General features: G+C 54.8%; 1 protein-coding gene across 3 annotated transcripts; it reads right to left on the bottom strand.

Annotated features, from left to right (window-relative positions):
• Nucleotides 1-40,303: 40,303 nt before the first annotated feature.
• SLC49A3 (solute carrier family 49 member 3) lies at nucleotides 40,304-69,259 on the bottom strand. Of its 3 annotated transcripts, XM_068926994.1 has the most exons (12): nucleotides 69,096-69,247; nucleotides 62,444-62,529; nucleotides 59,538-59,696; nucleotides 57,508-57,727; nucleotides 52,438-52,514; nucleotides 52,183-52,320; nucleotides 51,500-51,616; nucleotides 49,739-49,891; nucleotides 44,479-44,636; nucleotides 43,277-43,389; nucleotides 42,128-42,328; nucleotides 40,304-40,773 (listed from the first exon to the last, which is right to left on the bottom strand). In XM_068926994.1, the coding sequence occupies exons 3-11, from the start codon at nucleotides 59,631-59,633 to the stop codon at nucleotides 42,174-42,176; spliced, it is 1,227 nt and encodes a 408-aa protein (XP_068783095.1). In that variant the 5' UTR covers nucleotides 59,634-59,696; nucleotides 62,444-62,529; nucleotides 69,096-69,247; the 3' UTR covers nucleotides 40,304-40,773; nucleotides 42,128-42,173. The 3 variants fall into 3 exon arrangements, with proteins under 3 accessions (XP_068783095.1, XP_068783093.1, XP_068783094.1); XM_068926992.1 differs by lacking the exon at nucleotides 62,444-62,529 and having other exon boundaries at nucleotides 69,096-69,259; XM_068926993.1 differs by lacking the exon at nucleotides 62,444-62,529 and having other exon boundaries at nucleotides 40,304-40,768; nucleotides 69,096-69,258.
• Between the last annotated feature and the right edge of the window lie 236 nt (nucleotides 69,260-69,495).

The following is a 69,495-nucleotide window of genomic DNA, read 5'->3' as shown; positions in this document are numbered from 1 at the left end:
TCCTCCGCCCAACTACTACCGCCGAGCCCAAGGCCCATCTGCACACGCCAAGCCCAAGCGCTGCCCACCCGTGCCGGGGCAGCCAGGGCAGGGCACGAAGGGCATCAGAGAGCTGCGCTGCGAGACGCGCCGCACTAGGGGGACGGCAGGGGCGTTCGGGCAACGGCCATGTGGCTGGCAGAGGGCCTGTGAGACGCCTGCGGGCAGGCCCTGGGCCTCTCTCACTGCACTGGCCTGAAGCCCGACGCCAATCGCCAAAGCGGCACCCTTAGGCCGGGCCCCTGCTCTGGCCTTTGGCCTGCCACAATTGCTAAGGCAAATGCCACAGCTGTAAGGCCTTTTGCGAGCTCCTAGGCCAGCCCACAGCCTGATCCCTCAAGCGCCCTCGTGAGGGACTCCTCCATGTCTTGTGTTCCGGCGGGCCGGGAAAGGGAGGGAGGGAGGGCGACAAATGTATCGCCTAGGCGTTCCCACCGAGCAAGAAGGGTGCTGTTACAGAAGGGAGCGAGAAAGGTTGCGTGAGGAAGTTTATCAGCAGCCGGAGGTGTGAGTGCTCACAACCCTGCCATCCCAGGGATCTGCCTGCAGCATGGTCTGGCCTCCGGTATGCGCCATCCTGTAGGGGTGGCGACGAGGTGTAGACTGGCAGGTGCAGTGGCCCACGGCTGTGCAGCACTGGCCCCTCTACTGTGACTGCGGCACAGGGCCACATGGCACCCGGGTTGCCCAGAAATATGAGGCCAGGAGTGCCGAGGGGCCGTAGGGAGGGGCTTGGCCCCCAGCAGGCCATGGTCCTGGCAGTGCCCCGCGGCTCTGCAGCCTGGCGGCCATGACTGGCTCTCCCAGGTGAAGCCCCCATCTTGTGGCCCTCACAAGTTTCCCCGCACCCTCTGCCCCTTGCAGGCCTTAGCCCTTGTCTCTGCTTCTGGATTTTAAGGCGTTGCTTTCCCACCCTTCCTCTTTCTCTTGCTTTGTTTTCGTGTGTTGGTCAGTGCTCTTTTTTTCCTTTTTACACATGTCCTATTTGCTGCCCACCGAGACTTCCAGGAGCTTTGGTGCAGAGGAGCTACCCAGACCTTCCTGCCTATGGCTGCACTTTGCATTTCTGCTGGTGAACCTCAGGAGTTTCCTGTCAGCCCATTTCTCTAGCCTGTCAGGGTCCCTCTAAGAAGCAGCACTCTCATCCCACCTATCAAATATTCCCCCCAATTCAGTACCATCCCCAGATATGCTGATAATGCACTCCTGTCTCTCATTAAGCCTATCATGTCCTGGCATCAGCTTTGCACCCTGAAGAACAGTGTTGATCACCAGCCTACCATTCTTCTGCTACTGAAGACATCCCAGCGGCTCAGGCAGATTTCCATACACTTTTTGGTGCTCTTCTGTAGTCACTAGCTCCTCAGTTTGGCTCTCAGAAGAATCTGTGAGACAGCGTCAAAGGCCTTGCTAAAATCAAGGTGACTACAAAACTGGGAGGAGTGGCTGAGACACCAGAGGGTTGTGCTGCTGTTCTGAGGGACTGGTGAATCAAGTACAATAAAGGGAAGTGCAGTGCACTGCACCTAGGGAGGAATAACCCTGTGCACTAGCACAGGCTGGAGGCTGATCTGCTGGAGACTGCTCTGCAGAGGACCTGTGGGGACACCACGTTGACCATGAGTCAGCAATGCACCCTCAGGGCAAAGAAGGCCAACAGCCTCTTGGGCTGCATAGGAAGAGCATTGCCAGCAGGTTGAGGGAGGGGATCCCTCCCCTCTACTCAGCACTGGTAAGGCCACACCTGGAGTACTGTGTCCAGGTCTGGGCTCCCCAGTGCTAGAGAGGTAGGGAGCTACTGGAGAACCAGATGAAGGGACTGGAGCATCTCTCATGTGAGCAGAGGCTGAGAGAACTGAGATGCTTCAGCCTGGAGAAGGGAAGGCTTGTGGGGGATCTTCTCAGCATGTTTCAATATCTGAAGAGAAGGTGTAAAGAAGACAGAGCTGATGCTCAGTTACAGGACAAGAAGCAATGGGCACAAAGTAAAACACAGGAAGTTCCATCTGAACATAAGAAAACTTTTCCTTACCATGAGGGTGGTCAAACACTGGAACAAGTTGCCTAGAGAGGTTATGTGGTCTCCATGCTTGGAGATATCAAAACTTGGCGAGACACAGTCCTGGGCAACCTGCCCTAGCTGACCCTGGTTGAGGCTAACCCTGGTTCCAACCCCAATTATTCTGTGACTCTGTGTGAGTAATACCCACTGCTCTGACCTTGACCGTGGAACCTGTCATCTCCTCAGGGAAGGAAATCAGGCATCAGTCAGTCAGGCACATGTCAGGCCCTTGGCAATTCCCTGCTGGCCTGTCCTACTCCCTGTCTTGTCTTTCCTGGTCTTGGAAATGGCTTCCAGGAGGAATTCTCTCCATCACCTCCGCAGGGAACAAAGAGAGACTACTGGCCATGCAAGTCTGCCTTTTCTCAGGCTTCAGGAACCTCCCCTGATTGCTATATCTTTTTACAGGTTATTGAGAGTGGCCTTACAATGACATTGGCCACCTCCCTCAGCACCTAGGGGGCATTCCATTGGTTCCGTGGATTTCTATATAACCAATTGATGCCTATGCTCCCAAACTCTCTCAAGAGTCTTACTCTGCCATGGATAATGCTTCATTCACATTCTTCTTTGCTTCATTTCTGTAGGACCAGGCACCTGGGACCTCTAGGACCTAGGACAGACCTAACCTGGGACAACACAGGCAAAAAACACACTGAGTACCTCAGTCCTTTCTGTGGTTTGTCTCCTTCTAATGGGTGCCTTTCATGAACTACCCAAAGGTCTGCTTTATAGTAAAAATGTATGCTTTCAGACCAGGTCAACCAGTTCAAGTCTCTGCCATCACAAACACCTGTGCCTGTTCTCAGCCTATTAGCCATCACCAGGGCTAGGTTACTATAGTCCATTTATTTTCCTTGTATTTCCTATCGTGAATTAAACTGCTGCTGCAGCAAGAAGAATGTCTTGGGAAAAAGAATACTCTGCACAAGCAGAGATTTTTTTTCTGCTGAAGGTCTCTGATAAGCTGGAACTAGAAGAAGTGGTCTTGATGACTTTTTCTCCTTATTTACGCAGCGACTGTACTGTGAAATCTCATATTAATCATGTTAACCTCTCTTGATCCCCAGAGGGATGCACTCATGTACTTTTTCTGCAGAATCCTGGATTTCTCAAACATCTGCTACATCTGTACCGGAGTCCCCAGACTGTGGTGCAATACCCTACTGCATAGTGAGCACATCACTAGTGCATGGCGAGGAAGCTCATCACTGTCTTCCTGGGGACTGCCAATTACCTCATTCCATGGTGGCAGTTCTTGACCATTAGGATGCAATTTGCAACCCCCTGTGCTACAGCTCCATCAGGAGCATGCATGCTCTGTCACCATGGCAGCAATATCACAGACAACCAGCTAACATCCTGCTGATGGTGATTCTCCATCCTCTCCTGAGGCTGGCTTCTTGGGGATCCACTATCACTGATCATTTCTTTACTGAAACAACAGCCCTCAATGACTCAGCCCTCAGGAGACTGTGATGCTGGTGCTGGGGGATCTTCACACTCTCCCATGTGCTGGTGTCTTATATGCATATCGCTGCTGGCAAGGGCAGCCAAGGACAAGGACAGGACAAAGCAGGGACTGTCCTCCAGCTGCTTCTAAAGCCCATGCTGAACAGTCTGTGTAACAGGTAGCTGAAAGGAGCTGGGTGGCAAGTGCCAGATGGAAGTGGAACATTTCAGGCAGGCAACCTACCTTCAAGTAACTCAGTGGGAGCTTGTGGTCAGGGTGCTTTCTTGCCTGCATGTTCTACTCTGGCTGTCTCCAGCAGCTGGGATGGATTAACGAGCACCTCTGATTAAATGGTATTTCCAAAGACACTAACTGCCCTTCCATATGGAACTAGCATGGCTCCACTGACACAGACTTACCATGGCTCATGTTCTAACAAGAGGGACTGATTTTATGAGCACAGGATATGTCCTTGCCTGTGAAAGGAAGCTGGTTTATCCTCATCTGTGAGTCTTTCTGGCAGAACTGCACAGATGTAATACAGAGAGGTGGTGAGTTCTCAGATGTGCAGATGGGAAGAAGGCAACAGGCATCTTCCATCTCTCATTTGAAAGACAGCACATGAAGCCAAGTGAGAAGTCCTGAGTACCACGACAATGGAAACTGTTCAGCCAGGTGCAAGGCTTGGTGATACAAAAGCCAAAACACATTTTGAAATGGGGGAGAGAAATAACTTATTTAAGGTTAAGGAACAGATTGGGTCCATGAATGCCACAAAGATCTGGAGGGGTCCAGCCACAGCTGGAGTCAGTAAGATCCTTTCTTTGACGGTGTCTGAGTAAAACACATATTCTCCCTTCCATGTGTTCTGCCTACCGTTTTCACTGGATAGTAACACTCTGTGAGGAAGCCCGCTGGCCACCACAGTCATTGCATTGTTAAAAGGATAGCAGGGGCTATGCAGACTTGGTGCATCGCTCTGTCAGGCTCTGCACCTTCCATTAGGCCACTATTGTCCTCAACCTAGGTGCCTGCGTGACCAGCCACACAGTTAGGTGTCAAACATGCTGAAGGGCAGGTATGGATTGCCCTTTAGTGGCCTTTGCTTTAGCAAGAAAAACTACTAAAAAAACTGACAGTAAGGCAAGTGCAGCCAGATATCCTTCATAGAACATGTGGCGTGTCAGTGCTAGACTGCTTGGCATCCCTTTCTGGGTCCCATGGCTCTCCACTTACCAGAAGGGACTTAGTATCTAGATGCACAGAAGATCAACCACCTGCTTGTTTTCTGCAACTGAGTCCCATGATGGAACGAGGCTCACAGGTGTGCTGCTGATAGGGCTCTCCAGGCATTTCCAGCCCAGCCTCTCTCCTCTTCCGGGAATCAGGTGCATTTATCCCTGCTCAGCCACATAATAAACTTTCATATAGACTTTCTGTCTCAGGATGGTTCAACAAGACATTACTATGATATATTCCCCAGTTAAAACCCAAGGGTCGATGCTTTATTTCATCTTCTTGTTCACTTTGTTGTCGTGTTGTTGGGAACATATTATAATCTTAATGTTATCTTCCTGAATGTAAAGATCTGGAGATTGTTGCAAAGAGTTTTACATATGATACAAGTAGCCACCCATTACATAGTGTTAGACCAATGAGTGACATGAAGGTGTAGAGCAGAAGGCAGAAGGTGTCTTTGCCAATTGAGCTAAGGTAACTCAAGTAGTTAAGCTGATGTCAGAGGCCCACAGTTTGAACTTTGGTGAGTATCTCCTTTGGTATGTTAGAAATATAACTTTTGTTAGAGAAGGCACCATTAAACAGTTATTATAAAATGCACAACTGGCAGAAATAGCAGAACCACGCTTCTGCAAAAATATTTGCCCAGTGACTCGCTACACCAGTCAGTCAGTAATAGCTCAGAGCAGCCCACCAACAAGTAAAGATCAAACAGTCTGAAAGATGCTCTCCATCTCCTCCACCTCAGGTTCATCCACCTCAGCCTGAACGGGAGGAGCACGACTCTACTTTCGGAGATGCCTGACTGTGGAGGGCCTTCAGAGAGGCTAGACCAAGCTTGAGTGGCCACCCAGCTTCCCCCAAACACTGACAGCTGCTGCTCCTATTAACTCAATTTTTACAGAAGCAATACATTTCTAACCTCTTTCACACAGATCTAATTACTGTGTAGTAACCAATATATGTGCTTAGTCTGTCCTGACCTAAACCATGACACAAAATATTTCAGCAAAGGATCTCTTCTTGAAAAAAGCACCACTAGAAATGTGCGACAATTACACTAATCCAGGGCATGGTGATTCATCTCTTCAGGCCCAGAGGAAGGGCATGCCTTGTTAGACGCGCAATAGTTTTGCTGTGAGTTGCATTTAAAGAATGACCTTTCAAATGAAACCAGAATTTGAAGATTGGTCAGCAACTAAGGTCTCCTGCAGCTGCTACACAAACACTACTTATTTTCAAGGGAAAGCGTTTCCACAAGGATCTCCGTTAGCACCCACATGGAGGAGCAGCAGGGGGCATTAGTCTGATGCATGGACAAGCCTTGGCAGTCTTTCCGTGACATCTCAGACTACTACCCTCCTCCATGTGGGCGCTAAAGACACGAAAGGCAAATTGGAAACCATCAAATGGGACTTCAGAGCTCTGGGAATGGTGGTCAAGGGTCTGGGAGCCCAGGTCGTTTTCTCCTCAATCTTGCCTGTGAGGAGAAAGGTTGGGAGGAGAAGTAGACGAGTTTTCCAAGTTAGCAGAGGAGCAAGTCATCGATGAGGCCTTCTACAGATAGCTGGAAGTAGCCTCATGATCACAGGCCCTGGTTCTCATGGGAGACTTCAACCACCCTGACATCTGCTGGGAAGAGAGCACAGCTAGGCACAAACAGTCAAAGAGGTTCCTGCAGAGCATAGATGATAATTTCTTGACCCAGGTGGTGGAGACGCCAACGAGGAGAGGTGCGCTGCTAGACCTTGTACTAACAAACAAAGAAGGTCTAGTTGGCGCGGTGACGGTTGGGGGCAGCCAGTCTCCTTCCCTGGTGATATTGACCTTTTCAGGTCAAGAGATCCTTGTGGAAATGCTTTCCCTTGAAAATAAGTAGTGTTTGTGTAGCAGCTGCAGGAGACCTTAGTTGCTGACCAATCTTCAAATTCTGGTTTCATTTGAAAGGTCATTCTTTAAATGCAACTCACAGCAAAACTATTGCGCGTCTAACAAGGCATGCCCTTCCTCTGGGCCTGAAGAGATGAATCACCATGCCCTGGATTAGTGTAATTGTCGCACATTTCTCTTGACCTGAAAAGGCATTGGAGGTGCATGGTGAATGTGGTGCCAGGCCTGCAGTATAACTAGGACGGAATTAAATTTCTGGCTTTGAAGGGAATCTCCTCTTTCTAATGAAGGATTCAAGACTTGGGCTAATATGATTTTTATGGACCACTAACCCCACAGAATCACAGAATCAGGTTGGAAGGGACCTCTGGAGATCATCTAGTCCAACCGCCCTGCTCAAGCAGCAACCTCTAGAGCATATTGCCCAGGATCACATCCAGACGGGTTTTCAATATCACCAGCGAAGGAGACTCCACCAACTCCACCACCTCTCTGGGCAACCTGGTCCAATTCTCTGTCACCCTCACAGTCAAGAAGTTTTTTCTCAGGTTTAGGTGGAACTTCCGGTGGTTCGGTTTCTGCCCATTGCCTCTTGTCCTGTTGCTGGGCACCACGGAGAAGAATCTGGCCCCATCCTCTTGACACTCTCCCCTCAGATACTTGTACACGTTTATGAGATCGCCTCTCAGTCTTCTCTTCTCCAGGCTGAACAGGCCCAGCTCTCGCAGTCTTTCTTCATAGGAGAGGTGTTCCAGTCCTCTAATCATCTTGGTAGCCCTCCGCTGGACTCTCCCCAGTAGTGCCATGTCTCTCTTGTACTGGGGAGCCCAGAATTGGACACAGTACTCCAGGTGAGGCCTCACCAGGGCTGAGTAGAGGGGCAGGATCACTTCCCTCCACCTGCTGGCAACACTCTGCCTCATGCACCCCAGGACACCATTGGCCTTCTTGGCCACAAGGGCACACTGCTGGCTCATGCTTAACTTGTTGTCCACCAGCACTCCCAGGTCCTTCTCGGCAGAGCTGCTTTCCAGCAGGTCAACCCCCAGCCTGTACTGGTGCATGGGATTATTCCTGCCTAGGTGCAGGACCCTGCACTTGCCTTTGTTGAACTTCAGGAGGTTCCTCTCCGCCCAGCTCTCCAGCCTGTCCAGGTCCCTCTGAATGGCAGCACAGTCTTCTGGTGTGTTAGCCTCTCCCCCCAGTCTAGTATCATCAGCAAACTTGCTGAGGGTGCACTCTGTCCCTTCCTCCAGGTCACTGAGGAATATATTGAACAAGACTGGACCCAGGACTGACCCCTGGGGGACACCACTAGCCACAGGCCGCCAACTTGACTCTGCGCCATTCACCACAACCCTCTGAGCTCGGCCATCCAGCCAGTTCTCAAGCCACCTCACTGTCCACTCATCTAGCCCACACTTCCAGAGCTTACCTAGGAGGATGTGATGGGAGACAGTGTCAAAAGCCTTGCTGAAGTCCAGAAAGACAACATCCACTGCTCTGCCCTCATCTACCCAGCCAGTCATTCCGTCATAGAAGGCTATCAGATTGGTCAAGCATGATTTCCCTTTGGTGAATCCATGCTGACTACTCCTGATCACCTTCCTGACCTCCAGGATGAGCTGTTCCATCACCTTTCCCGGGATGGAGGTGAGGCTGACAGGCCTGTAGTTTCCTGGCTCCTCCTTCTTGCCCTTTTGGAAGACTGGGGTGACATTGGCTTTCTTCCAGTCCTCAGGCACCTCTCCTGATCTCCAGGATCTTTCCAAGATGATGGAGAGTGGCCTAGCGATAACATCCGCCAGCTCCCTCAGCACTCCTGGGTGCATCCCATCGGGGCCCATGGATTTGTGGATGTCAAGTTTGGACAAAAGATCTCTAACCTGATCCTCCTCCACCAAGGGAGAGTCTTCCTTTCTCCAGCCTTCCTCTCTTGTCCCCAGGGTCTGGAATTCCTGAGGGCTGGCCTTAGTAGTGAAGACGGAAGCAAAGGCAGCATTCAATAACTCTGCCTTCTCTGTATCCTTTGTCACCAGGGCACCTGCCCCATTCAGCAGCGGGCCCACGTTTTCCCTAGTCTTCCTTTTGCTCTTGATGTATTTGAAGAAGCCCTTCTTGTTGTCCTGGACATCCCTTGCCAGATTTCATTCCGAATGGGCCTTAGCCTTCCTTGTTGCTTCCCTGCATACTGTGACAACGTCCCTGTATTCCTCCCAAGTGGCCTGTCCCCTTTCCCACATTCTGTACACTTCCTTCTTCTGCTGGAGTTTTGCCAGGAGTTCCTTGCTTATCCATGTAGGTCTCCTGCCCACCTTGCTGGACTTCTTACTCAGAGGGATGCACCCATCTTGAGCCTGGAGGAGGTGATGCTTGAATATGAACCAGCTTTCTTGGACCCCTCTTCCTTCTAGGGCCCTACCCCAGGAGATTCCCCTAAGTAGGTCCCTCAAGAGGCCAAAGTTAGCTCTCCTGAAGTCCAGCGTTGCAATCCTACTCATTGCCCTGCTCCCTCCTCACAGGGTCCTGAACTCCACCATCTCATGGTCACTGCAGCCAAGGCTGCCCCCAACCTTCACCGCGCCAACTAGACCTTCTTTGTTTGTTAGTACAAGGTCTAGCAGCGCACCTCTCCTCGTTGGCATCTCCACCACCTGGGTCAAGAAATTATCATCTATGCTCTGCAGGAACCTCTTTGACTGTTTGTGCCTAGCTGTGCTCTCTTCCCAGCAGATGTCAGGGTGGTTGAAGTCTCCCATGAGAACCAGGGCCTGTGATCATGAGGCTACTTCCAGCTATCTGTAGAAGGCCTCATCGATGACTTGCTCCTCTGCTAACTTGGAAAACTCGTCTACTTCTCCTCCCAACCTTTCTCCTCACAGGCAAGATTGAGGAGAAAACGACCTGGGCTCCCAGACCCTTGACCACCATTCCCAGAGCTCTGAAGTCCCATTTGATGGTTTCCAATTTGCCTTTCGTGTCTTTAGCGCCCACATGGAGGAGGGTAGTAGTCTGAGATGTCACGGAAAGACTGCCAAGGCTTGTCCATGCATCAGACTAATGCCCCCTGCTGCTCCTCCATGTGGGTGCTAACGGAGATCCTTGTGGAAACGCTTTCCCTTGAAAATAAGTAGTGTTTGTGTAGCAGCTGCAGGAGACCTTAGTTGCTGACCAATCTTCAAATTCTGGTTTCATTTGAAAGGTCATTCTTTAAATGCAACTCACAGCAAAACTATTGCGCGTCTAACAAGGCATGCCCTTCCTCTGGGCCTGAAGAGATGAATCACCATGCCCTGGATTAGTGTAATTGTCGCACATTTCTAGTGGTGCTTTTTTCAAGAAGAGATCCTTTGCTGAAATATTTTGTGTCATGGTTTAGGTCAGGACAGACTAAGCACATATATTGGTTACTACACAGTAATTAGATCTGTGTGAAAGAGGTTAGAAATGTATTGCTTCTGTAAAAATTGAGTTAATAGGAGCAGCAGCTGTCAGTGTTTGGGGGAAGCTGGGTGGCCACTCAAGCTTGGTCTAGCCTCTCTGAAGGCCCTCCACAGTCAGGCATCTCCGAAAGTAGAGTCGTGCTCCTCCCGTTCAGGCTGAGGTGGATGAACCTGAGGTGGAGGAGATGGAGAGCATCTTTCAGACTGTTTGATCTTTACTTGTTGGTGGGCTGCTCTGAGCTATTACTGACTGACTGGTGTAGCGAGTCACTGGGCAAATATTTTTGCAGAAGCGTGGTTCTGCTATTTCTGCCAGTTGTGCATTTTATAATAACTGTTTAATGGTGCCTTCTCTAACAAAAGTTATATTTCTAACATACCAAAGGAGATACTCACCAAAGTTCAAACTGTGGGCCTCTGACATCAGCTTAACTACTTGAGTTACCTTAGCTCAATTGGCAAAGACACCTTCTGCCTTCTGCTCTACACCTTCATGTCACTCATTGGTCTAACACTATGTAATGGGTGGCTACTTGTATCATATGTAAAACTCTTTGCAACAATCTCCAGATCTTTACATTCAGGAAGATAACATTAAGATTATAATATGTTCCCAACAACACGACAACAAAGTGAACAAGAAGATGAAATAAAGCATCGACCCTTGGGTTTTAACTGGGGAATATATCATAGTAATGTCTTGTTGAACCATCCTGAGACAGAAAGTCTATATGAAAGTTTATTATGTGGCTGAGCAGGGATAAATGCACCTGATTCCCGGAAGAGGAGAGAGGCTGGGCTGGAAATGCCTGGAGAGCCCTATCAGCAGCACACCTGTGAGCCTCGTTCCATCATGGGACTCAGTTGCAGAAAACAAGCAGGTGGTTGATCTTCTGTGCATCTAGATACTAAGTCCCTTCTGGTAAGTGGAGAGCCATGGGACCCAGAAAGGGATGCCAAGCAGTCTAGCACTGACACGCCACATGTTCTATGAAGGATATCTGGCTGCACTTGCCTTACTGTCAGTTTTTTTAGTAGTTTTTCTTGCTAAAGCAAAGGCCACTAAAGGGCAATCCATACCTGCCCTTCAGCATGTTTGACACCTAACTGTGTGGCTGGTCACGCAGGCACCTAGGTTGAGGACAATAGTGGCCTAATGGAAGGTGCAGAGCCTGACAGAGCGATGCACCAAGTCTGCATAGCCCCTGCTATCCTTTTAACAATGCAATGACTGTGGTGGCCAGCGGGCTTCCTCACAGAGTGTTACTATCCAGTGAAAACGGTAGGCAGAACACATGGAAGGGAGAATATGTGTTTTACTCAGACACCGTCAAAGAAAGGATCTTACTGACTCCAGCTGTGGCTGGACCCCTCCAGATCTTTGTGGCATTCATGGACCCAATCTGTTCCTTAACCTTAAATAAGTTATTTCTCTCCCCCATTTCAAAATGTGTTTTGGCTTTTGTATCACCAAGCCTTGCACCTGGCTGAACAGTTTCCATTGTCGTGGTACTCAGGACTTCTCACTTGGCTTCATGTGCTGTCTTTCAAATGAGAGATGGAAGATGCCTGTTGCCTTCTTCCCATCTGCACATCTGAGAACTCACCACCTCTCTGTATTACATCTGTGCAGTTCTGCCAGAAAGACTCACAGATGAGGATAAACCAGCTTCCTTTCACAGGCAAGGACATATCCTGTGCTCATAAAATCAGTCCCTCTTGTTAGAACATGAGCCATGGTAAGTCTGTGTCAGTGGAGCCATGCTAGTTCCATATGGAAGGGCAGTTAGTGTCTTTGGAAATACCATTTAATCAGAGGTGCTCGTTAATCCATCCCAGCTGCTGGAGACAGCCAGAGTAGAACATGCAGGCAAGAAAGCACCCTGACCACAAGCTCCCACTGAGTTACTTGAAGGTAGGCTGCCTGCCTGAAATGTTCCACTTCCATCTGGCACTTGCCACCCAGCTCCTTTCAGCTACCTGTTACACAGACTGTTCAGCATGGGCTTTAGAAGCAGCTGGAGGACAGTCCCTGCTTTGTCCTGTCCTTGTCCTTGGCTGCCCTTGCCAGCAGCGATATGCATATAAGACACCAGCACATGGGAGAGTGTGAAGATCCCCCAGCACCAGCATCACAGTCTCCTGAGGGCTGAGTCATTGAGGGCTGTTGTTTCAGTAAAGAAATGATCAGTGATAGTGGATCCCCAAGAAGCCAGCCTCAGGAGAGGATGGAGAATCACCATCAGCAGGATGTTAGCTGGTTGTCTGTGATATTGCTGCCATGGTGACAGAGCATGCATGCTCCTGATGGAGCTGTAGCACAGGGGGTTGCAAATTGCATCCTAATGGTCAAGAACTGCCACCATGGAATGAGGTAATTGGCAGTCCCCAGGAAGACAGTGATGAGCTTCCTCGCCATGCACTAGTGATGTGCTCACTATGCAGTAGGGTATTGCACCACAGTCTGGGGACTCCGGTACAGATGTAGCAGATGTTTGAGAAATCCAGGATTCTGCAGAAAAAGTACATGAGTGCATCCCTCTGGGGATCAAGAGAGGTTAACATGATTAATATGAGATTTCACAGTACAGTCGCTGCGTAAATAAGGAGAAAAAGTCATCAAGACCACTTCTTCTAGTTCCAGCTTATCAGAGACCTTCAGCAGAAAAAAAATCTCTGCTTGTGCAGAGTATTCTTTTTCCCAAGACATTCTTCTTGCTGCAGCAGCAGTTTAATTCACGATAGGAAATACAAGGAAAATAAATGGACTATAGTAACCTAGCCCTGGTGATGGCTAATAGGCTGAGAACAGGCACAGGTGTTTGTGATGGCAGAGACTTGAACTGGTTGACCTGGTCTGAAAGCATACATTTTTACTATAAAGCAGACCTTTGGGTAGTTCATGAAAGGCACCCATTAGAAGGAGACAAACCACAGAAAGGACTGAGGTACTCAGTGTGTTTTTTGCCTGTGTTGTCCCAGGTTAGGTCTGTCCTAGGTCCTAGAGGTCCCAGGTGCCTGGTCCTACAGAAATGAAGCAAAGAAGAATGTGAATGAAGCATTATCCATGGCAGAGTAAGACTCTTGAGAGAGTTTGGGAGCATAGGCATCAATTGGTTATATAGAAATCCACGGAACCAATGGAATGCCCCCTAGGTGCTGAGGGAGGTGGCCAATGTCATTGTAAGGCCACTCTCAATAACCTGTAAAAAGATATAGCAATCAGGGGAGGTTCCTGAAGCCTGAGAAAAGGCAGACTTGCATGGCCAGTAGTCTCTCTTTGTTCCCTGCGGAGGTGATGGAGAGAATTCCTCCTGGAAGCCATTTCCAAGACCAGGAAAGACAAGACAGGGAGTAGGACAGGCCAGCAGGGAATTGCCAAGGGCCTGACATGTGCCTGACTGACTGATGCCTGATTTCCTTCCCTGAGGAGATGACAGGTTCCACGGTCAAGGTCAGAGCAGTGGGTATTACTCACACAGAGTCACAGAATAATTGGGGTTGGAACCAGGGTTAGCCTCAACCAGGGTCAGCTAGGGCAGGTTGCCCAGGACTGTGTCTCGCCAAGTTTTGATATCTCCAAGCATGGAGACCACATAACCTCTCTAGGCAACTTGTTCCAGTGTTTGACCACCCTCATGGTAAGGAAAAGTTTTCTTATGTTCAGATGGAACTTCCTGTGTTTTACTTTGTGCCCATTGCTTCTTGTCCTGTAACTGAGCATCAGCTCTGTCTTCTTTACACCTTCTCTTCAGATATTGAAACATGCTGAGAAGATCCCCCACAAGCCTTCCCTTCTCCAGGCTGAAGCATCTCAGTTCTCTCAGCCTCTGCTCACATGAGAGATGCTCCAGTCCCTTCATCTGGTTCTCCAGTAGCTCCCTACCTCTCTAGCACTGGGGAGCCCAGACCTGGACACAGTACTCCAGGTGTGGCCTTACCAGTGCTGAGTAGAGGGGAGGGATCCCCTCCCTCAACCTGCTGGCAATGCTCTTCCTATGCAGCCCAAGAGGCTGTTGGCCTTCTTTGCCCTGAGGGTGCATTGCTGACTCATGGTCAACGTGGTGTCCCCACAGGTCCTCTGCAGAGCAGTCTCCAGCAGATCAGCCTCCAGCCTGTGCTAGTGCACAGGGTTATTCCTCCCTAGGTGCAGTGCACTGCACTTCCCTTTATTGTACTTGATTCACCAGTCCCTCAGAACAGCAGCACAACCCTCTGGTGTCTCAGCCACTCCTCCCAGTTTTGTAGTCACCTTGATTTTAGCAAGGCCTTTGACGCTGTCTCACAGATTCTTCTGAGAGCCAAACTGAGGAGCTAGTGACTACAGAAGAGCACCAAAAAGTGTATGGAAATCTGCCTGAGCCGCTGGGATGTCTTCAGTAGCAGAAGAATGGTAGGCTGGTGATCAACACTGTTCTTCAGGGTGCAAAGCTGATGCCAGGACATGATAGGCTTAATGAGAGACAGGAGTGCATTATCAGCATATCTGGGGATGGTACTGAATTGGGGGGAATATTTGATAGGTGGGATGAGAGTGCTGCTTCTTAGAGGGACCCTGACAGGCTAGAGAAATGGGCTGACAGGAAACTCCTGAGGTTCACCAGCAGAAATGCAAAGTGCAGCCATAGGCAGGAAGGTCTGGGTAGCTCCTCTGCACCAAAGCTCCTGGAAGTCTCGGTGGGCAGCAAATAGGACATGTGTAAAAAGGAAAAAAAGAGCACTGACCAACACACGAAAACAAAGCAAGAGAAAGAGGAAGGGTGGGAAAGCAACGCCTTAAAATCCAGAAGCAGAGACAAGGGCTAAGGCCTGCAAGGGGCAGAGGGTGCGGGGAAACTTGTGAGGGCCACAAGATGGGGGCTTCACCTGGGAGAGCCAGTCATGGCCGCCAGGCTGCAGAGCCGCGGGGCACTGCCAGGACCATGGCCTGCTGGGGGCCAAGCCCCTCCCTACGGCCCCTCGGCACTCCTGGCCTCATATTTCTGGGCAACCCGGGTGCCATGTGGCCCTGTGCCGCAGTCACAGTAGAGGGGCCAGTGCTGCACAGCCGTGGGCCACTGCACCTGCCAGTCTACACCTCGTCGCCACCCCTACAGGATGGCGCATACCGGAGGCCAGACCATGCTGCAGGCAGATCCCTGGGATGGCAGGGTTGTGAGCACTCACACCTCCGGCTGCTGATAAACTTCCTCACGCAACCTTTCTCGCTCCCTTCTGTAACAGCACCCTTCTTGCTCGGCGGGAACGCCTAGGCGATACATTTGTCGCCCTCCCTCCCTTTCCCGGCCCGCCGGAACACAAGACATGGAGGAGTCCCTCACGAGGGCGCTTGAGGGATCAGGCTGTGGGCTGGCCTAGGAGCTCGCAAAAGGCCTTACAGCTGTGGCATTTGCCTTAGCAATTGTGGCAGGCCAAAGGCCAGAGCAGGGGCCCGGCCTAAGGGTGCCGCTTTGGCGATTGGCGTCGGGCTTCAGGCCAGTGCAGTGAGAGAGGCCCAGGGCCTGCCCGCAGGCGTCTCACAGGCCCTCTGCCAGCCACATGGCCGTTGCCCGAACGCCCCTGCCGTCCCCCTAGTGCGGCGCGTCTCGCAGCGCAGCTCTCTGATGCCCTTCGTGCCCTGCCCTGGCTGCCCCGGCACGGGTGGGCAGCGCTTGGGCTTGGCGTGTGCAGATGGGCCTTGGGCTCGGCGGTAGTAGTTGGGCGGAGGGGTGGGGGCGGCGGGGGGTGGCGCCGGGTGGAGGGAGGAGGCCAAAGCCGACGCGCGCTCTCCCAAAGCGGGCAGGGGGGCTGGAGCGGGCGCCCCCACGGCAGGGCTCTCCCTGCTGCCGCAGGGCCCACGCCTTCCTTTGCCGCAAAAACCCTCCCTCGGGCCCAGTCTGCGTATCGCCTCCACCGTCCCATAGGCACAGCGAGGAGCTGCCCGCTCTGAAAGGCTAGCGGGAGCACCAGAGGGCAGCGGTCATTGCGCTCAGGCGCCTCTCCAAGGCACCGCGAGGACTGGCATGGGGCGCTGCGCCACGCTGGCAAGCCTTTCCCAGCTGGAGCCACACAGCTGCTCTTGCCCAGTCTCTCCCCACCTGGGACAGAGCAGGCAGCCCCGCTGGAGTCAGTGGGGCAAAGGTGGCACAAGGAGGGCCAGGCCCTGTGCTGCTCGCTTGGCAGCATCTGGCCGGGCAAGAGGCGGCACGGCACTGAGGGCACGGCGCAACTGCTGGCGCCACAAGAGGGGCGCTTCCGCCGGGTGAGCCGGGCACAGCCTGCAGGCCGCAGAGCCGCGGGGCACTGCCGGGGCCACGGCCTGCGGGGGGGCCAGCCCTTCCCCCCCGCCCCACGTCTCCGGGCAACCCAGGGCGCCTCACAATGGCCCCGCGCCGCACTCACAATGGAGGTGCCGGTGCTGCACGGCCGTGGGCCACGGCGCCTGCCAGTCTGCACCTCCTCGCCACCCCGACAGGATGGCGCATGCCCGGAGGCCAGGCCATGCTGCGGGCAGCGCAGCCCGGGCTCCGCCCCGGGCCCTGCCCGACGCTGAGAGGCGCGTGCCGTGCACCCTCGCTCGGCGCCCGGCGCCTCCTCTCCTGCGTGCGCCCGACTACCAGACGCTCGAGCTGGGCGGGCAGCGCAGGAGGAAGGCGGCTCCGCAGGACGGGTGAGTGCCGTGGCTGCGCGCGCGACCCTGCCGCTGCCCTCCCTCAGCCGCCCGGCCCTCTGCCCACGGCCGCCCACGGCTGCTCGGCCACTGGGGGCTCCCTGCAGCGGCCTGCAGCTGCCTTGGCCAGAGCTCGGGCGCCGGGCGCCGCTGCGCACTGTCCTCGGCCCGGCCGGCCACCGCCGAGGGAGCCGGCTGGGCCCAGCTGCGCTGGCCCCACACTGCCCCATGTGGCCCCCAGCAAAGCCCCTTGCTGCTGGCTCGCTGCCTTGCCCCAGCGCCAGCCGCACGCCCCCGGCAGCACGCGCCCGCCCCGCTGGGGCCAGCTTTGCAGCCAGCAGGCAGCAAGGCGCCAGCCCTGGCTCCCGCTGCTGCTCTGCGGCTCGCTGGCTGCCTCGCCCTGCGCTGTGCCCAGGGCAGCCCTCAGCAAGGCGGCCGCCGGGCGCCTGCAGGACCTCATGGTGCTCTCTGCTCTCTCGCAGCCCTGACACCTTCTCCCGCATCTTCCACCGGGAGAGAGTGCCGCGCAACGTCCTCGGGGCCGAAACGCACACGCCCCAGCCGCCAGAGAGGCTCCCCGAGCCGCCAGAGAGGCTCCCCGAGCTGCGCAACAGCCCCCATCCCCGCCACATCCGCAGGATCGCCGCCTTCGTGCAGGGGCTCGCGCAGCCCGTTTTCCTGGTGCGCACCGAAGGCACCGAGGCAGAGCAGGTAGGAAGTGCTGCCTCCCTTGCCCGCGGACAAGCAAGGGCCACGGGCACCAAGAGCGCTGCGCACGCCAGGCAGGGCCAGCAGAAGCAGTGGGCACGTAAGGGCCCCCCCCGGCCAAGGGCAGGGGCTAGGGTGCCTGCCCCAGGGCAGCCCACGGCAGCGCAGCACAGCCTGGCGAAGCTCAGCACGGCAGCACCTTTCAACAGCGTCCCTTCTCCTTGGCAGGCTCGCTGGTGGGAGTGGGCAGGCAGCCCAAGCGCCGCACAGCGCTTCAGGAGGCCAGCCTGTAAGTTGCGTCCAGCCGCAGAGCCCGCGCGCAACCGCCTTGCGGAGCCCTTGGGGAAGCCGCGTGCCTTGCGGCAGCGCAGCCCCCTCGGCCCCCGAGCCCCAGCCGCGGGCTCTGCCTCGCTGCCCGTGCACAGGCCACCCCCTCCCTGCATGCCGTCGGCACGCCAAGGCCCTTCAGCTCCGGCCTGCCTCCCTCGAGGCCTCCATCCCTCAGGCGCCTCCCCTCAGGCAGCCCCAGCTGCAGGGCCTCTGCCTTGCCAGCGCTGCAACGACGCAGCCCTTCCTCGCACACCCCTCGGCCCTCGGCCAGCCCTCCGCTGCCCCCGCGGCCTTCCCCCTCGCCAACCGCGTCCTCCCAGCAACAGCGACGCCGCAGCGGCGGGGGGCCACAGCGCCAGCTCCTTTCCCTCCACGGCCCCTCGCAGCTGGCCTGCCAAGAACAAGGCAGGCTGAGGCGAGGCCGCACAGCAGGCCCGGCGCGCCGGCCTCTCTCACCGCTTCCCTTCCTCTGCTTTGTCCCAGGCCCCGAGGAAGCCCGCATGGACGCCGTCAGGTTTCCCAGGCTCTCCTGACCACGCGCTCTGCAGCCACCGCCCACGGGAAGCGATGAGGCATGGAGAGCTGCCGAGGAAGGCCGCCTCGGACCGAAGCAGCCACAGCAGCCCCCAAGTGCACCGCTCAAGACCCGACTCTCGGTCCATCAGCTGGGGCCCACCAGATCCCTGGGATGGCAGCGTTGCGAGCACTCACGCCTCCGGCTGCTGATAAACTTCCTCACGCAACCTTTCTCGCTCCCTTCTGTAACAGCACCCTTCTTGCTCGGCGGGAACGCCTAGGCGATACATTTGTCGCCCTCCCTCCCTTTCCCGGCCCGCCGGAACACAAGACATGGAGGAGTCCCTCACGAGGGCGCTTGAGGGATCAGGCTGTGGGCTGGCCTAGGAGCTCGCAAAAGGCCTTACAGCTGTGGCATTTGCCTTAGCAATTGTGGCAGGCCAAAGGCCAGAGCAGGGGCCCGGCCTAAGGGTGCCGCTTTGGCGATTGGCGTCGGGCTTCAGGCCAGTGCAGTGAGAGAGGCCCAGGGCCTGCCCGCAGGCGTCTCACAGGCCCTCTGCCAGCCACATGGCCGTTGCCCGAACGCCCCTGCCGTCCCCCTAGTGCGGCGCGTCTCGCAGCGCAGCTCTCTGATGCCCTTCGTGCCCTGCCCTGGCTGCCCCGGCACGGGTGGGCAGCGCTTGGGCTTGGCGTGTGCAGATGGGCCTTGGGCTCGGCGGTAGTAGTTGGGCGGAGGGGTGGGGGCGGCGGGGGGTGGCGCCAGGTGGAGGGAGGAGGCCAAAGCCGACGCGCGCTCTCCCAAAGCGGGCAGGGGGGCTGGAGCGGGCGCCCCCACGGCAGGGCTCTCCCTGCTGCCGCAGGGCCCACGCCTTCCTTTGCCGCAAAAACCCTCCCTCGGGCCCAGTCTGCGTATCGCCTCCACCGTCCCATAGGCACAGCGAGGAGCTGCCCGCTCTGAAAGGCTAGCGGGAGCACCAGAGGGCAGCGGTCATTGCGCTCAGGCGCCTCTCCAAGCCACCGCGAGGACTGGGATGGGGCGCTGCGCCACGCTGGCAAGCCTTTCCCAGCTGGAGCCACACAGCTGCTCTTGCCCAGTCTCTCCCCACCTGGGACAGAGCAGGCAGCCCCGCTGGAGTCAGTGGGGCAAAGGTGGCACAAGGAGGGCCAGGCCCTGTGCTGCTCGCTTGGCAGCATCTGGCCGGGCAAGAGGCGGCACGGCACTGAGGGCAGGCGCAACTGCTGGCGCCACAAGAGGGGCGCTTCCGCCGGGTGAGCCGGGCACGGCCTGCAGGCCGCAGAGCCGCGGGGCACTGCCGGGGCCACGGCCTGCGGGGGGGCCAGCCCTTCCCCCCCGCCCCACGTCTCCGGGCAACCCAGGGCGCCTCACAATGGCCCCGCGTCGCACTCACAATGGAGGTGCCGGTGCTGCACGGCCGTGGGCCACGGCGCCTGCCAGTCTGCACCTCCTCGCCACCCCGACAGGATGGCGCATGCCCGGAGGCCAGGCCATGCTGCGGGCAGCGCAGCCCGGGCTCCGCCCCGGGCCCTGCCCGACGCTGAGAGGCACGTGCCGTGCACCCTCGCTCGGCGCCCGGCGCCTCCTCTCCTGCGTGCGCCCGACTACCAGACGCTCGAGCTGGGCGGGCAGCGCAGGAGGAAGGCGGCTCCGCAGGACGGGTGAGTGCCGTGGCTGCGCGCGCGACCCTGCTGCTGCCCTCCCTCAGCCGCCCGGCCCTCTGCCCACGGCCGCCCACGGCTGCTCGGCCACTGGGGGCTCCCTGCAGCGGCCTGCAGCCGCCTTGGCCAGAGCTCGGGCGCCGGGCGCCGCTGCGCACTGGCCTCGGCCCGGCCGGCCACCGCCGAGGGAGCCGGCTGGGCCCAGCTGCGCTGGCCCCACACTGCCCCATGTGGCCCCCAGCAAAGCCCCTTGCTGCTGGCTCGCTGCCTTGCCCCAGCGCCAGCCGCACGCCCCCGGCAGCACGCGCCCGCCCCGCTGGGGCCAGCTTTGCAGCCAGCAGGCAGCAAGGCGCCAGCCCTGGCTCCCGCTGCCGCTCTGCGGCTCGCTGGCTGCCTCGCCCTGCGCTGTGCCCAGGGCAGCCCTCAGCAAGGCGGCCGCCGGGCGCCTGCAGGACCTCATGGTGCTCTCTGCTCTCTCGCAGCCCTGACACCTTCTCCCGCATCTTCCACCGGGAGAGAGTGCCGCGCAACGTCCTCGGGGCCGAAACGCACACGCCCCAGCCGCCAGAGAGGCTCCCCGAGCCGCCAGAGAGGCTCCCCGAGCTGCGCAACAGCCCCCATCCCCGCCACATCCGCAGGATCGCCGCCTTCGTGCAGGGGCTCGCGCAGCCCGTTTTCCTGGTGCGCACCGAAGGCACCGAGGCAGAGCAGGTAGGAAGTGCTGCCTCCCTTGCCCGCGGACAAGCAAGGGCCACGGGCACCAAGAGCGCTGCGCACGCCAGGCAGGGCCAGCAGAAGCAGTGGGCACGTAAGGGCCCCCCCCGGCCAAGGGCAGGGGCTAGGGTGTCTGCCCCAGGGCAGCCCACGGCAGCGCAGCACAGCCTGGCGAAGCTCAGCACGGCAGCACCTTTCAACAGCGTCCCTTCTCCTTGGCAGGCTCGCTGGTGGGAGTGGGCAGGCAGCCCAAGCGCCGCACAGCGCTTCAGGAGGCCAGCCTGTAAGTTGCGTCCAGCCGCAGAGCCCGCGCGCAACCGCCTTGCGGAGCCCTTGGGGAAGCCGCGTGCCTTGCGGCAGTGCAGCCCCCTCGGCCCCCGAGCCCCAGCCGCGGGCTCTGCCTCGCTGCCCGTGCACAGGCCACCCCCTCCCTGCAGGCCGCCGGCACGCCAAGGCCCTTCAGCTCCGGCCTGCCTCCCTCGAGGCCTCCATCCCTGAGGCGCCTCCCCTCAGGCAGCCCCAGCTGCAGGGCCTCTGCCTTGCCAGCGCTGCAACGACACAGCCCTTCCTCGCACACCCCTCGGCCCTCGGCCAGCCCTCCGCTGCCCCCGCGGCCTTCCCCCTCGCCCACCGCGTCCTCCCAGCAACAGCGACGCCGCAGCGGCGGGGGGCCACAGCGCCAGCTCCTTTCCCTCCACGGCCCCTCGCAGCTGGCCTGCCAAGAACAAGGCAGGCTGAGGCGAGGCCGCACAGCAGGCCCGGCGCGCCGGCCTCTCTCACCGCTTCCCTTCCTCTGCTTTGTCCCAGGCCCCGAGGAAGCCCGCATGGACGCCGTCAGGTTTCCCAGGCTCTCCTGACCACGCGCTCTGCAGCCACCGCCCACGGGAAGCGATGAGGCATGGAGAGCTGCCGAGGAAGGCCGCCTCGGACCGAAGCAGCCACAGCAGCCCCCAAGTGCACCGCTCAAGACCCGACTCTCGGTCCATCAGCTGGGGCCCACCAGATCCCTGGGATGGCAGCGTTGCGAGCACTCACGCCTCCGGCTGCTGATAAACTTCCTCACGCAACCTTTCTCGCTCCCTTCTGTAACAGCACCCTTCTTGCTCGGCGGGAACGCCTAGGCGACACATTTGTCGCCCTCCCTCCCTTTCCCGGCCCGCCGGAACACAGGACATGGAGGAGCCCCTCACGAGGGCGCTTGAGGGATCAGGCTGTGGGCTGGCCTAGGAGCTCGCAAAAGGCCTTACAGCTGTGGCATTTGCCTTAGCAATTGTGGCAGGCCAAAGGCCAGAGCAGGGGCCCGGCCTAAGGGTGCCGCTTTGGCGATTGGCGTCGGGCTTCAGGCCAGTGCAGTGAGAGAGGCCCAGGGCCTGCCCGCAGGCGTCTCACAGGCCCTCTGCCAGCCACATGGCCGTTGCCCGAACGCCCCTGCCGTCCCCCTAGTGCGGCGCGTCTCGCAGCGCAGCTCTCTGATGCCCTTCGTGCCCTGCCCTGGCTGCCCCGGCACGGGTGGGCAGCGCTTGGGCTTGGCGTGTGCAGATGGGCCTTGGGCTCGGCGGTAGTAGTTGGGCGGAGGGGTGGGGGCGGCGGGGGGTGGCGCCAGGTGGAGGGAGGAGGCCAAAGCCGACGCGCGCTCTCCCAAAGCGGGCAGGGGGGCTGGAGCGGGCGCCCCCACGGCAGGGCTCTCCCTGCTGCCGCAGGGCCCACGCCTTCCTTTGCCGCAAAAACCCTCCCTCGGGCCCAGTCTGCGTATCGCCTCCACCGTCCCATAGGCACAGCGAGGAGCTGCCCGCTCTGAAAGGCTAGCGGGAGCACCAGAGGGCAGCGGTCATTGCGCTCAGGCGCCTCTCCAAGGCACCGCGAGGACTGGGATGGGGCGCTGCGCCACGCTGGCAAGCCTTTCCCAGCTGGAGCCACACAGCTGCTCTTGCCCAGTCTCTCCCCACCTGGGACAGAGCAGGCAGCCCCGCTGGAGTCAGTGGGGCAAAGGTGGCACAAGGAGGGCCAGGCCCTGTGCTGCTCGCTTGGCAGCATCTGGCCGGGCAAGAGGCGGCACGGCACTGAGGGCACGGCGCAACTGCTGGCGCCCCAAGAGGGGCGCTTCCGCCGGGTGAGCCGGGCACGGCCTGCAGGCCGCAGAGCCGCGGGGCACTGCCGGGGCCACGGCCTGCGGGGGGGCCAGCCCTTCCCCCCCGCCCCACGTCTCCGGGCAACCCAGGGCGCCTCACAATGGCCCCGCGCCGCACTCACAATGGAGGTGCCGGTGCTGCACGGCCGTGGGCCACGGCGCCTGCCAGTCTGCACCTCCTCGCCACCCCGACAGGATGGCGCATGCCCGGAGGCCAGGCCATGCTGCGGGCAGCGCAGCCCGGGCTCCGCCCCGGGCCCTGCCCGACGCTGAGAGGCGCGTGCCGTGCACCCTCGCTCGGCGCCCGGCGCCTCCTCTCCTGCGTGCGCCCGACTACCAGACGCTCGAGCTGGGCGGGCAGCGCAGGAGGAAGGCGGCTCCGCAGGACGGGTGAGTGCCGTGGCTGCGCGCGCGACCCTGCTGCTGCCCTCCCTCAGCCGCCCGGCCCTCTGCCCACGGCCGCCCACGGCTGCTCGGCCACTGGGGGCTCCCTGCAGCGGCCTGCAGCCGCCTTGGCCAGAGCTCGGGCGCCGGGCGCCGCTGCGCACTGGCCTCGGCCCGGCCGGCCACCGCCGAGGGAGCCGGCTGGGCCCAGCTGCGCTGGCCCCACACTGCCCCATGTGGCCCCCAGCAAAGCCCCTTGCTGCTGGCTCGCTGCCTTGCCCCAGCGCCAGCCGCACGCCCCCGGCAGCACGCGCCCGCCCCGCTGGGGCCAGCTTTGCAGCCAGCAGGCAGCAAGGCGCCAGCCCTGGCTCCCGCTGCTGCTCTGCGGCTCGCTGGCTGCCTCGCCCTGCGCTGTGCCCAGGGCAGCCCTCAGCAAGGCGGCCGCCGGGCGCCTGCAGGACCTCATGGTGCTCTCTGCTCTCTCGCAGCCCTGACACCTTCTCCCGCATCTTCCACCGGGAGAGAGTGCCGCGCAACGTCCTCGGGGCCGAAACGCACACGCCCCAGCCGCCAGAGAGGCTCCCCGAGCCGCCAGAGAGGCTCCCCGAGCTGCGCAACAGCCCCCATCCCCGCCACATCCGCAGGATCGCCGCCTTCGTGCAGGGGCTCGCGCAGCCCGTTTTCCTGGTGCGCACCGAAGGCACCGAGGCAGAGCAGGTAGGAAGTGCTGCCTCCCTTGCCCGCGGACAAGCAAGGGCCACGGGCACCAAGAGCGCTGCGCACGCCAGGCAGGGCCAGCAGAAGCAGTGGGCACGTAAGGGCCCCCCCCGGCCAAGGGCAGGGGCTAGGGTGTCTGCCCCAGGGCAGCCCACGGCAGCGCAGCACAGCCTGGCGAAGCTCAGCACGGCAGCACCTTTCAACAGCGTCCCTTCTCCTTGGCAGGCTCGCTGGTGGGAGTGGGCAGGCAGCCCAAGCGCCGCACAGCGCTTCAGGAGGCCAGCCTGTAAGTTGCGTCCAGCCGCAGAGCCCGCGCGCAACCGCCTTGCGGAGCCCTTGGGGAAGCCGCGTGCCTTGCGGCAGTGCAGCCCCCTCGGCCCCCGAGCCCCAGCCGCGGGCTCTGCCTCGCTGCCCGTGCACAGGCCACCCCCTCCCTGCATGCCGCCGGCACGCCAAGGCCCTTCAGCTCCGGCCTGCCTCCCTCGAGGCCTCCATCCCTGAGGCGCCTCCCCTCAGGCAGCCCCAGCTGCAGGGCCTCTGCCTTGCCAGCGCTGCAACGACACAGCCCTTCCTCGCACACCCCTCGGCCCTCGGCCAGCCCTCCGCTGCCCCCGCGGCCTTCCCCCTCGCCAACCGCGTCCTCCCAGCAACAGCGACGCCGCAGCGGCGGGGGGCCACAGCGCCAGCTCCTTTCCCTCCACGGCCCCTCGCAGCTGGCCTGCCAAGAACAAGGCAGGCTGAGGCGAGGCCGCACAGCAGGCCCGGCGCGCCGGCCTCTCTCACCGCTTCCCTTCCTCTGCTTTGTCCCAGGCCCCGAGGAAGCCCGCATGGACGCCGTCAGGTTTCCCAGGCTCTCCTGACCACGCGCTCTGCAGCCACCGCCCACGGGAAGCGATGAGGCATGGAGAGCTGCCGAGGAAGGCCGCCTCGGACCGAAGCAGCCACAGCAGCCCCCAAGTGCACCGCTCAAGACCCGACTCTCGGTCCATCAGCTGGGGCCCACCAGATCCCTGGGATGGCAGCGTTGCGAGCACTCACGCCTCCGGCTGCTGATAAACTTCCTCACGCAACCTTTCTCGCTCCCTTCTGTAACAGCACCCTTCTTGCTCGGCGGGAACGCCTAGGCGACACATTTGTCGCCCTCCCTCCCTTTCCCGGCCCGCCGGAACACAAGACATGGAGGAGTCCCTCACGAGGGCGCTTGAGGGATCAGGCTGTGGGCTGGCCTAGGAGCTCGCAAAAGGCCTTACAGCTGTGGCATTTGCCTTAGCAATTGTGGCAGGCCAAAGGCCAGAGCAGGGGCCCGGCCTAAGGGTGCCGCTTTGGCGATTGGCGTCGGGCTTCAGGCCAGTGCAGTGAGAGAGGCCCAGGGCCTGCCCGCAGGCGTCTCACAGGCCCTCTGCCAGCCACATGGCCGTTGCCCGAACGCCCCTGCCGTCCCCCTAGTGCGGCGCGTCTCGCAGCGCAGCTCTCTGATGCCCTTCGTGCCCTGCCCTGGCTGCCCCGGCACGGGTGGGCAGCGCTTGGGCTTGGCGTGTGCAGATGGGCCTTGGGCTCGGCGGTAGTAGTTGGGCGGAGGGGTGGGGGCGGCGGGGGGTGGCGCCAGGTGGAGGGAGGAGGCCAAAGCCGACGCGCGCTCTCCCAAAGCGGGCAGGGGGGCTGGAGCGGGCGCCCCCACGGCAGGGCTCTCCCTGCTGCCGCAGGGCCCACGCCTTCCTTTGCCGCAAAAACCCTCCCTCGGGCCCAGTCTGCGTATCGCCTCCACCGTCCCATAGGCACAGCGAGGAGCTGCCCGCTCTGAAAGGCTAGCGGGAGCACCAGAGGGCAGCGGTCATTGCGCTCAGGCGCCTCTCCAAGGCACCGCGAGGACTGGCATGGGGCGCTGCGCCACGCTGGCAAGCCTTTCCCAGCTGGAGCCACACAGCTGCTCTTGCCCAGTCTCTCCCCACCTGGGACAGAGCAGGCAGCCCCGCTGGAGTCAGTGGGGCAAAGGTGGCACAAGGAGGGCCAGGCCCTGTGCTGCTCGCTTGGCAGCATCTGGCCGGGCAAGAGGCGGCACGGCACTGAGGGCACGGCGCAACTGCTGGCGCCACAAGAGGGGCGCTTCCGCCGGGTGAGCCGGGCACGGCCTGCAGGCCGCAGAGCCGCGGGGCACTGCCGGGGCCACGGCCTGCGGGGGGGCCAGCCCTTCCCCCCCGCCCCACGTCTCCGGGCAACCCAGGGCGCCTCACAATGGCCTCGCGCCGCGCTCACAATGGAGGTGCCGGTGCTGCACGGCCGTGGGCCACGGCGCCTGCCAGTCTGCACCTCCTCGCCACCCCGACAGGATGGCGCATGCCCGGAGGCCAGGCCATGCTGCGGGCAGCGCAGCCCGGGCTCCGCCCCGGGCCCTGCCCGACGCTGAGAGGCGCGTGCCGTGCACCCTCGCTCGGCGCCCGGCGCCTCCTCTCCTGCGTGCGCCCGACTACCAGACGCTCGAGCTGGGCGGGCAGCGCAGGAGGAAGGCGGCTCCGCAGGACGGGTGAGTGCCGTGGCTGCGCGCGCGACCCTGCCGCTGCCCTCCCTCAGCCGCCCGGCCCTCTGCCCACGGCCGCCCACGGCTGCTCGGCCACTGGGGGCTCCCTGCAGCGGCCTGCAGCCGCCTTGGCCAGAGCTCGGGCGCCAGGCGCCGCTGCGCACTGTCCTCGGCCCGGCCAGCCACCGCCGAGGGAGCCGGCCGGGCCCAGCTGCGCTGGCCCCGCGCTGCCCCACGCGGCCCCCACCAAAGCCCCTTGCTGCTCGCTCGCTGCCTTGCCCCAGCGCCAGCCGCATGCCCCCGGCAGCATGCGCCCGCCCCGCTGGGGCCAGCTTTGCAGCCAGCAGGCAGCAAGGCGCCAGCCCTGGCTCCCACTGCCGCTCTGCGGCTCGCTGGCTGCCTCGCCCTGCGCTGTGCCCAGGGCAGCCCTCAGCAAGGCGGCCGCCGGGCGCCTGCAGGACCTCATGGTGCTCTCTGCTCTCTCGCAGCCCTGACACCTTCTCCCGCATCTTCCACCGGGAGAGAGTGCCGCGCAACGTCCTCGGGGCCGAAACGCACACGCCCCAGCCGCCAGAGAGGCTCCCCGAGCCGCCAGAGAGGCTCCCCGAGCTGCGCAACAGCCCCCATCCCCGCCACATCCGCAGGATCGCCGCCTTCGTGCAGGGGCTCGCGCAGCCCGTTTTCCTGGTGCGCACCGAAGGCACCGAGGCAGAGCAGGTAGGAAGTGCTGCCTCCCTTGCCCGCGGACAAGCAAGGGCCACGGGCACCAAGAGCGCTGCGCACGCCAGGCAGGGCCAGCAGAAGCAGTGGGCACGTAAGGGCCCCCCCGGCCAAGGGCAGGGGCTAGGGTGCCTGCCCCAGGGCAGCCCACGGCAAGGCAGCACAGCCTGGCGAAGCTCAGCACGGCAGCACCTTTCAACAGCGTCCCTTCTCCTTGGCAGGCTTGCTGGTGGGAGTGGGCAGGCAGCCCAAGCGCCGCACAGCGCTTCAGGAGGCCAGCCTGTAAGTTGCGTCCAGCCGCAGAGCCCGCGCGCAACCGCCTTGCGGAGCCCTTGGGGAAGCCGCGTGCCTTGCGGCAGCGCAGCCCCCTCGGCCCCCGAGCCCCAGCCGCGGGCTCTGCCTAGCTGCCCGTGCACAGGCCACCCCCTCCCTGCATGCCGTCGGCACGCCAAGGCCCTTCAGCTCCGGCCTGCCTCCCTCGAGGCCTCCATCCCTCAGGCGCCTCCCCTCAGGCAGCCCCAGCTGCAGGGCCTCTGCCTTGCCAGCGCTGCAACGACGCAGCCCTTCCTCGCACACCCCTCGGCCCTCGGCCAGCCCTCCGCTGCCCCCGCGGCCTTCCCCCTCGCCAACCGCGTCCTCCCAGCAACAGCGACGCCGCAGCGGCGGGGGGCCACAGCGCCAGCTCCTTTCCCTCCACAGCCCCTCGCAGCTGGCCTGCCAAGAGCAAGGCGGGCTGAGGCGAGGCCGCACAGCAGGCCCGGCGCGCCGGCCTCTCTCACCGCTTCCCTTCCTCTGCTTTGTCCCAGGCCCCGAGGAAGCCCGCATGGACGCCGTCAGGTTTCCCAGGCTCTCCTGACCACGCGCTCTGCAGCCACCGCCCACGGGAAGCGATGAGGCATGGAGAGCTGCCGAGGAAGGCCGCCTCGGACCGAAGCAGCCACAGCAGCCCCCAAGTGCACCGCTCAAGACCCGACTCTCGGTCCATCAGCTGGGGCCCACCAGATCCCTGGGATGGCAGTGTTGCGAGCACTCACGCCTCCGGCTGCTGATAAACTTCCTCACGCAACCTTTCTCGCTCCCTTCTGTAACAGCACCCTTCTTGCTCGGCGGGAACGCCTAGGCGATACATTTGTCGCCCTCCCTCCCTTTCCCGGCCCGCCGGAACACAAGACATGGAGGAGTCCCTCACGAGGGCGCTTGAGGGATCAGGCTGTGGGCTGGCCTAGGAGCTCGCAAAAGGCCTTACAGCTGTGGCATTTGCCTTAGCAATTGTGGCAGGCCAAAGGCCAGAGCAGAGGCCCGGCCTAAGGGTGCCGCTTTGGCGATTGGCGTCGGGCTTCAGGCCAGTGCAGTGAGAGAGGCCCAGGGCCTGCCCGCAGGTGTCTCACAGGCCCTCTGCCAGCCGCATGGCCGTTGCCCGAACGCCCCTGCCGTCCCCCTAGTGCGGCGCGTCTCGCAGCACAGCTCTCTGATGCCCTTCGTGCCCTGCCCTGGCTGCCGCAGCACTGGCATGCAGCGCGTGGCGTTGGGACACGGAGATGTCACCTGAGGCGCAGAGATGGTGGCTAGGGCTGGGTGAAGGAGCAGCCCCCCTTCACCCGCGCTCTCCCCGCCCTTTTCCTCCCGCCCCACTCTTCTGTCTGCCTTCATCCATTCAGCTAGCAGGGTTAGGGCAGAGATCCAATCGGCCTGTGGAAGGGGTGGGAGGTGCCGCAATTGACTTTTCAACTGGCCAATTACATCATGCTGAGGCTGGGCCAGCCCCGCCTCCCGGCGCCGCGGGCTGCTGCCGGCGTGGAGGTCGCGGCCACGTGGAGGGGCCAGGACCCCGGCCGGGCGGGGGGCTCTCGGTGCTCCGCTGGGGCTGTGGGGAGCGGCCGGCGCCACGGCCAGTGCCCGTGCCGCCCGGCCTGGCCCTGCAGCTGTGGGGAGAGATGCAAGGCCTTTTCCCTGGCACGGCGCCAGGCAGCACGGCCCATGTGACAGCCCGGGCCCAACGGAAGGGCGGCTCCGAAGAGCTGGGCCTGGGCAAAGGGCCCACAGAGCACCGCGGGCGCGGGGAGCGACTGCCACACGCTGCGGCACAGTGAGCTGAATGTATCCCAAAGGGGCCTGGAGGGTGGCTGCGGTTCCCAGCAAGCAGCCCAATGAGTGGAGAGGATCAGGTGGCTGTGCCCCTGTTTCTGCCCAAGTTCATCGAGAGCGTGAATGTGCCAGACCTCCTTCCCGGCGACTGGGGACGCTATGCATTGTAAGGCAGGGGGTGTTGCAGAGACTGGTGGCGGGGAGAACACTGGCGGATTGCGATGGCTCTAGTCTGATGAGTGCAGCTTGCCAGGATGTTGTGATTTCAGTCTGTTGCTGTATCACTCTAGCAGAACTAGCTAGCCCTTGGCAATGCCATGCCACTCAAAGGTGTGTGCATCCTGTACTTCAGGGAGCAGCTACAGCACTTGTGCTGCTTGCTCTTTCTGCAAAGGCTACGATAAAGGCAGGTACTTGGTGGCAGCCGGTTTTGCCGCAGATGCTGTCTGCCTTAGTCTTCTATGAAACATGCAAACCCAGCCACCATACCGCTAGCCCTCAACTCCAGTGAAGAAGTAATAAAGGCAGAAGTCCTCCAGATGGTGTGCCTGAGGGACAAAGTCATGTTAGGTGAAAATGCTTAGCTGGAGGGTTAACAAGGCGGCAATGGCATGGTATTGAAACTGCACTGCTAACCCAATTCACAGAAGAAACTTAAGAGCCCATGTCAGGACTCAGACTAGGGCCCTGCGTATAACCAAAGTTAGAGAGTGTCACTCAACACTTTGAACCAAGCAGTTCTAGGGACTAGGGGAACCAGCTTGGCTCTGCGGTCCGGGCTGTGGCCCTCGAGGCAGCTACATGGAACCCAAGTCTAGAAATGTTGGTCACAGTAAATAAGTGTCCCACACTATTTTTAAGTGAAACAAGAGAGCAAGTTGCAGCGTAGCTATGAACATAAAGTGCCTGTAAAGAAATGAGCTGTTTCAGTAGTAGGTATTAACCTTAAAGAAGATTTTAAACATAGCGCCACCGTTGCCCATAAGAACTAGAATCAACCATGCTCGCAGCTGAAATAACAATTTTACAATATATGGATGGTAGTCTCATCAGAGGACCAGATGAGGCCATGGTTGCCGAACTAAGAATGCTATTGTCCAGTATTTACAAGAAGTAAATATTAGCACTGCTGGCTCAAAATGGCGAGGACTACATCAGGAGGTTACATGTTAGGCACCCCATGGATAGGAGGACAGAAAACTCTGCCAGAATCTCTCTTGGCAGAGGAACAAAATGTTCCAGCACCTTCTGATAAAAGAGAACTGCGAGCCTTATTAGGACCTTTTGAGTTTTGGAGGTCACATACTGTGAAGCATTGACTGCTTTAACAGAAGAAATGCTTGCTTACTGGTGTGTGGGACCTGTCCACCCTACACGCCCATTTACACTAGAGAGAGGCATAGGTGAGGATTATGGCAACAAGATGTGCAAGGTAAAAAGGCCCTACTGCCTTTGGCCCTAAATCGTGGCAAGGCTCAGCTCTCAAGGGAACCACACTGCCTTTGAGAAAGTGGTGTTAGCAGCATCTGAAGGGCTGCTCGCTACTGAGCACTACCGAGCCGTTAACACAAGAAAGGGAAATAAGGGGATGAGTGCCTATTCCTCTTTCAAAGGCAATTCTAACTGGTAAGCTGCTGCTCCGAGAGGTAGCACGGAAGACTGTGGTGCTGCAGTGGGCTTTGCATGTACGTTACCAGGTGCCAAGCAATGGGATAGGTACAAGAAAGAAATTATTAGAGAACGTAGAGCAAACTGGAATGCCTGTGGAGTACACCCAGCCGCCTTTCTTCCCGATAACTGATGGCCCGCCCTGGGACGGCAAGACAGAAGCAGGGGTATGGGTCACAAACAGAGGTGCTGAGCAGCGGGAGAAAGAGGGCAGAGGCAAAGCTGCAGCTCTAGCAGTGGAGACCAGAGAAGCTTTCCCAGAGGACTCGGATGGCTCGGCCCAGCCGGCAGAGCTGAGAGCGGTGGAAATGGCCGTGGAGCAAGGAGCCCCTTCTGTCATACGCTGTACAGGCTGGCTCCACCCAGTGGCTAGAGAATCGGCTGAAAAAGAATCGGCAAGTAAATGGTAGCAGTGTATGGGGAAAGCCACGCTGGGAAAAGATTTACCATATAGCTCAATCTAAGAACATATCCATAGGTCATATATCCGCCCACCAAAACCTGAGAAATCCTGAGGTAAAGTGGAATCACATGGCTGATCATTTGTGTAGAATAAATGCATTACAAAATTGTGAGGCAGAATGCCGAGGTCAGTGTTTACATGCATGGCAGGACATCCTGGGAGTTAGGTTTTATATCAAGAGATCCCAAGGAGAGGAGGACCTGTGACAAAAGTGCTGGCAAAACAACGTGTAGACTCATGCCATTTTGGTCAAACAATGGTACAGTACATGTCAGAAGGACAGCAGTTTGGCAGAGGTGTCTCAGAGGTGGTAAGCTGCTGGGGGAAATTTGGCAAGTAGGTTACATTCACCTGCTAAAGTGAGCACCTGCAGGCTGGGAATACATCCTTAAAGGAGCAGGAATAATTAGCGGTAGAGGGAATGTGCACCGCACCTGAGCTGCAACTGGACTAGCAAGTGCTGGTGGTTTGCTACTTTTCCCTTGTCCAGAGAAGTGCAACTGGATAATGGATCATGTTTTAAGAATAAAGAAGTGCAAACCTGGGGTGCTTCAAAGGGAGTACAATGGACTTTCCACCTGCTAGAGCAACATCAAAGTAATGGGATAGTAGAAAGAAGTAATCGGCTACTGAAACCACAGCTACACAAGAGGGAACCTTTTGAAAAATGGAAAGGATTTGAAAAGTAGAAGAAAGGAGAGGGAAAAGCAGGCATGTGCTGGCTGTTAGGAAGTTAGTTAGCAAGCAGTAGTGGAACCGTTAGATAGAAGAGACATGTAGGACTAACATGCTAGAATGAGAAAAAGAAACAGCTCTAAAAGGTGATGTGATGTATAAAAGGAGAAGTACACAGCTAGAAAATCAGAATAGGGTCTTTTGAGTCCAAATTACAGCCCCTTGTCACAGCTGATGCCCACATTCCTAGGGATCGCTTTCTGTGCTCCACTCCAGCAGGCCCTGTGTAAGTAAGGGCTGCTCTGTATGCCTTGGATGTGGATGAACGGTCAGGAGAGCTCTGGCTTGATCCTAATTCTCTCCATCCTCCTCACAATAATGATTCAGAGGCCCCTGGAAAAGGACCTCATGTGAAAGTGGTTGCTGCCTTGATAAAAACAGGGCAAACACCAGATGCATCCCCTCCTAAGGGGCAAATCAGGTTGCCCTCACCAGGGATGAGACTCAAAGTTTAGCATTAACGCTGGGGATGCTCCTGCAAAGCCCAGCACCACGACAAGCTGACCCGCTTGTTCATCTTGATAGGATCTTTCTGCACTCCATGCTCTCTCCCCTTTGGAATGAGAATACCTGTCGCTGTCTTGTTCTGATCTTCCTCTGCTTTGGGATCTGTAATGAGGATATTTTCCTGAGCTTCTGCCATAGTGAGGGCTGTTTCCTTCATTATGGGAAGATCCGCACCTGCTTCCATTGCAGTACTCCTGCTTAGGGCGATTTTGCTTATTTGTTTCCACCCTGCGAGAGCACCTCCTCTTGTGAGGAAGACCATGTGTTTTGCTTCCGCTGAGCTTCTCTGACTCGTCAAGTCAGAGTGTTCTCCCTTGCTTCAGCAGTGCTTTTTGCAAGGTTCTTGAGAGTCGTGTCTTTTTTTCTTGTATTTTTCCAATTCGCTTATGGTCTTCACACTCTTTATTCATCAGTCCCTCAGCTTCTCTGACAAACTGACTCCCCAGCGCTTCCTCCAGCTTTGTAATAGAAACGTCAGTTACAGGTGGGTGGTCTGTACAGTTACTAGGAATGTCCTTTGTATCTTGGCATTTATCTGTACTGTCCAGAGACGCAGGACTGGAACTGCATTCTCTGTCAGACTTTGCAGAGGAAGTTTTTCCTCTTTTCTCTTCAGTCTCAGGAGCCCCTTTGATGGACAAAGGGTTTTTCCTCTTGAAACGAGTTCAGCTTCTTCTGGGTTCCAGGTCCTTTTGCTTTCGTGGCTTGCCTTGGTCCTCTCTGTCTTCAGACAATGCGGAAGCATTTCACCCTCAGTGCCCAAGGATCTTTTCCTGGCCCTGCACTGACTGTAGATGCTGAGATCTGCATTATCAGCTTTTGTTGTAAGGCTTGCAGCAGCTTCTTCTGTGCTGGGAATGGTTTCAGTACCTGACTGAATAAAAGGATGCTCAACCTTGCAGCTCAAGTCTGTAGGCACTTTCCTGGATTCTTCACAGGAAATAGTGCTCCCAGCCATTCCAGAAGAGCGTCACTCTCCAAAGACGTGGTAGGTCCTGTGTCACTGCACAGAAGAAGAATGCATTTCTCCCTTCTGCCAAAAAAGGTCAAATAATCCAAAAGCTGAATGCCCAGAGAGAAATCGTTTTCCCTCTCTCTCCCAAATGCAAGGGAAGGCAGGTGGTAGGAATTTACAGTCACATGTGCATCCTTAGGAGTGAAAAAAAGGAAAGAGGAATCAGAAGGTGTAGCAAATGTGACAAAACAGAACGCCATTCTATGTAGACGTCCCAGCTCTCTCCGCCTTTCCGCAGATGGGAGTTGCTCCAGGCCCTTCATCATCTTGGTAGTCCTTCACTGAACTTGCTCCAGTAGCTCCATGTCTCTCTTGTACTGGGAGCCCAGCACTGGGCACAGTACTTCAGGTGTGGCCTCAGCAGTGCTGAGTAGAGGGGAGGGATCCCCTCCCTTGACCTACTGGAAATACTCTTCCTAATGCAACCCAGAATGCCATTGGCCGCCTTTGCCACAAAGGCTCATTGCTGGCTCATGGTCCACTTGCTTTCCACCAGGACTCCCAGGTCCGTTCTGTGCAGAGCTGCTTTCCAGCAGGTCAGCTCCCAACCTGTACTGGGGCCTGGGGTTATTCCTTCCCATGTGCAGGACTCTGCACTTCCCTTTATTGAACGTTAGGAGGTTCCTCCTCTGTGAACTCTGCCCCTTCATCCAGATCACTGAGGAATAAGCTGAACAGGATGGGACCCAAGACTGAGCCCTGGGGGACACCACTAGCTACAGGCCTCCAACTAGGCTTTGCACCATTGATCACAACCCTCGGAGCTCTGCCATTCAGCCACTTCTCCATCCACTTCACTGTCCACTCATCTAGCCCGCACTTCCTCATCAGCTGGTCTATGAGGATGTTAGGGGGGACAGTGTCAAAAGCTTTGTGAAGGCCAGGGAGAAAACAGCCACTGCTCTCCCCTCATCTACCCAGCCAGTCAGTCATCGGAGAAGGCTACCAGGTTGGTTAAGCATGATTTCCCTTTACTGAAGCCATGCTGACTACTCCTCATCACCTTCTGGTCCTTCATATGCTTACAGATGGCCTCCAGGGCGAGCTGTTCCATCACCTCTGCAAGGACTGAGGGGAGGCTGACTGGCCTGTAGTTCCCTGGGTCCTCCTTGTGGCCCTTTTTTGAAGGCTGGAGTGATATTTGCTTTCTTCCGGTCCTCAGGCACTTCTCCTCATGGCCATGACCTTTCCCAGATGATGGAGGGTGGCCTTGCAATGACATCTGCCAGCTCCCTCTGCACTTGCGGGTGCATCCCATCAGGGCCCATGGACTCGTGTATGTCCAGTTTGCTAAAGTGATCCCTAACCGGATCCTCCTCCAACAAGGGAAAGTCTTCCTTTCTCCAGACTTTCTCCCTAGTCTCTGGGGCCTGGGATTCCTGTGGGCCAGTCTGAGCAGTAAAGACTGAGGGGAAGAAGGCATTCAGTATCTCTGCCTGTTGTCTATCCTCTGTCACCAGGGCCCCTGCCCCATTCAGCAGTGGGCCCACATTTTCCACAGTCTTCCTTTTGTTACTGATGTATTTAAAGAAGCCCTTCTGCTGTCCTTGACATCCTTCTCCAGATTAAACTCCAAATGGGCTTTGGCCATCCTAGCCCTATCCCTGCATACTTGGACAACATCCCTGTATTCCTCCCAGAAGACTCATCCCTACTTCCACCTTCTGTACGCTACCTTCTTCTCTTTGAGTTTTGCCAGGACCTCCTTGTTCATCTGTACAGGTCTCCTGCTCCCTCTGCTTGACTTCTTACTCAGAGGGATGCACTGTTCTTGAGCTTGGAGGAGGTGAGCTTTCTTGGGTCCCTCTTCCTTCTAGGGCCCAATGCCATGGGATTCTTCCAAGCAGGTCCGTGAAGAGGCCAAGTTTGCTCTCCTGAAGTCCAGGGTTGCGATCCTACTTTTTGCCCTGCTCCCTCCCCTTAGGATCCTCCATCCACTATCTTGTGATCACTGCAGCCAAGGCTGCCCTTAACCTTCACCTCTCCAACCAGCCCTTCCTTATGTGCAATTACAAGATCCAGCAGCGTGCCTCTCCTTGTTGGCTCCTCTTTCACCTGTGTCAGGAAGTTATCATCCGTGCTCTCCAGGAAGCTGCTGGATTGCTTGTGCCTTGCTGTGTTGTCCCTGCAGGAGATATCGGGGTGGTTCAAGTCCCCCATGAGGATCAGGGCCTGTGAACGTGAGGCTACTTCCAGCGGGGTGTAGAAGGCCTCGTCTACTTCTTCTGGCTGATTAGGTGGCCTGTAGGAAACACCCACAGCACTATCACCCGTGTTAATCTGACCCTTCATCCTTACCCACAAGCTCTCGGCCAGCCCATCATTCACCCCCAGGCAGAGCTTCATTCGTTCCAGCTGCTCTCTTGCATGAGGAGCCACTACCCCTCCTTGCCTTGCTGGCCTGTCCTTCCTAAAGAGCCTGTAGCCATCCACGGCAGCATTCCAGTCATGGGGGCTATCCTACCACATCTCTGTAATTGCAATGAGCTCATAGCCCTGCAACTGCACACAGATCTCTAGTTCCTCCTATGTATTCCCTATGCTGTGAGCATTGGTGTCAAGGCACTTCAGAGAGATATCCGAGCCTGCTGATTTCCCAGAAGGGGTGCAAGAGGTTTCCCCATAGTCTTGTCTTGTAGGCACTTCCTCGCCTGCCTGCAAATGCTTGAGGCATCACCACTTGAGCCCTGTTTTGCTGACTGCGTGTTCCCTCTAACTCTTCCCTTCCCCCATCTTTCCTAGTTCAAAGCCCTCCTGAGCAGGTTGGCCAGCCTATTGGCAAAGATGCACGTGCCCCGTTTAGCGAGGCGGATCCCATCTCTCCCAAGCAGATGTTGACCTTCAGACAGGGTCCCGTGGTCCTAGAAACCAAAATCCTGTTGCTGACACCAGCTGCGCAGCCAGTTGTTTACTTGCCGTATCCATCTGCTCCTCCTCCTCCCATGCTTCCCCCTCACCACCAGGATCAAGGAGCAAACCACTTGCGCCCCCACAGTCCTGACCACCACCCCCAGAACTCTGTAATCATGTTTGATGCTTTCCAAGTTGCCCTTGGCAACTTAACTTCAATGCCCACTTAGAAGAGCATCAGGGGGTAGTAGACAGAGGGGTGGAAAAGCTTGGGCAGTCTCTCCACGACATCCCAGAACCGAGACCCCAGCAAGCAGCAAACCTCTTTGGACAAGAGGTCAGATCGGCACAGGTGCCTCTGTCCCTCGCAGCAGGGAGTCACCCCCTACAATCACTCGCTGCTTTCTCTGGGAGCTTCTGCATGGCACAGGGTCTACCAGCTCAGATGCTTCACAGGAAGTCATGGCCAGCTCCTCCTCAGCTTGGAGGGCAGTGAATCTGTTCATCAGCTGCAAGTCTTCAGGAGGAGCAGGAGCCTTTCTCCTCAGACGAGAAGTCACCAGTTCCCTGCCTTCATCTTCTTTGGAGTTATCACTTACCATTCCATAAGGCGCAGAGCCCACCTTCGTCTCCACTGAGCGCTGAGACTCTTGAAGCCATAGCATCTCTGAGAATACCCCATCTATCTCTCACGCCTCCTCTTGGATGCTGCGCAGCTTCCTGCCTTCCTCCTGTAACTCCTTGACCTGGCAACGCGACACGTCAACAACAGCTCACCTTCAGCAGAAAAGTTGACTGTCAGCTCCAGCCTCAAAGAGAGACCCCCAGCACTCCCTGCAGCCTGAGACTTGCGGAGCTGCATCTGCCCTCAGAAGGTCTATCTGGGTGGAGGCCTCCAACATGGCAAACGCAGCAGCTCCAACGCCTATGGGAGAACGCACTCTGTGGCACTGACTGAAAGGGTGCTTGATCCACCTAATCAAGAGTCAGCTGGAACAAAGGCCCCAACTCCCTCTGATCAGGGGCAACAAACAGAGCTCGTTAGCAGCAGCTACCCCTAGCTAGAGTTTCCCAGCAGAAGTTAATGCCTCCTGTGGCTGTCCTTCCCTAGCTCTCCTTACCTGTCAGCATCAAGCACCCCCTAGTCCCTCAGAGGGTCCCCAGAAAGCCCCTACAACCTCCAAAAAAGTTCTCAGAAGACCTAAGTAGAGCCCAATCACTGCTGTACAAATGGCTGCATCTGTTGGCTGCCTCTGTTAGGTGCGCTCTGGGAGGTGCACTCTAGGCCTGACGGAAACCTCAGTGGATAGTGACAGCAACAGAAAGCTCCCTCCGCTTCGGTGGGCAGTTTGGTTGTTCAGCTACGGACAGAAGCCCAGGAGCAGCTGGATGAGGAGCTGCCGGGGGAAATGGCACCTAGAGAGTCCCCTGCCACCAGAGCCACCTGCCACGCTGCAACACCGACGCTGTGCCGGAGGCCGCACTGCTCAGCCCTGAGAGCTGGGCTCCCAGCCCCATCTCTGCCAAGGCACCGCATGGCCTCCTCAGAGCCCTCACGGCAGGGCTTCTCTCTCTGACTCTCCCCACACCCTCCGACCAGTCCTTGCCTGCAGGCTCGGTCTTCACCCTCACTGACTTTGTGCGTGCTGTCCTGAGGGAGCTCTCTTGCCTGCAGGCTGCGGCGCCTCCACTGCAAGGAGTGCCTGTGTCCAGCCAGCAATGCCAGTATTCCCAGTGCGGTGCTGTCGCTCCGTGCAAAGCTGTGGGCCAAGGTGGGCTCACAGCTCTTGCTGCAGCTGGGGGTGCAGAATGTGTGCACGCCTGCCTCTGCTCCGTCCTGCAGGAGAGCAAGGGTGGGTGCTTGGCTTTGAATTCTGGACTGCTCGAGGGCTGACACAGCGGGAAGCCCTCAGCCCAGGGATCGCCTGGGGCTGCACCTCCTCGCCAGCCCAGCAAGATGCCGCATGCCCGGAGGCCAAGCCATGCTGCGGGCAGCGCAGCCAGGGCTCTGCCCCGGGCCCTGCCCGACGCTGAGAGGCGCGTGCCGTGCACCCTCGCTCGGCGCCCGGCGCCTCCTCTCCTGCGTGCGCCCGACTACCAGACGCTCGAGCTGGGCAGGCAGCGCAGGAGGAAGGCGGCTCCGCAGGACGGGTGAGTGCCGTGGCTGCGCGCGCGACCCTGCCGCTGCCCTCCCTCAGCCGCCCGGCCCTCTGCCCACGGCCGCCCACGGCTGCTCGGCCACTGCGGGGCTCCCTGCAGCAGTCTGCAGCCGCCGGCAACAGCTGCCTTGGTTGGAGCTTGGGCACTGGGTGCCACTGGACAACATCCTCAGCCTTGCTGGGCAACCGCCGAGGGAGCCGGCCGGGCCCAGCTGCACTGGCCCCTGCTGCCCCGCGCATCCCCCACCAAAGCCCCTTGCTGCTCGCTCGCTGCCTTGCTCCAGCGCCAGCTGCACGCCCCCCAGCAGCACGCGCCCGCCCCGCTGGGGCCAGCTTTGCAGCCAGCAGGCAGCAAGGCGCCAGCCCTGGCTCCCACTGCTGCTCTGCGGCTCGCTGGCTGCCTCGCCCTGCGCTGTGCCCAGGGCAGCCCTCAGCAAGGCAGCCGCCGGGCGCCTGCAGGACCTCATGGTGCTCTCTGCTCTCTCGCAGCCCTGACACCTTCTCCCGCATCTTCCACCGGGAGAGAGTGCCGCGCAACGTCCTCGGGGCCGAAACGCACACGCCCCAGCCGCCAGAGAGGCTCCCCGAGCTGCGCAACAGCCCCCATCCCCGCCACATCCGCAGGATCGCCGCCTTCGTGCAGGGGCTCGCGCAGCCCGTTTTCCTGGTGCGCACCGAAGGCACCGAGGCAGAGCAGGTAGGAAGTGCTGCCTCCCTTGCCCGCGGACAAGCAAGGGCCACGGGCACCAAGAGCGCTGCGCACGCCAGGCAGGGCCAGCAGAAGCAGTGGGCACGTAAGGGCCCCCCCCGGCCAAGGGCAGGGGCTAGGGTGCCTGCCCCAGGGCAGCCCACGGCAGCGCAGCACAGCCTGGCGAAGCTCAGCACGGCAGCACCTTTCAACAGCGTCCCTTCTCCTTGGCAGGCTCGCTGGTGGGAGTGGGCAGGCAGCCCAAGCGCCGCACAGCGCTTCAGGAGGCCAGCCTGTAAGTTGTGTCCAGCCGCAGAGCCCGCATGCAACCGCCCTCCATCTTGGGGAAGCCGCGCGCCTTGCGGCAGTGCAGCCCCCTCGGCCCCCGAGCCCCAGCCGCGGGCTCTGCCTAGCTGCCCGTGCACAGGCCACCCCCTCCCTGGATGCTGCCAGCACGTCAAGACCCTTCTGCTCTCGCCAGCCTCTGGCAAAGGCTCTATCCCTGAGGCACCTCCTTATAAATTGTTATGTCTGATGTACTGGGTTAAAGAAAATTTCCCCTTTTAAATCTCTTGCTTTAAATGCTTAGATAAAGATGAAAGTGCCTTAGCTGGGGCAAAGCCGACCTTCTAACCAGGAAATTTGCAGATTTTTGGAGGGACTTTCTAGCAGTGTTCTTCCTCTCTCCTTTAGCCTAGAAATGTGTCATTCAAAATAGAGCTAACACTGGTGTAACCTACAGCTCATATCACCCTGCCTTTGAGGTATCTGAAATACCACTTACCCTCATTATTTTGAATATCACTTCATGGACATTGGGAGACCATTGGGAGAACATTGGGAGATGTTGAGAGAACACTGACTTTTGCCTTGGGCTGCATAGCTGGCCTGATGCACCTTCGCATCTCTAAAATACTCTTTTAATATTCAACGAGTGAGAAGAGCTGAATCTTTTCTTAAATTGCCCTTTATTAAAAAAACAGAAGTGCCTGCAGAAATATAAAATCATCAAACACCAAGTTCTTTCTGCTTCCTGGTACAGTAGGACTCAGGAATTACAGGTAAATTTAGTATTAATCTGTCCACAGCATTAGGTCCAGTGTTGCAGGGAGGGGCTCAGCTGATAAGCTAGTTTTGAAAAAGACAGCAAATCCAACTCCTCTGATACGTCACAGTTCGCTTTTTTTGAATTCCTCTTCCTTTCTGCTCCTTTAGATGGAAATCAGTGATTGACGGTGACAGCAGGGCTGCAGCTGTAGGAACTGGCAGGCTTCTGTAGGACAATGCAGCTAGGTGTCTTCTAGAGGAAGAGCTTTCCAGTCGTGGATGGGAAAGAGACTCCAGGCAGTGAGAGAGCTCCTCTTTATAGGTTTCCGCAGGAAAAAATGCATCCTTCACTTTGGTAATGTTCTAGCTAGACTGGAGAAAGTTAGTCACTTTATCTTCAGAGCTCAAATTTTCAACAATTTCCCTTGATTAATAAAAGTGCTGAGATCTCCTTGCAAACTGCATGATACAAAGCCTCACTCAGCCTTACCTATCTTATTTCCTCTTGCACTGAAATGCCATAGGAGAACAAGCGCTCAGGCTGTATACCTAGACTTGAATAACAGAGCAGGACAGTGGATTGCTGTGCAAGTATTGCTGTTTGTAGAAGGCAGAAAAGCCCACCTATACCCTTTGCATTTTTTATGGTAACTGAACTCCAAAGGGGTTCTTTTGTGCACCCATCTCTTCAAACGCTGAAGGACAGCTATCAATTGCACTGGGAACTGGAAGATGCCTGTGTGGTGTTGCTCCTAACTTGACCTTCCTCAAAACAACTCATATCATTTGCAGAAACTTGTAAAGACTCCCTGCACTCTTTAAGTGCCTATTTTCTTGCCACCTTTCCCTCAAGGCGCTGTTGTGTCATTTTCCAGAAAGTAAGCTCCCTCAGTGTTCCCCTGTAGAAGAGCACAAGTCTTGGCCTAGGGAGGGTACACAGCTGTGATCTTACAATGGCAGGTTCATCGTCTTGTGGAAATTTTGAACCACTGGGATAGCAGGAGAGATGGTGAGACAACAGGAATGCAAGGGAAAACAAACTGATCCTGAATGTCTCAACATTTGGCAAGGGACTAGAAATGGCAAGGAAGGCTGCTACGTTTAATATTTTTTGCTTACTGATTTCTTTTTTTATGGTCAGCTCTGCAGGCAGAGCTTTCCTTTTCCCATTTGTAGGAGAGGACGATGTGGCTCATTGTAACAGACTCATACTGCAGATCACATGCCTATGCCTCCTTCCTGCAGCAGAAAGATGCTCTAGCTCCTGCCACCCTTTAGCCAAGGAAGAGGCACAATTAGCTCCAGCTTAGAGGGCATACAGGAACTGCAGTACTTGCAAGCTTTTCTGACAGCTTTGTGATAGGCATGCCTTACATCCCTCTGAAAGCTTCACCCTAGGTTGAAGCACATGAAAATGAAAAAAACGGCTAAAGTATGATGCTCTTCTCCTCTGCCACATTCCTTTAGCTTGAATCAAGGCAGCCGAAAATACCTGTTATTCTGTAGTTGTCCATTCCCCTCTGACCTTTCTGGCCTCACAACCACCCTGTACCTTACAGCCCAGCTTCAGAAATAAATGCCAAAGTTGGGGAAGCTCAAAAAGGGTACCCCACTAGCTCTGCTCTAGCCCTTTCCTTGTGCTATCCAGGCTGCCTGCTGTGCAACAGCACCCAAACATCCCAGTGTTCCAGGGGAGCACTCACAGTCGCAACCCCTGCCCACAGACCTGAATCTTTCCATAATCGGCCCTTGGTGTGTCCTTTTCAACATGGTTAGGCTTCAGGAACAGTTGCTGCTGCTGTATCTTCTCCATTGACCAAAGTGCCACTGTTGTTCTCAGCATGGAGCCGCTTGTAGTCAGTATTGAAAAAGATGACGTAGAAACAAGCCATGGCGCTGCAGAGCCCTGCTAGCACCAGTGTTGGAACTGTAAGAAAGACAGACTTTTAGAGGGTGAATCTGTGACTCCCCAGAGGTGCAGAGGTCTAGAGGTCAGCTCCCCAGGAGCTGCACAGTCTTGGTGATCCCCTCCCAAGGGTGTTCCCAAGGCAGGTGTGCAGCTCACAGTGGGGCAACAGTGGTTTGTTAAGAGCCAAAGTTCCTCTCACAGAAGGCCATAAGTTCCTCTCACAACCACATAAGAAGAGGACTTGAATGAAATATGGGATGTTTCCAGGATACCTGTCCTGCTTCGTCCCGCAGGTTGGAGGGCTTACACTGGTGCACACAGTGTGTGCGTGTGTGCACGCGCGTGCGCTCATGCTGAGCGTATGTTAGGGGTGGGTAATGAAAGCTACAAGAAAGACTTAATCAAAACACTTGGACTTCCTAACAGAACGGGTCCACACTTGTGATGTCTCTTGCTACAGAGTCAGCAGAGAGCAAAGTGTAGCAAAGGTCCCTGAAGGAAAAACTTTAATTTAAGAAATGTTTGTGTCCTAAGAACATTTCTGATGCAAAAAAAGTAAATTTAAAAAGGCTATACATGATGGCCTGGAAGTAGTTGTGTAATCTTGGGCCTGACACACTGCGAAGGAGTACAAGCGATGCTGCATGCATACTGCCTTCCTCCAGAACACCTTCTCACTGTCTTGGTGAAGCTCAGGTCTCTGGAATGTGGCCAGAAGAGAAATTTTAACCTGTGGCCAGGAACAGCACTCATGGCACCTTAGGGGTATTCCGTTTCAGCCTTGCGCTGTATTTTAGCTGCAGCAGCAGGGAGTGCACCATCAGGGTGGGAAAGGTGGCTAAAAGACAGGCTACAGCTGGAATAAGCCCTGCAAGCTCCCTGACAGTGAGACCTGGGAGGGGCTGGGGGGGGGGGCGCATGGGGTGCAACTGAGTGTCCAGTGTGGTTTCCCAAAGAGATGCTTACTGGTCCAGTCCAGGGCTCCATCTTGGTCGAGGGAACAGGTGGAGGATGGGTCCTCAGAAACCCGCACAGTGAGGGCTTGCAGCAGAATCATTAAAATCACACCTTGGACCTGACTGAGGGGAGAAGCCATCATGCGGTTACTGCTCCTGCCAAATTCACCAATGCTGTCACAGGGCAGCCAGGCTGCCCTAGTGGGGAGGAAGTGAAGCCCCTGTATGGAGCAGGGTCCTTCTAGTGGAGCAAACTACTGCCAGCTGCCTCTGACCCAGGCCCTCAGTCACTAGCCCTGGCTCACAGTCTGGCCTTTCAGCATGCCCTCAGACACATGGTCAGTGTGGCAGAGCCATGGTGTACTTCCACCAGAGGTGGACAGGTGTTGAACCTCAGCTGTCAGGGAGCTGAGGCTTAGTCAGTGGGCAGAGATTGGAAATACACACTGCAGGGGAGAGAATGGGAAAAAGCCAGACAGTGAGTTCAGTCTCCTCCTCTTTCACAGCTGGCTGCCACAACCCATAGGAGACAACAGCCTTCAAGGGAAGGTATCCAGTGCCCTTCTTTGACAGCTGTTCATTGCTGCCGCTGCACTCCGTGATGCACACACGTGCTGGGCTGTGCACATCACTGCTTAGAGCTCCAGGGCATACTTCCTGCTGCAGTCCAGTGCCAGCCCAAGGCACTGAAGCTGAGCATGGAAAGGACTGGCACTGCCCTGTCTGGTGTGGACCAGCTGCCCTAAGAGTGATGAGCCTCATCTTGCCCATGGGAGCACTGAGGCCCCTGTGCTGCCGTGGAAATGGGCACTGCTCTTGGGTGCACAGACATAGGTGCTGCTGAGTAGGGTTATCATCTCCCTGCTTTGTGCCACGGAAGGGAGACCTGCAGCTGTCTTCTTGCCCTTCTTGCCTTAGACGCACATACTCTTCCTTGTTTTAAACTCTTTAGTGGAAGTTCATCAGCTCTGTGACTCAGATCAGGATGGATGGCCAGCAGCTCTCTTCCCTTTGTTTAGGACAAAACCAATAGACTCCTCCTCACTCCATCCGTGGCAAGCTCCCCCCTTGTCATGCTCATGTCCATGTGCACCAGAAAGAAGAAACTCAGCAGCACGGCTGGCAGGGATGTCCATGCTCTGCTTTATTTGCACCCACACCCCTGTCACTACCCAAGCTCAACTGTTAGAAAGGTTTAACTTGCCTCCTTACCTTGCAACAAAAATCAGGCCTGTAGATGTGCCCTCTCCCACGGGGTAGGAGCACTCAACAGCCAGCTCCATGGCAATGGGGTAGATGGCAAAACCGAAGAACCCAAACAGCGAGCTGGCTATGGCCAGGGTTATGGCCTGGTGTCTGAACCGAGATGCCTGCAGGTGGAGAAAGAGTGCCAAAGCCTTTACCAGAACTGCTGCAAAGAAAGTCTCTGAACCTGTACTTCACTATCATCTGAGGGAAGTCCCAGTGGTTCTCTGCTTTCACCAGTACCTTGCTCATCCTTTTATTGAAATACCTCTTTTACCTGAAGCCCTCTAGAGTCAACAAATGGCTACAGGAGATGTATCTGTTGAGTTTAAGCAATGGGAGAGAGAGATCAGCAGAATTATCCAGAAAACAGGGTTGTGGTCCTATTACTGTGACTTGATTCCCTGGTCAGCAGCTTACCAGAAATGCCCTCAGCTTATCTCCAGTATGAAGGGAAACACACACCTTCCTCCTGGTACAAGCTAATGTGTCTAAAGTGACATTTGGAGTAGGTTACATATGAAAACTCATCTGGTTGCTGCAGCTCAATCTAGGCTGAAAACTATTATGTATCAACACTGTCAGAATCACAGAATCACAGAATCACAGAATCGTTTAGGTTGGAAGGGACCTCTGGAGATCATCTAGTCCAACCGCCCTGTTCAAGCAGGGTCACCTAGAGCATATTGCCCAGGATCACATCCAGACGGGTTTTCAATATCTCCAGGGAAGGAGACTCCACCACCTCTCTGGGCAACCTGTTCCAATGCTCTGTCACCCTCACAGTCAAGAAGTTTTTTCTCAGGTTCAGATGGAACTTCCTGTGGTTCAGTTTCTGCCCATTGCCTCTTGTCCTGTTGCTGGGCACCACGGAGAAGAGGCTGGCCTCATCCTCTTGACACTCCCCCTTCAGATACTTGTACATGTTGATGACATCCCCTCTCAATCTTCTCTTCTCCAGGCTGAACAGGCCCAGCTGTTGCAGTCTTTCTTCATAGGAGAGATGCTCCAGCCCTCTAATCATCTTGGTAGCCCTCCGCTGGACTCACCCCAGCAGTGCCATGTCTCTCTTGTACTGGGGAGCCCACAATTGGGCACAGTACTCCAGGTGAGGCCTCCCCAGGGCTGAGGAGAGGGGCAGGATCACCTCCCTCCACCTGCTGGCAACACTCTGCCTAATGCAGCCCAGCACACCCTTGGCCTTCTTGGCCACAAGGGCACACTGCTGGCTCATGCTTAACTTGTTGTCCACCAGCACTCCCAGGTCCTTCTCGGCAGAGCTGCTTTCCAGCAGGTCAACCCCCAGCCTGTACTGGTGCATGGGATTATTCCTGCCTAGGTGCAGGACCCTGCACTTGCCTTTGTTGAACTTCAGGAGGTTCCTCTCCGCCCAGCTCTCCAGCCTGTCCAGGTCCCTCTGAATGGCAGCACAGTCTTCTGGTGTGTTAGCCTCTCCCCCCAGTCTAGTATCATCAGCAAACTTGCTGAGGGTGCACTCTGTCCCTTCCTCCAGGTCACTGAGGAATATATTGAACAAGACTGGACCCAGGACTGACCCCTGGGGGACACCACTAGCCACAGGCCGCCAACTTGACTCTGCGCCATTCACCACAACCCTCTGAGCTCGGCCATCCAGCCAGTTCTCAAGCCACCTCACTGTCCACTCGTCTAGCCCACACTTCCAGAGCTTACCTAGGAGGATGTGATGGGAGACAGTGTCAAAAGCCTTGCTGAAGTCCAGAAAGACAACATCCACTGCTCTGCCCTCATCTACCCAGCCAGTCATTCCGTCATAGAAGGCTATCAGATTGGTCAAGCATGATTTCCCTTTGGTGACTCCATGCTGACCACTCCTGATCACCTTCTTGTCCTCCACATGCTTAGTGAGGACCTCCAGCAGGACCTGTTCTCTCACCTTTCCAGGGATGGAGGTGAGGCCGACAGGCCTGGAGTTTCCTGGCTCCTCCTTCTTGCCGTTTTGGAAGACTGGGGTGACATTGGCTATCTTCCAGTCCTCAGGCACCTCTCCTGATCTCCGGGATCTTTCCAAGATGATGGAGAGTGGCCTAGCGATAACATCCGCCAGCTCCCTCAGCACTCCTGGGTGCATCCCATCGGGGCCCATGGATTTGTGGATGTCAAGTTTGGACAAAAGATCTCTAACCTGATCCTCCTCCACCAAGGGAGAGTCTTCCTTTCTCCAGCCTTCCTCTCTTGTCTCCAAGGTCTGGAATTCCTGAGGGCTGGCCTTAGTAGTGAAGACGGAAGCAAAGGCAGCATTCAATAACTCTGCCTTCTCTGTATCCTTTGTCACCAGGGCACCTGCCCCATTCAGCAGCGGGCCCACGTTTTCCCTAGTCTTCCTTTTGCTCTTGATGTATTTGAAGAAGCCCTTCTTGTTGTCCTGGACATCCCTTGCCAGATTTCATTCCGAATGGGCCTTAGCCTTCCTTGTTGCTTCCCTGCATACTGTGACAACGTCCCTGTATTCCTCCCAAGTGGCCTGTCCCCTTTCCCACATTCTGTACACTTCCTTCTTCTGTTGGAGTTTTGCCAGGAGTTCCTTGCTCATCCATGCAAGTCTCCTGCCCGCTTTGCTGGACTTCTTCCTCAGAGGGATGCACTGATCCTGAGCCTGGAGGAGGTGATGCTTGAATATGAACCAGCTTTCTTGGACCCCTCTTCCTTCTAGGGCCCTACCTCATGAGATTCTTCCAAGAAGATCCCTCAAGAGGCCAAAGTTAGCTCTCCTCAAGTCCAGCGTTGCAATCCTACTCATTGCCCTGCTCCCTCCTCACAGGGTCCTGAACTCCACCATCTCATGGTCACTGCAGCCAAGGCTGCCCCCAACCTTCACCTCTCCAACTAGACCTTCTTTGTTTGTTAGTACAAGGTCTAGCAGCGCACCTCTCCTCGTTGGCGTCTCCACCACCTGGGTCAAGAAATTATCATCAATGCTTTGCAGGAACCTCTTTGACTGTTTGTGCCTAGCTGTGCTGTCTTCCCAGCAGATGTCAGGGTGGTTGAAGTCTCCCATGAGAACCAGGGCCTATGATGGTGAGGCTACTTCCAGCTGTCTGTAGAAGGCCTCATCGATGACTTCCTCCTGGTCAGGTGGCCTGTAGTAAACCCCCACAACCGCGTCACCCATGTTACCCTGCCCTTTAATCCTTGCCCATAGGCTCTCAACTTGCTCTTCATCCACCCCGAGGCAGAGCTCCATACATTCTAGTTGCTCCCTCACATAAAGAGCAACTCCACCACCTTGCCTTCCTGGCCTGTCTTTCCTAAAAAGCACATAGCCATCCATGACAGCATCCCAGTCATGTGAACTATCCCACCATGTCTCTGGAACTGCAATGAGATCATGGCCCTGCGACCGCACACAGATCTCTAACTCTTCCTGCTTATTCCCCATGCTGCGTGCATTGGTATACAGGCATTTCAGAGAGCCAGTCAAGCACGCAGGCTTCCCAGAAGAGGTGCAAGAGGATCCTCCATAGCCATGTCCCATGCTGTCTCCCCTGGTTGTATGCACCCGCTGGAGGCATCCTGACTTGAGCGGTGTTTTACTGACTCCTCTGCCACTATACCACTCCCCTTCCCCCATCTTGCCTAGTTTAAAGCCCTCCGTACCAGGCTGGCCAATCTGTTGGCAAAGACACGCGTGCCCTGCTTGGTAAGGTGGATCCCATCGCTCCCTATCAGCTGTTGATCTTCAAACAGGGTCCCATGGTCAATCTTGGCACCCTTCAAACAGGGTCCCATGGTCAGACTCACTTTTGTAACACTAAGGTATTATTAAAAAAAAGAAAAAAGCTAGTGACATCAGAATCATCCACAGACGCTGGTGATTAGTTTAGTTCCTAAAACAACCTCATCCCCAGTCTGCTGGAAGGAGTACGGCCTTGTCCAGCCAATGCTAGTAAAGCCAAGAGGGTAATTCCTGCCACCATAGGGTTGGTGTCTCCTTCATTACCCATGATTTACATTCCCACAGGGGAACACTAGGTGTGTCTCTTGACATAGCTGCAGGAGGCCTGTCCCAGCTACGCTGGTTAATGGCAAAGCAGCAGCCAAGCACATGGAAAACTTTATTTGTCTGGAATTCTAGTTCAAAGCATCAAGATATCAAACAGATTTGGATGTGTTGTTTTTGTGTTCCTACTTTGAATGAGTTCTTCACCTGTTTGGGTGGGATGGGAGGAGATGAGAAGGGAGGGAAGGGAAGAGAAGGGAAGACAAGGCAAGGGAAGGCAAAGGAAGGGAGGGGAGGGGAGGGGAGAAGGGAGAAGGGAGAAGGGAAGTGGGAAGCATTTACTTGTTTCTCCTGACACAGTCTCATGTTTACTCTGTGCTCTGCCTGAGTCCAAGTATGCTGACCTGTATTCAAAGCATCCAAAATGCCAGAGCACTGAAGAAGGGAATGTGAGGTCTGCATCAGGCACCCCTTCCTATAGTGAGCAAGGCATAACATTTGTCTGTCTCTGCAAAGTGGAGCTAACATCACGGGGATCTTGGCTCAGTAGGAAGAGTAATCACACCTGTGTTATAAGGTAGTCTGCGTTTTTCAGCAAGCAGGAGAAACGCACAGCACAAGTCTGTTGGGAAAACAGAGGCCTGCACCAGCTTGGACCTCTGCAGGTCCCAGAGCCTCATGCCTCCTGCTCAGTTTCCTGCTGGGTGATGGCTCCCATTGGCGAGTGAATGGGTTTGTGTCCAGCACCTGCACTCCAGTCCCATGGGTATGAAGTCTCCAGGCTCTGCCTTCCTCTCCTAGCTGGATTAATGCAGCCCCCTTTTCTTGCTCAGCATCTCTGTTTTGACCAGGTCCTTTCTGCTGGCCTTAGACTCTGGGCAGCCATCATTGTTAAAGGGAGGCATTGGGAAAACTATGGCCATCTTGTTCACTTTTGTAATACTGATGCTTAGCAATTCCATTGCCTTTTTGACAAGAATGACCCTGAGGACAGTAAGCAAAAATGGCAATCCAATGGAAGGAAGTAAACTAAACCCATTTATTCCTAACCTAAAACATTTTTTGTGACTCTGTGAAATGTGCAGGAAAGGGTTTTTCTTTAAAACATTCCTTCCCCATGGAGACATTCCTGAAACATAACAGGTAGCTTAATAAATACCATGACATCAAGTGACCTTGTTTCGAGTTGATGATTTATCAGATGGCAAGTAGGCCCACAGATATGGCACAATGCAAGGGAGAACTCACCACTGCAAACACGATGCTAGCGAGTGCACTCAGACAGAAACAGATCTTGGTGGATTCTATAAACTTCCTTGTTCGGTCGACATACAGTCCTAATAGGAAGGCACCCAACAAACCGCAGGTGGTGAACAATGCACCATTCAGGCCAGCAAATACCTGCAGGGCAGAAGGACAAGTGAGTGAGCAGCTAAAGCTGGAAGGTAGAGAGGTTTTAATGTCACTGACCCATCTGCCTGCTTCTGGTGGGTCACTTAGTGAGGCAGGACAGATTTCCCTGCCCTTTGCAATAGCCAAGGCCTCCACTAGGCCAAGCAAGGACAAGCAAATAACTTGCCCTAGAATGACTGCTGCTACAGGTGCCTGTGCACAACAGGGTCACAAGCAATCCCAGGTTCTCAGTGGATGATGAGTTTCTGCACACCTGACAAGGTAGTCTGGTGTGGGGTAGCAGCAGTTTCCTGGCATTGAAAGCTTCCATCTCACACGTGAGGGGGCTCTTGGCTCCTCCAGCAGGACCAAGTACCTGGTCCACACCTGCAGTGGCAGCAAATCCAACTTCTTTGGGATCTTCTATTTATAACCATGCTCTGAGCCCTTATCTTACCAGGAACCTGCACTGGCTGACTGCCCACCATAAGGCTGGTTGCCCAAAGACTGTTATACCAGATGTTGCACAGGCCGGCCGGGGCAGAGCGGTCTGAGCAGAGAAGCAGTGGGTGGCAGCAAGGATAGGACCTGTGCTCTACTGCCTGCCATGACTGTCTGTCCTTGCTTGTTCTCCCCCTTTCAGCTCCTTGAGAAGGAGTCGAAAGCAGACACCAAGTCTGAAAACAGAGAGGCTTCAATAAATTTGAGTAAACATTTTTGGGAGCCTCAAGGGCAGAGTAGATGGAAAAGGTGTCTGGAAGAGCTCCTGCGGGCTCTGTTGCAGGGCTGGGGCAGGCCAGTCCACACAGATAAAAGCACTGCACTGCACCAAAAGCAAGGCTGGGAAGCTTGGAAGGTTTCTGGTGAAAAGCCAGTGGACTGAGCCAGTGTGACCAGGCTGTGTGGCAAGAGTTTACAGTGATGAGCTGGGTATCAGATAGTTGTAGGAAATTGAGAGGGAGAGGAACAGAGAGCAGATAGGTAGATATGCAGGTGCAACAGCTGGAGAGGTGTTTTAAGAGGCCCTCTGTGGGGATAGCCCCTGCTATGGCAGGGAGAGAGCAGGTGGAACTGGCTGTGAACACCTTGTGCTCAACCCTGAAGGCAGCATTTAGCCAGGGCCTTGGGAAGGAAGAGAGCCTGGAGAAACAGAGCTGTCACAGCACCTGCGACCTCCTCTGCTGCCATGCCTTTGCTTTAGACTGGGCAGAGAAGGCAATTGCATCAGGCTGCCTCCAACTGCCTGCTCACTCCGTGGCCTGTATGGGCCTTCATCGCTTCTGGGGAAGGGGTCAGAGGGCTGCATAGGCAGCAGTCCTCTGCAGTGGCTTAGAAGAAACCCCAACACTCTTCTTTCCTCAACAGGGTCCAGGGAGAGAGGGCGTTTCATTTGCAAATGGGGGCCTGGCCAAGGGCAGTAAGGAAGATGCTGATCATCTGTTATACTGAAAGCCTGACTGCGCTCTGGATTAATGTGCTGCTTAACCTATAGTAGTTATTATCAGGAAATGAGTGCTAGACAGTGCAGCATATTCACCTGTCTTCATACAGTCAAAATGTTTGACTGTATCATAGATCATGTGGGAAGTGGGGAAGAAGGGAGACAGATAGACTCACATTTGAATATCCCTTTTCGCAGAGGATCTGTTCCAGCAAAGCTGAAAAGCAGGTGAACATCCCAATTCCTCCTCCAAAGCAAACAGCCAGGATGATGTATGACTTGTTTCTCAGGAGCTAGAAAAAGAAGTTACCACATAATTTAAAAGAAGTGGAGGGGAAAGAAAGACCCAGCTGTGACAGTGCACTTGAAGGTCAGTGTCTCTGATTCCTCAGTTAGAAAGGTGGAGAGGGCAATCCCGTGAGCGTTAGAGGAATTTGGCTTTCTGCTGTCAAGGGGGATTTTAAGCCCAGCCAAAGGGCAAGAAAAAATAGGTACTGTGTAGAGCAGAGGGGACTGCACAGTACCCTGAAGTTCTACCCTTCACTTTGCCATGTGCCTTGCTACCTGCATGTGGTCTGCTCAGATGGCTCAGGGTTGTGGCCCTCTTAGAGGAGCCCAAGTTTATCTGTCTGAGCCAACTGAACAGCAGCCAGTCCATGGCTGAATAGCCAGATAGCATCTCCCCCAGCTCTGCTTTGAGCAGATGCTTACTCCTCGAGGAAGGAAGAGACCTTCATCTCCTTCAAGGGACTGTCCATGGCAGGTTTGGTGGGGCAAGGTTCAGAGTCTGCTTTCTTGGCAGACTCCCCAGCACAACCCTCACTGCAGTGATGATTTCTCTCTGCGCTATGGCACTTACCATTTTGAGCCCTGCAAGGAATGGCTGAGAGGTAGAATTAGTGGCACTGGCAGAAGGAGGCGTTGGAGGAACCTTCTCATGAATCCCAACAGTTGCCAGAGCACAGGCTGTTACTGCTGGGATAGCATAAACACCAAGCTGCACAACACAATACAAAGATATGTTACCAGTCTTTCCAGCTCCACTGCCTGCAAATATATAAACCAGCTGGACCTCAAACAGCCCAGCTGCCTGATTAAACCAGTTTTCATTTACCATCAGTGGGATGTGCTTTCCTTCTGGAACTAGCGCAGGTGATAGCACGTTTGCTATGAGAATACCCAAGGGATTGGCTGTAAGAGAATAAAAAAAGACACTTGTTTTCACGTGAGCAGTCAGAATCACGTGTCCACCCCTTCTACCAGTCAGCACCAGTGTTGCAGGGTGCAGCAGAGCAGCAACAAGTAAGGACAGAGCAAGCTATATGCATGGAGAAACCGGGAGGGGAACACAGAAGTCAACTATGAGATCGCATTGTTGCCACATATGATTCCCCACTCCCATGATATCCATCTCAGAAATACATTTTCCTATGGCCCCTAACTACTGTAACAGGAAGCTGGTTTTCATCTGTGATTTATGATGTCCCCATTTTCACAAGGCTCCCCCTGTAAACACCAAGCTGAAGTGACAAAATGAAGATGGACCTATCCAAGCCATCTGTCCTGACGTCATTGCACTAATAGAGGCACTTTCCCTAGGCATCCTCAGATTCCCACTTGAACCTGGCGCTAGAAGAGAGGGTACCCCAGCATTAGCTGGGTTGCCTCTGAACACACTGGGATGCCCTCACATATCACCTCCTCAGCCTTCTCTTAGCTTAACATCCCCTGCCTGCTTCCCTGGCACAGCATTTTCCTCATTCATTTCACACATTCCTGCAGTGTGGTTATCCAGAGTCAGAGCCAGAGCCAGACAGCATTAAAACAAAAAGCATATCAGAGAGTCCTTCACAGTAAGCAGAAAAACAGCATTCCGTAAGCAACTTGCAGGTCGGGAGAAAGAACCAAACCACAGCTGGTCCATCCTAACCTTCCCCCACAAACAGTGTGCTTGTTGAGACTCTGACCAGGACTGGTGGGAAACAAAGTGATAGGTGTCAAGGAGAATTGCCTGGTCACCTTCTGCCACAGCCGTATGATGTGTTTAGCAATTTCATTCTCATGAGTAACAAACATTCCATCATTTGGTGGCTCTGTGAACTTATATTTATTCTAGAAAAAAAGTACAGCAAAACATCCCTTTTAAAATAATGAGAACTCATGTTACTGCTGGGTAAGCAGCTACCACAGCTATATTTCACATTTTCAGAAGACCAGGCGTCCAGGTCAATGCTTGCACATGCCAGGTGCAGCATGTTAGCACGACCACCTTCCCAGCTGTGCTCAACAGGAGGATGCTAATGGTGTGTGACACGTGCCAGAGCTCAACCGGTGTAACTGAGGTACCATGCTGAACTACAGCAACGTTCTCTGTGGAGCATAGGCAGTTCTGCCAAAGTCAAAAGTGCACAGAGACTTACCAAATCACAGAATCGCTGAGATGGCAGGCACCTCTAGAGATGATCCAGTCCAACCCCCCTGCTCAAAGAAGGGTCTATTGGAGCAGATTGCTCAGGGCTCTGTCCAGTTGGGTTTTGAATATCTCCAAGGGTGGAGACTCCACAACATCTCTGGGCAACCTGTTCCAGTCTTCAGCTACTCTCACAGTTAAAAAGCTTTTCCTTATATGTAAACAGAATTTCCTGTATTTTAGTATGTGCCGACTGCCTCTTGTCCTGTCACTAGATACCACTGAGACAAGTCTGACTCCAGTTGCTCTACACCTTCCCATCACATATTTATATCCATTGATATGTTCCCTCCAGAGCCTTCTCCAGTCTCCTTGCAGCTCTGCTAGCCTCTCCTCATATGCTGGATGTTGCAAACCCTTCATCATCTTAGTGGCTCTTCACTGGACTCGGTCCAGTGCATCTGTGTACTTCTTCACTGGAGAGCTCAGACTGGAAAACGGTGCTCCAGATGTGGTCCGGGGCAACATTCTTCCTAATGCTGCTCATGATGCTATTGGCCTTTTATGCCACATAGGCACGAAAAGTAAGAAAGCCCTATGAGAGCGCTCTGAACTGACACCAGCTCATTCCTGACTGCTTGCAAGCCAAAACATTTCCTCAGTAAAGCCCAGCCTATGGGGTTGGAGCTGAGTACTGTGTGGAATACCACTTGCTGACTCTGCTTGGGAATGTCCAAAATCGTAGGGGATAATTTTCTAACTTTAAGGAGATCTTTTGCAAACAGTCAGACGAGTAAAACTGATTTTCTACTAATACATATGTCCTTCCCTTCTTTTCCACTACAAAACCCTAGGTCTTCCTACTTTTCCCCACAGTTCCCAAATTACTCCCCTACCGCCAGCTCCTTTTGCATCCTCAAATAACTAGCTGGCTACGAGGCACTGTGTGCTGCACCTGGTTCAGTGCCGACTGCTGCCTGCTCAGCAGTTGGGCCAGGCAGAGACAGCAGATAGTGGGGGTGCACTGCAGGCCTGCTGAACCATTATGGCTTTTCATGTGGGTCTGGCTTCAGTGGCAGGCTGCTAATTTACAGAAAGTGCCTGAGAGCTTTTGGCCTCCAGTTTCCACAGGACAGGACTCAGACCAGACTGTACCACACTGCGCGCACACAAACATCTGACACTTGGAGCTCTTGAGTCTAGAGGCCATTTCAGTTAAGAGTTCCTTGGGAGGGCAGATGGACAGGCAACACAGCTGCACATGCCCTGTTTTCCCTGAGGGTAAAGTGTTGCATCTTTCTTGGAAAATGGCCTAGAGCTCCTATGGACAGAGTGGGTCTTTGCGTGGAAACCAGCAGTGGTATATATTACCAGCTTGCAGAGGAACCCCTCTGCTAAGTGAGAACCAACTCCAAGCCAAAAGGGGGCAATTCTAGCCAAGGCAGAGAATATAAACTGCTGAAAGCTACCATTTCCCAACTGAGAAAGAAGGCTAGCCTGACTGGCAATTCCTCCAGCAACTCCGCAAGGGTACCAGAGCTGACCATTCGGGTCCTTGCTGCGCAGGACAGGTCCCCTCCTTGAAATAAGTTTGGACAAGCAACAAGTCTTCTGGAAGGTCAGGAAGTTTAGCAGCACCCAGCAGAACCAGCCCTGGCCCCAAAGAATAGCAGTTGCAGCGTGAGGGGAGTTGGAGTACAGCGTGCTGTCATCTTTTTTTTTCTTTCCTCACTAACAAAACAGTTATGCTCACATGCAGCAAATCAGGATGCTTTCCTATGCACAGGAGAATGCACCAGTGGCTAAAATTAACTAAGTTAAGTTAATTAATTAACTTTCAAACGCTACACATAGTTAAGAAACAAGTGAGTATGCCAGGCTGCCTTGCGCTAGCCCAGATATCTCAGCTTGATGATTTTTTGGCCTGGAGAAGCCTCTGAAATTGTTCTGTGTACTCCAGATGGGAGCCTGACAGTCCCATGATTCCCCTTGAGCCTGCCTTCTATGTTCAGCCTCTATCAAGTCACCCACTTCACTGAGGCTTTTGCCCAGGCCTTCTCAGGTTATGTGATGAAAGGCTAATCACCATAAACACGAAGGCCCAGTGACCATCACATGAACAGTGATAAGCGGAGGAATCCCACTAACCTCATCAGTGCAAACTGATCAGAGCAGAGGATAGCCTAATCAGAGCACACTGACTACCTGAGCTACTCCCAGGGCTATCAAAGGAGAGTGACTGGCCCATTCTTTGGCTGTGAAACCCAGCGCAAGGAGACCAGGAGAGAAAGCTCTCTTTCCCAAATGTCTTGCAAACTAACCGAGGTTATTGCTATAAGGGGACTAGGATTTACTATAACACGACAGGAAAGCACTTAGGGATTGTGGGAACGTACAAGACTTATAACGGGATGTTGAAGAGAAGGACCAAAGATGAGAAAAAAGAGGAATGAAGGTAGACTGAGGAGAAAAAAGTAAGAGAAAATAAAGAGAAAAGGGGATAAAGGGGGCTGGCTGGTCCAACGTAAACAAGTTGCATAGCATGCCCTGCACCTGATCTCTGCAGTCTGTCTTCTCTTCTCATCAAACTGTATTTCTAACTGTTTTCCTGGGTGAAGGGCTCTCTACCCTGTGTGTTCATGTATGCATGGAGGTCTAAGTGCAAGCTACTGGGGTGGGGGCCATGGGTCTCAAGGACCACATATCTGTGGTGCCAGAACCTGGAGAGACTGAAGTGTGTGTGTGTGTGTGTGTGTGTGTGTGTTTCCCCAGCAATCTTAGAGCCTCCGTCTGTGTGAATGCATGTGTAATTCACTTCTAGCTGGACTAGCCACTGAGCAGGATGAGAGGTTTGCCAGCTAGCTACTAGAGAGATCTCAGCTCTGGGGGATAGAGAGACCCAGGGCATGTGAGTCTAGGGAGACCCTAGGCCTGGATCAGCTAATGGAGAGACCCATGGCAGTGTGTGTGCGAGGGAATCTCAATACCAGCAGCTGGAGCGGGGCTGTGGGCATTGGTGGTTCACAAGCCCAGGTGAGAAGAGCAAGCGGGGAGACCAGGGATCCAGGGGACTGGTACTGGGAAAGCTGGGTGTCTAAGGCCATTAATGGGGTGGATCTATATTATACATATATAGTCTACTAGCAGATTTCTATCCTGCTCAGCCTGAGGGGAGGAACAGGACTGGGCCATTCATGTTGTTCCTCACTGAGTGCTGTTTTCTGTCTCTGCCAATCTGTGTGGCCAGCATATTGTATGCGTGTATGCATACCTGTTGCCATACACGCTCAGACTCACTGCTGGCTGAACCCTGGGGCACAAAGCCACAGCAGCCTTAATTCTGCCGGGTTACAGGAATCGGCAGCCACAACAGCTAGCATCGCTTGCAGTCTGGGCGCCAGACTAACAAACTACAGAGTATGGGCCACTGCAGAGACACTGGATTTAGTAACAGTGTCCTCAGCCTCTGTGATATTTGGGCAAAGATGATCACCTTGGCATGGCAGAAGGGAAAGGATCTAGGAGCCTAGGTGGCTTACTTTGAACTTTGCAACTGTCCCCTTCTTGCTCCCCAGCATGAAAATCCCTGCTTGTCTGGTGAGACCATGAAGGCACCCATTTATTGCACATGGCTCTGAGACTCTTTGGCAAAGCCGTATTTGCAGGGTGAGTTGGCTGCAGTACAGAGGGTTTCTTCTGCCTGTTGTCCCCAAAGGCGAATAAATGCTGGCTGGTTCTGGGAGAGAGCAACACTATTTTGCAGCTATCACTTACACATCGATGCGAGCATGTTTGCTGTTGCTCTCTGGTGGTCCGGGAACCATAGTGCTGCTAGTTTTGTTGGTGAAAAGATGACAAGGGGCTGTGCCAGTGCACAGAGGCATTGTCCGACAAACAGGTACCAGTACCTCTGGGACCCCAGACTCAGGAACTTCAGGACGCTGACCATCCGGATGATGCTACCTGTCATGTTCAGCCATGCACTCAGGGTCACCTGCAGCAAGCAGAAACAGCCAGAGGGTTTTGTGCTGCAGCCTGAAGGGCAAAGCTTAATGCAATAGGATAGCATGAACAGGGTCTCAGATGCACTATGGGAGACATTGGAGTGTTAGTAATTGCAGAATGGAAAGTTCTCTGCAGACTGTCCTCATCTCTCTGGTTTGAGTCACTGCGGGCTGTGTGTGTCGTCACCCCCCTACCCCGACCCCTGAACAAGAAGGCTGTCCCTGGTACCCTGACCCTGACCAGCCTGGCTGTGCCTGCCTCAGGACCTCACTGTGGAAAGCAGCAGAGACAGCGCCAGAGGAACCCTGGTCCACTTTGCAGAGTGATAGGAAGGCTGTGACAGGCACCTCTCAAGCAAGCTTACGAACCCACCCTGACTGCAGAGTTACCCTGTTTTAAGTGGCTTTGACTTCTTTTCCCAGCATATTTCATCCCAGTTGGCAGTTTCAAGCATTCTGGCATTTGATCACAGTCAAGTGAATCCCAAGCTGGGCTCAGCTCTCCCACCATGCAGGAAAATCCTCCAGGATCTCTCTGACATGTACACCCACCCCAGCCCTGGTTCAGGCATGTGCCCACCAGGGAGGAAGGGTACCATGAGCCTCCTGAAGGCTCCAAGGAAGCAGCATGAGATGGTGATTCAGGGGACTCAGCTTGGGCAGCTGATTCATCCTGTTACCTAAACCTTTCTTTGCCCTTCCTGAAATACTTGTGTGCTTCTGCTGTTATCGTTCATCTCACATAGTCTTCTCAGGAGTCCTGTCTGATGTGTTTGGCTTTTAAGTAGAGGCTCTGTTAATCATACAGTGAGTAATCTTGGGGTCTGGCTAATCTCAACAAGTTGTGGCCTCACTGGGAAAAAAAAAAAAAAAAAGATGATCTTATCGTAAAACTCAACAGACAGAACTTCAGCAGGTACTGCAAGGCACTGTTGTAACTTTAAAAGTTCAGGGACATTTTTAGACAACTCCATTAGAATATAGCTTATCTGAAACAGCAGATACTGCTATGGAATCTTTGAGAAATCCAAAGTTCGCTTGTTTCACTCTGTTTTTGAGTTTGCACCATCACCCATATGTTGCTGTGACCATCCAAAGATCATGGCAATGAGTCCTTCAGTGCACAGATGCTGTTAATGCTCTTCTATCCCTCTAGAGGGCTGTCTCCTTTAAGGTCAAAAAGGTTCATCCAAAAGCAACATCTATTTTTACCATTGGTAGGCAACTAGTGTACAAGTTCAACAGTAGCAGAGGGGTCTTTGGTGCCAAGGGCAGCTGAACTACAGAAGTGAGAAACTTAAAGACTTGTGTGTCACAGAAGTTACACAGGGAATGAATCCATAAAACCTTTCATTGAGGAGTCAACTACTTTGGAAGTTCTGACCCATAATAGGATATACATGAAGCGTTATTAAAAGCAATGTGAGTGCGCTACGTATCTGCTCTGGCATGCCCTTCCAAAGGGCTCAGACACAGTAAGTCAGCTGAGAAGTTAGGCAAGGCAGTGGGATTCTCATCATGCATTGTCATAAGGAAAAGTTTTATGCTGCCTTGAGAAAACCTTACTTATGTCTTTCAATGTGTATTCTGTCTTTTCCCTCTATTTCGCACCTCAGAGGTGAGGTTGCAGCTATTGCCAAACCAGAGCAGAGCTTTCAACACACTTGTCCTCTGCACTGTTTGGCAAGTCTCTCACTCGCAGTATGCACGCTAGTGCTTTGTACAGCTAAATACGTGGAGATGTCACCATTGCTGTCTCTGGGTTAAAGGCCCTTGGGGTAACAAATCAGTTCAACTCACAGCACATCTGAGCCCCATGCTGTCGAGGAGCCATGTTGCCACCAGACCAAACGGGATTGAGATGAGAAGGTACACTAGCGAGAGCCAGTTGATCATCTCCAGGGAAATGTGGAAGTAGGCAGCTGTCTTATCAGCCACAGGAGCAAACGTCAGCCACAGCTGCAGAAGAGAGAGCAAAGAGGGTAAGCATAACACCTCCACCACAGCAGAAATTCAGCATCCCCTCAGACTGTTCAATTGCACTGTGAAGGGACTCAAAACAGTAGCACTGTTTTAGTCTCTCCTTGAAATTAGGATGTTGAGACCAACAATCAAAACTCAGACACTTGGTGTCTGCCTTTACTCATGATAGTGCTGTTTTACCCCTGATCTCATCATCACCTTGACCTTGAGCCCTCCATCCATCTCACAGCCTCATCCCCAATCCCATAGTCCTGTTGCTAGGAGCTGGGTGAAGCAGTGAAGCAGAGGTCAGTGCCCTTCTCTGTCCCCAGGCTGGGCACACAGGCCCCAGACGCACTTACCTACCTGTTGCAAACCCCAGCAATCCTTCGATGTCGGCATAAACAACACAGATGCCACCATTTCCTATCTGCAAGTAGTAGTCCCTTAAACTCAGTCTGGTGTTTATAGCAAAGTTAGTAACCCCAGATGTGGCCTTGAAAAAACAACTTTGCCATGTGTCAGCCAAGATAGATATTCACATTTGCCACACACTGTATTGATTCAGTGCTGTCCTATGCACAGTCAACAGTTAGGAAGGGGTCTACAGATTTGCATTATTCAATATCCTCTTCAGAACACGTGATAGAGAAACACAGGAGGTACATTAATAATAGTCCATCTGTTCCAGTTCAATATCTGAAATTTTTTCCCTAAATCTTGTTTTAGGCACTGGTTTCACAGAGCAACTGTCTGCTTCTGGTTCGTTCTGGGACGAATCATGCCGACAAGACAGAAATTGAGCTTTTACCCCAGATTTAGGGACTCTTCTGTGCATTCTTTGCCAATATGCCTTCTTTGATGCTTTTCAAAAAGACTGGTCTAACTTGATAACTGATTTCGATAATGTTCTAGTTCAAAAGTTAAGCCATTTTAGCCAGAATTTGGCAACAACCAAATTATAAATCCTTCAAAGTTATCTCAGTTTACAAGCTGTGTTCAGTTAATCATGAACAAAAATGTTTTGTTTGACATAAGCTTCTCCGCTGTTGCAAGGTGCTATTATAGGTGCTGAATGCTTCAGATGATCCATTTTGTGGATAGGAGTTCAGCACCTGTCTCCTTTGTAGCACCTCTCTCAGTCATCACAAGCTTCCTGTTCACTGCCTGCATTTTACAGAGCGCATCAGCTGCAGCGTTCATGAGAAACAAAGGATTGGGGGGAAGGTGAGTCCCCACTCTCTCCAATGTTACTTCCAGTGTTCTTATTTATTTCTTATATGCCAGAGACCATAAAAGCTACCAGATTAAAAGGAAGCACATGGGGAAATGGGGCTTTCTCCCTTGTTAGCATCACTGTCTGACAGTAGCCATGTGCAAATCACTGTCTAAGCTTTTCTCTTATTGGAGATATGATAAGGAAATGGGAATGGCAAAAACGTTCTACATTTCTCCAGGGCGCTAAGACACCAGATCCTCTTCATTCACCACAGAAGCTCACCCGCCATTGCTGTGTTGGGCTCAGACACACATCTATGGGATCTGTCAAAACTCTTGCTGGGCGCAGCTTGGTATTTATGCAGCTTCACCATCACGCGGATGACGACGCTAGGGGCTGACAGCAATTGTGCTCTCAGAGTTATACAACAAGGAGGATATTCCAGGTCACAGGGAAACAAGCAGCAGACTCCTAATGATATGAACTTGTAAAAAACTACTTGAAATTATATATGCTACTGGTGTGGTGTTACCATCTTGACTCAGGAAGTAATTTTGGCAACTCTTATTTTCGGGACTGAGTTCCATCAAACTGGGATGGGAATTTAAATGTCACAATTGCCACTAAGGCATGAGCATTGCTTTGATTAATGGATGCTGAACTGCTGCTAAACAGAACTCTGCTGTGTGTTTCCAACCACAGTCATTCTCAGTTTTTCACCGCCTCCCGACACGAGTGTGAAGAAACACAGGAAACAGTGTAATTAGAGTGATGCATTTGATAAACCGCCTTCAGAACTAGATACATTTTTGTCTCCTATAAACACAACAAATATCTGTCTTCTCCTCCTCCTCCATAAAAGATGCTCACCTATGTAGCACTGATACAGCAAACACTGAGAAAATGTTTCCACAAGTCAAAGTACAGCATTTTATATTCAGTGGATGCATATATCGAGACGATGCATAGTGGATGCATATATCGATCGAATCAAGTGCTTCAGTATGTTTCCATTAGAACTAGTAAAATCATTTACTTGCTAAAAACCAACTACTTGAGTGGCCTTGTATCTCCATCCAGTTCTAATGTGTGTATGTGAGCATAGATGATGGGAAGTTTCAGCCGTTTGACTCTTGAGACTTTTCTTCAAAATAGAAGTCTCAGTTACTTTATGTGTCTGGAGAGAAAAAGCGTGTTTCTGCCTCCGTGCAGGCAGGGGCTGTTTGCAAAGTGTTGCTCTACCTGCATAAGAAAGAACTGGGCAATGGCACTCAGGGTGCTGCTGACTCACCACATGCTGGAAGTGGCCACCGAATGTCCCTGCGAAACAGAGATGGCGTTGTGGTGTTTTGTCAAGAAAGAGAAATTGCCATGCTAAGCAAGGAAGTCTGCCATCTTCTGCTTCTGGTTTCCACAGGCATGATGGCGCCATCCACAATAGTGTGCAAAGCTCTTTTGCTGGGTGGCAGAGACTTTATCCTTCATGTTGCTTCTGAAACTCTGCACTGCTGAGGCTGGTACTTACATGGGTCTGCTCTGCCACATGTCACCTCATGCAAAACAGTGTGAGGATGGTGCACTTCCCTCCTGGTGAAGCCTGAGGCCTGTAACCTTAAAGATGCAGAATAAAGAGTGAGAGAGGTTCCTCCCTCTTCCACTCCCCCCAGGCCATTGCCTGAAGTCAGCTTTGCCACAACAGAAACAGTGTCCAAGCTCCCCACTGTGGACCACTCTGACAGATGCTGGAGGAGAGATGATGTCTGGAGCTACAGAGTACTAGTCCCCAAGAGCTGGTTGCACTTGGGGCAGATAAAAGAAGGAGGAAGAGACAGACACCTCTGCCCTTGCAGGGGTGCCTACACACTTGTTCAGTCCCTTCTGAAGGTGGAAAGGTACCTCTCTGCTCTGTTCAAGCTGCACTCACTTCCATTGCTGCCTAGGCACAGAGACCTAGAGCCCCAGTGTGTGATGCAAAAAGTATCAAGGTGAGTCTGTTATGCCCTGTGCTGCCATGCCTGCGCAAAGTCCTTTGAAGCCAGCTCAACAGATCTCACAGCAAGCAGATCTGAGATAGTCCTGCCCCTTGTCAATGTCTCTTCCTGCCTGGTAACGGTGACAAGCAATTCCCACTTACCCACTATGATTTCTGCCCCTTCTAAGCCTTGCCAGACAGCTGTCTCTGCAATCATCCAGGCTGTGTTATCAATCCTTACTGAAATTCCCAGCTTAGCACTCTGCAGATCAGAAATGCCTTGTCCCTGTGGCTTCCAGTGCACCCAGCTCACAGCCCCACACCTTGACGGCTCAGCAACCATTCGAGCACTCCCAAATGGCAGAACACAGCCAGGGCCACTTAATGAGCTGGAGTGGATGAGGCTGAAGGTTAGGAGGAGTCCACTCCCTGGGCTATGGTATAGTTAGGTCAAGTCATTTACACAGAAGCCCTAGCAGGGCCAAACAAGCACAGAGACTTGCATCTTCAAACACAAAAAAACAATGGGGTTAAGAACCCAACCCTAGAATACTTTGACTGGCAGAACTCACTTCCCAGCACCACCTCACAGGTTTTGCATGATTTGTTCCAAAACTACAACTCCAGCTGTGATACGATCCAACATCATTTGTCACTGTCACTCATGTAGTAGTCCACATTTTGATCTTCCAGCACTTGGGGCAGACTTTCCCCTATTCAGATACACATCTAGCACAATGTTGAAATAGTTGTTGTAACATAAACTAACTCTTCTTCAAATGCAGAATTCCTGCACCCTTCTCCTCTCCCCAGATAAACCTTCAAAGCATCTTCATTTCACTGTGATTTCTGAAGCCCAGGTGTGTCTGAATTTACCTGAGAGAGCACAAATTCCAAGGCAGCTCTTCCTGGGCATCACAGGACCTAACCTATCTCACCTGTGAACCTCCCAGAGGCACCGCTGTCCCTGCAAGGAGAAGGATGTGCTCTAGGGCTCTACTGTGCACGGGTTTTGGTGCAATCAATGTGACTGTCTTGATACTGCATGCCAATTTGGGCAGCAAGTCACACCTCAGCAGTCTTCGCTATAAAATCTTGTGCTCTGCACAGGTGTAACATCAAGGGACAAAGAGTACAGAAATTCCCCTAGAAATCTGAGAGCCCGCTAGCACTGGAGTAGACCTGCAGCTCTCGTTGCTTTCAGCATATGGCTGACTGCATGCGTAGCCATGTCCCATCACTATGGGAAAGAGACAGAAGTGTTTCTCACCCATGATATATTTAAACCCCCAGTTACAGGAGAGCCCCCTGCTCATCTCCATTGTCGATGGAGAAAGTGGGACCACTATGGAAAGCAAGCCCACTGAAACTCAAACCATCTGACTGGTGCTGATTTTAGAGGGGCACCAGCTCCACTTTCAGTTCTCCTTCCCTTTGTTTTGACTTTCTTCTAGCTGGCATTTTGATCTTTCCTCTCCTGCCTGTTTCCTTCCCCACTAACAGCAGGTGTGATTGAGCAGAGATAATTTCCATGCTTATAGCTTGTAGTTTACAGCTATTCTCATTTTGTCCTCACTTGTAAGCTTCTTCTCCCTGCTGCTCTTGCCGATCCACTTCTAATCCCTCAAGTGATTTTCAGACATGAATACAGCTATCTTCATCCCAGAATTTTCCCAAATCTTCTAGCTTTCCTCCTGCTCTCATACATTCCCTCTCCATCCCCCATCCTCATTACATGCCTGTGTGGCACTTCTCCAGGTTCGGTTCCTCTTCCCTATTGCCATCTTCATTCACATATAGACTCCCCATATCCCATCTCACCTTCATGATGCAGTTCACATATAGACTCCCCATATCCCATCTCACCTTCATGATCCAGTTTCTCTCCACCTATTCCAAGGGAGCCCAAAATTTTTCATTTATCCTGCTTCTGCAACAGGTCACTGCTTGGCTGTGAGCAACCATTTCTCTTCCTGCTACTGTAGCTAAAAGGTGAGGCTGAAGGCAGGACATGCAGACTGCCCCTTTGAGGCCATAGGTGTGAGCTGCAGAAGGCAGCATTAATAAACACAACCCTAGGATTTCCAGAGCTCAAGGAGCGATAATGGTATGTTGATGCATCACATGTACAGTCAGGCACAGCCCTGTCAGAAGCAACGCAAAAATGTTGTCTTTCGTGCCTGGCAAGCTGTGAACCAACGTCTGTGCTCCTCACCAACAAATCAGGATTTTAAAAGTGAAAAACAAAATGATTTGGAGAAGAGCAAACACATGTAATTAGGGTGGAAATTAAGCCATTTTGTCAAGTTAATAGCGGTGACAGTTAGCACAGGCTGCCATATGGACTGCTCTCCATGGCCTGGCATACTGTATTGCTGTGCACAATGCGGCAATATTTCTGTGATACCTTTTCAGTACAGCCTTGGAAAGGAGGAGACAAAGGGATGACATGTACAAAACGAGACCTTCTGCTTTAAAACAGACACAAGCACAGCTTAGCAGTCCCCAGTTAGGCGCTGCCTGCAGCATCTCTCCCAGTCCCACCTGGCTCTCTCCCCTGCACTGGGACACAGGGATGTGGCAGGGCTGAAGGTGATGAGGAATGTTTCTCTGAGAAACACAGGATTCCTCTTCCCCTGAGACCAGGCTGTGAAGTGGGAGGACAATCTCTTCTACATCAAATTCCCCATGTCCAAGTTCATTGACCACCAAAGGGCCATACACATTGGGAGCAAATGGCCTTCTGCCTCAGCAGGAGGCCCCCACGCTGGCACAGCAGACCAGGAAGAAAGGGCAGAGGGCAAGATCTCCAGAAAAGTCAGATCCCTGCCTGGATGTCACTTTTAACCTCTATAGCTCTCTGGAAGATCAGGAGGACCCAGCAGGCAGCGGCTGCTGTGCATCTATACATATTTCCAGGGATACTGCCTGAACAGACATATGTGGGTGAGTGGCATGCACGCCCTGCCTTGGAGCGTGCCAGTCTCCACTCGTGCAGGCTCCCCCTTCCTCTCCCAGGTATACTAAGTGGTGGTGGAAGTCCTCCAGGCTGGTGAGTCAGCACCCAGGCCCAGGAACTGCCTGGCCAAGTGTGAGCCACCCCCAACCCTCTGCTCCCCTTCTCCTCTCCTGCTTGCTCACACTGACAAGAACAGACCAGAGTAGGAAACACTTAGTGATTTGCTCTCCAGTGCATCTCTCCGTCGCCAGTGCTAGGGTAAGACAAAGGTCCCCCTTGACATGCCGAGTTTCCACCCTTTTGAGCTTAGCCAGGAGGAGACAAAGAGGAAGGAAGTATTTGCCTCAGCAGTTCATTGCTGTAGCTGATCCAAACTAATAGGGAATGCAGCTGTCTCCAGCTGTCAGCACACCCGGAACATTAAGTCTTCAGGTTAAAAAACCCCACAGGATCAGCGTAACAAAACTTGACATCAGTTTGACAAAACAGACCTGGGGAGCAGCTACAAGCATCGTTGCGTCACCCCTAACAGGGAGTGGTGGTGAGAAACATCTGGGGAACAACCATCTAACTCAGCTCAGCTGTGGTCAGAGGAGCAGCCTCTGCCCAGGGCTCCAGACCAGAAGCAAAGGGCGTGTGCATACTGGTGCCTTCTCATGGCCTTTTTAAGGTAATGCAAGGAATTTTTGCAGTACATTGGAGCTAGGAAGTTCCAGAATAGCAGTACTTAGGAAATGACAGCCAATCCCTGGCAAGCTAGTACCCACTTGGTAGAGATTAGAGATACAGAGGCTTTTAAGCTCAGGTCAATAACAGAGATTTGAGCAAGGGGCTATTTAACTTCACTATAAAAGCCTTCTTTGCAGTTATTTGCCCTGCTGCGCTTATTGGTTAACAAGAGGATTCTACATGATGATGCGGAGCAGAAGGAAGTAGGAAAGAGTGCCCCTTTTGCCACCACGTGGTCTGGGCTGGTTTGGCTCAATCACAGCCCCAAGAGTGCTTGAGCGAACATTTCTTAGCCTCTCAGTTGCATCACTGAATGTCCTTCCTTACAGGTGAGTTGCTCCCATGTTGTCTTCCTGACAGCGGCAGTCCCTCTTTCTCTCTCAGGGCAAGGTGGTGTTGCTATCTGCCACTTTTCAGGACACTGAAGGCCGCTAAACAGAAAACTGCATGGGTAAAATTGGGGAATACAAGCTGATTCTTGGACCAGGCATAGTCCTGGAAGCTTTGTCTACCAGATGAGGCTAAAGAGGTGACCTGTTTCCCCCAAATAAGACAACTCAAAAATCACGTGTCCTCAGCAAGCTGCATTTTGCAGGTATCCTGACACACAGCACAAAGAACATAAAGTACTGCTTGCAACATCTGCACAGGAACTGAGGGCACATCCTTACTTGCAAGGCAGTTTTCATACCACAGAACTGGTAAATCAGTCTTTCCATCTGGAACTCTTAAGAGCAACCACACCTGCAAGTTCTGTTGATTTCATGGCCTTTCAACAACTCTCTCCATGTTGATGTGATTTTCATCAGGAGCACTTAGGAAAAGCATTAATGTCAGGACACGTTTGGGAATAACTTTATATGTCAGCAGACTTGCAGTTCCAGTCATTGGCATTGGCTTTTGAAATGCCCTAGGATATTTATTAAATACCCAGTTTTGAAGTGGTGAAGTTCTTGCATAAGCTCTTACCATGGGAGAATATTTCTCTTGCGCTGTGGACAGAGTCAGGATGTCAGCAAGAGACCAAACAGAAAACAGTACAATCTTTCTGGGCTACAAAGTTACCAGCAACATGATGCAGGACACTTGCAGATGTGTGGAAAGGACCTTTTAAAACGACCATCCAGTTTCACTGCTAAATTTTGAGTGAAGTCCGAGTCTGTCAAAATATCCTGGAAAAGCACTATAAGGCTTCCTTCACCCATGCTGTCTCTGTACGCTTCTCCTAGGATGAATACAGATTTAAACTAACTGTGGTGTATTTTTCCTGTTAAACATGTTCTTGTGCTATGCAATCAGATTTCACACTGCACTTCCGGACAATAGCATCTTACAGTCTTAAAGGATACACAGATTTACCAAAGGATGGCACATTAGCTTTTTTGGTGTTTCAATGTATTACCCGCTTCTCACTATATTATCCCATTTTTCTGTTCCAGCACTCTGGCATCAAGGAATACCTACTCTTCTTTCCCAGCATATACATGTTTGCAGGTTGCAACGCCTGATCTTGACTGCCAGACTGCCTGCATTTGTGGCATGGTAATCCTAGAGCACAGGTATAATTCTGTAGCAGCCTGACAATTATCAACAGCGTCCTCAGTGACTTGATGAGCAAAGACCTGGGCTTGCATCTTGCTAGGTGGCACTTGGTAAAGAGAAAATTCACGTGTTCAGTTTGATAATCGTTGAACTTGTTTTCAGTCTCTTCAGCAGGTGGAGTCTGACCTCCTCTTAACTACTTTTCAGTGCTTTCAGAGTAAAGTACCTGTAAGCAGTTACGAGTTCATATCTCGGCACGTTTAATGCAAAACCATGCCTGCACAAGCAGCAGACCCCACCAGGGGATCTACTCGCTTCTTCCTCTGGCCAGGCAGATTGGCTGGCACAGCTCAGCACCAGGGCAGAGCTAACTAACGCCCGCTGCTCTACCCGCGGAGAGTTTCAGCTGTTGCTGTTGCCAGGAGTGGGCTGTGCGGCCCTCACGGATCCCGACCGCTCCCCTACGCTCGCCGAGGGCTACGGGGGGGGGGGGGTCTCCGCAGCGGTTTCCCCTGAGCTCCAGAGCGCCTGCTGCTCCATCCTAGCCCTGCTCGAGTTCGCGGTACTTCCTGCTCTGCTTTTCTCCATTCGCTTCCGCCATAACGCCCGGCTCCATCTCCTCCCGTCCCGCACCCCGTGCGCCCCCGGGACGTGGCGGGCGCGGCGGCGGCCTGCGGCTCCGGGGCGCCGGGGAGGAGGGGGCAGATGCGGCTCCGGGGGCGCCGGGGCAGAGCCCCGAAGGCGGCCTGGCTGCCTGCAGCAAGAGGTGGAGCAGGCTTTGCTCGGAGGAGCCCCGGCAACCCCACGCTCCCGCGGCGGCGGCGCCCTGCCGGGCTCTGCAAAGATGGGGCGGCCCAGACGGCGGCACCCGGCCCCCCCTGGCCCGGCCCGGAGCGGCGCGGCTCGCCCCCGCGGCAGCGCGCAGCCCCCCGCTCCCGGGGGAGCCGGATCCGGGCGCAGCCCCCCCGCACTCACCATAGCGTTGGAGCAGTTGAGCAGGCACACCACAGCCAGCAGGAACCAGCGCCGCCGGTAGGTCTTCAACTGGGCCAGCCGGCCCAGGCTGCGCTCCCCCAGCAGGCTGGCCTCCTCGCCCCCCTCCATCCTGGTTCGCATCGGCCCGGCCCGGCCCCGCTCCGCCCTCCCCGGGGCGGCCCCGGCCCAGCCACCGCCTCCCGCCCGCCCCGGTCTGGCCCCGCCGGGCCGGCAGCCGCCCCCGCGCCTCGCCCCGAGCCCCGCGCGGGTGGCAGCAGCCGTGGGGGTCTGGGGCGCTGTGCGAGGGGAGGCGGAGCCCCGTGGGAGCGGTCGGATCGGAGGGGGCTTGCTTGCTGAGCGGGGAGAGGAGTAGGGGAGGAAAAAAGGAAGACGTAGGACC

The sequence above is a fragment of the Struthio camelus genome, chromosome Z (genome assembly GCF_040807025.1).
Source record: "Struthio camelus isolate bStrCam1 chromosome Z, bStrCam1.hap1, whole genome shotgun sequence".
NCBI classification, from domain to species: domain Eukaryota; kingdom Metazoa; phylum Chordata; class Aves; order Struthioniformes; family Struthionidae; genus Struthio; species Struthio camelus.
This window is presented reverse-complemented; position numbering and strand designations above follow the sequence as displayed.

What these genes read in the sequence shown, in the direction of transcription:
- SLC49A3 (XM_068926992.1), bottom strand. Translation starts at nt 69,236, where the DNA reads ATGCGAACCAGGATGGAGGGGGGCGAGGAGGCCAGCCTGCTGGGGGAG. An exon ending in TCCTTGCAGGGCTCAAAATG is followed by an intron (nt 51,617 to 52,182) that starts GTAAGTGCCATA and finishes TTCTTTTTCTAG; the next exon opens with CTCCTGAGAAACAAGTCATA. An exon ending in GGCCTGATTTTTGTTGCAAG is followed by an intron (nt 43,390 to 44,478) that starts GTAAGGAGGCAA and finishes TTCTCCCCTCAG; the next exon opens with TCAGGTCCAAGGTGTGATTT.